At 49.4% G+C, this 61,766-nt stretch overlaps 3 protein-coding genes across 5 annotated transcripts in view; 1 reads left to right on the top strand and 2 right to left on the bottom strand.

Moving 5' to 3' along the window:
* The first annotated feature begins 12,816 nt into the window (after window positions 1–12,816).
* Window positions 12,817–15,384, top strand: Hand1 (heart and neural crest derivatives expressed 1). The gene is made up of 2 exons (NM_021592.2): window positions 12,817–13,569; window positions 15,065–15,384. The coding sequence occupies exons 1-2, from the start codon at window positions 13,027–13,029 to the stop codon at window positions 15,170–15,172; spliced, it is 651 nt and encodes a 216-aa protein (NP_067603.1). The 5' UTR covers window positions 12,817–13,026; the 3' UTR covers window positions 15,173–15,384.
* An 18,977-nt stretch (window positions 15,385–34,361) lies between these two features.
* On the bottom strand, window positions 34,362–42,300 carry Sap30l (SAP30-like). The gene is made up of 4 exons (NM_001398798.1): window positions 41,649–42,300; window positions 38,071–38,193; window positions 36,162–36,260; window positions 34,362–34,632 (listed from the first exon to the last, which is right to left on the bottom strand). Exons 1-4 carry the CDS (start codon window positions 41,844–41,846, stop codon window positions 34,504–34,506), a joined length of 549 nt encoding a protein of 182 aa, NP_001385727.1. The 5' UTR covers window positions 41,847–42,300; the 3' UTR covers window positions 34,362–34,503.
* A 12,113-nt stretch (window positions 42,301–54,413) lies between these two features.
* The window catches only part of Galnt10 (polypeptide N-acetylgalactosaminyltransferase 10), a 146,397-nt gene continuing 139,044 nt past the window's right edge, over window positions 54,414–61,766 (bottom strand). For 2 of the 3 annotated variants that reach the window (XM_039085105.2, NM_130742.2), the window contains 4 exons: window positions 60,425–60,646; window positions 59,445–59,561; window positions 57,829–57,978; window positions 54,414–57,329 (listed from right to left, as the gene is read on the bottom strand). In XM_039085105.2, the coding sequence (XP_038941033.1) occupies window positions 57,171–57,329; window positions 57,829–57,978; window positions 59,445–59,561; window positions 60,425–60,646 (648 nt within the window). In that variant the 3' untranslated portion in view covers window positions 54,414–57,170. The remainder of the gene's footprint in view (window positions 57,330–57,828; window positions 57,979–59,444; window positions 59,562–60,424; window positions 60,647–61,766) is intronic. The other variant, XM_039085106.2, reaches the window with a different exon arrangement.

Genomic DNA, 61,766 nt, shown 5'->3' with positions numbered 1-61,766 from the left:
TCACTCCATAGATCAAACTCAGAGATCCGCCTGCCTCTGCCTCCCAAGCACTGACATTAAAGGCGTGCACTTCACTGCTGCTGCCACCTCTGCAGCTAGGCCTATGAGTACACACACACAGACACACACACACAGGCACACACACACAGACACACACACACAGACACACATACACAGACACACACACACAGACACACACACACAGACACACATACACAGACACACACACACACAGACACACACACACAGTCACACACACACAGACACACACACAGACACAGACACACACAGACACACACAGACACAGACACACAAAGACATACACACACAGACACACACACAGACATACACACAGACACACACAGACACAGACACACAGACACACACACAGACACAGACACACAAAGACATACACACACAGACACACACACACAGACACACACACACAGACACACACACAGTCACAAAGCAGGGAGGCGAGCCAGGCATGCTAACACAGACCTTTAATCCCAGCACAGATCTCTGTGAGTTCAAGGCCAGTCTGGTCTACAAAAGCAAATTCAAATTCCAGGACAGCCAGGGCCTTTAACCAGAGAAACCCTATCTCAACTCCCCCATCCCCACCACCAGAAACGTAGGTAGATGAATCTGATCAAAATATGTTGCATGAAATTCTTGAAGAATTAGTAAAACATGTTATTAAAAAATAAAAATAATTTTAAAGGAAAAAAAAAAACCCAGCTAGACATAAAGTCTAATGAGCAGAAAGCGTTTTTAGAGTACAGTGTTTGGGAATGAAGGGATAAAGCTGAGTAAATACATTGTCCGGGTGGCAGGTTTAAGTCCTTTAATTATTGTCAGTATCTGTTGTAACTTACTCAGTATAAGTACATTACAGTAAATAATAAGGTTAGAGTGTAGCCTGAGATTGTGAGGTCCTGCATGAGGTCCTCAGCACTACTTCCGGAAACAGACATGCAGCCGTGTAAAAGAGTTGTTGTTAATACTGTATCGCTTTCTTGGGGATTGTTTTTGTAGGTTGTTTAGCTGTTGGTTGTTTGCTGCTCTCACTAGCAGTGGCTGGAATGGAACTTACTTTGTAGACCAAGCTGGCCTCAGACTGGAGACCACCCTTCTGCCTCTGCCTCCTTAAGTACTGGGGAGATGGGGCTTGAATCTGAGTTCTCTGGTGCCCTTCCTTCCTCGAGCCCCTCAGACTGTAAGTGGAGAATGCAGGAGAGGGTGGTGGCACAGGATCCTGCCACCCTTGTACACAGGGACCGAAGACTTAGCCTCAAGAGTTTGGAGAAAGAATTATTTACTACACATCTCCCCCGTTTCTGGTGTTTTCTGTACATTTGTTTTCCCTGAAGCCTGAAGAAAACCTCTATCCTCACTGTTCTGTCTCACCAGGCAGGAAAGGCACATCTCAATTCTAACCTTTGTTGATGGTGCGGGCTGCCGAGGGCAAAGAGGACACTAAAAAATATCAGATGGAGCAGGCAGGAGTCTGTCAGATCAAGAGACAGGACTTGGAGAAAAAGCATGCGCACTGGCCTGCCAGAAGTCCTACTGACAGATACACTTGTGTGCAATCACGCTTCGTCTTTTAAATTCCTGGAGCATCGGCCTTAGAGCCCCATGGAGTCCCACCCACAACTGCGTGTAAGCAATTATTTCTTTCAGCAAATATGTTTTGGAGCCTTCCATGTTCTGTGTCTGAGGTGGGACAGTGGAGACAATACTGTATCTAAGAATATGTTGGCTTTTGGGGAAAACAAAACAAAAACAACAACAACAAAAAAAAACCCTAGTCCTGTTTGTTAGCCAAGGTAGATTGTTACCATAAAGAAAAGTGAGGCTCCCTCCTGTGCCTATTCTTCCAACTGATACATTTTGCATAGTAACTTTTCGTATAGTTGCTGTTGTATAGTGGTTTCTCTGACGGCGTTTTCTCTGACGGCGTTTTGATAACGCGAGGAATACTTTTTGTAGGTAAATAGCTCATTCTTGGTTAACTGTATTTTTTTAAAGGCAGAACTGATCTTTTTGCCTCCACCCATACCCCCAGTGCTGGGGCTGGAATGGGAGGCCTCCCTCACAGCACCCTCGTGCTGTATCCACTGAGCTATAATTACAATTTACGTGGCTTCTCCTCGAAATTCCTATGTATCTTGAAGCTCCCCTCCCCTGCTTCATTGTCTAGTGTTCGGCTTACTGAGAACAGGCTCTCCCTTAAGGGCTGTGTGCAACAAGCTCTTTACAGGGGCTGTGAAGGTGTTCTTACACAGAGCGAATAGACTTTCCTAAGAAAAGAAAAGAAGAGAAAAAGTCCCGGACATATAAAAGAATGAACTGGGGGGTGGAGAGATGGCTCAGTGGTTAAGAGCACTGACTGCTCTTCCAGAGGTCCTGAGTTCAATTCCCAGCAACCACATGGTGGCTCACAACCATCTGTAATGGGATCTGATGCCCTCTTCTGGTGTATCTGAAGACAGCTACAGTGTACTTATATATAATAAATGAATAAATCTTTTTTTTTCTTTTTTTCCCGGAGCTGGGGAGCGAACCCAGGGCCTTGCGCTTGCTAGGCAAGCGCTCTACCACTGAGCTAAATCCCCAACCCCATGAATAAATCTTAAAAAAAAAAATGAGGGCTGGAGAGATGGCTCAGTGGTTAAGAGCACTGACTGCTAGGGGTTGGGGATTTAGCTCAGTGGTAGAGCGCTTGCCTAAGAAGCACAAGGCCCTGGGTTCGGTCCCCAGCTCCGAAAAAAAGAACAAAAAAAAAAAAAAAAAAAAAGAGCACTGACTGCTCTTCCAGAGGTCCTGAGTTCAAATCCCAGCAACCACATGGTGGCTCACAACCATCTGTAATGGGATCTGATGCCCTCTTCTGGTGTCTGAAGACAGCTACAATGTACTCATATATAAAAAGTAAATAAATCTTTAAAAAAAAAAAAAAAAGAACTAAGCTGACACTGGGATAAAGCTGACTCCTCCCCCTCTCCTTGAGTACCACTGCTAACTGTATCCAGTAATATGTTTTTAGCAGGTGCAATGAATCAAGGTGCCCAAAAGAGTCTAGAGAAAGAGGTGATGCTAGCCCATTGTGACGACTGGTTCCGAAGGCCAGATTCTGTGGTTCCTTCTTGCCCAGGGTTTGCATAACAGCCTTTGCCTACAAATCACAGCACTGTTCCGATTCTTAGAAAGGCGCCTTCTGTCCCTCTGCTCACCCAACCCCACAGTCCTCTGTGCTTGTTAGTATCATCTGTCACAGCTGAAGTTAAACAACAAAAAGCATGTCAGGTGAGAAGCTGAGAAAGACACGTGGCTGTTTATGAGAGATATACCATTACCATCTAATGCAGAGTGGAAGGAAGCATCTGCCTTCTCTTAGCCCCCACCTCCACACTCCCCTGGGCTTCCCGAAGGTCCCCTTCTCCTCAAGCCTGCCGATTAGCCTGTATTTCCAACCGTGTTTATTCTCTCTGGCTCCGTAGCAAACGCCCTAGGGGGGGAAAACCTGGCTCTGTGGATGCCTGGTCTCCTGGCACATTCAATTTCTTTCAATTAGGAGTCTCTGCTGGAGACACAATGGGTTTTGGTGAGCTCGGATTCTGACTGGTTTTTTCTTTTTCTTTTTCTTTTTTTTTTTCAAATGTACATGAAAGATCTGATTTCCTCTGTGATTCTTTATGGCAGGAGAGAACAGGCAATTAGATTAATTTCTGCTCTGTTTTCTGGAACGTTCCTTTCTCTTCTCTTCTCACGCCACCTTTGTTTCTTCCCATGTCACTCCTACCCTTTCTGTTAATAGACTGTTCGAACCCTTTGGTTTCCTTTGGATGGAAATGGATTTAGTAAGCGTTGTCACAGCTGGGTTTGGGTTTGGGGCCTTCTCCACAGCCAGGAAAACCTGCTCTTTTAGTCATATTCTGGGGTGGCTCATAGGAAACTGAGGAACACAACCTCCAGTCCCCTGGTGTTTGTTAAGTGGCTTGATGGGGTTGTCCAAGAGTCTAGGGAGTAAGACCACACGGAGAGGAGATATGCCCAAATTCAGGCTTCCTGGAAGGAATCCCATCCTAACCTCCCCTTTCCTGAGCACCCGGTTTCTTCTCAAGGGTTTTTGAGGGCTGGGGCAGTAGCTTGGTGGCTGAGCGCTTGCCTGGTGTACATGAATCCAGCCCATGGTTCAATCCACAGTACCAGTATTGGGGAAAAAAATGATTCTGATTTCTTCAGTAATTCTCCACCAGCCCCTTGTAATTCAGCTCGAAATTCTCTCCAGGACAACAGGACAGGATGGAGAAGCAATGTGAAGCTGGGGGCAGGGAGGGGGATGCTTCTCCGTTCCACATGCAATGCCTCCCACCCATCTTTAGCTTTTTAATGAAGACCTCCCCACTGCAAGCAAAGGAGAAAAAAAAGAACCACGTGAGATTTAAACTTTAATGGGGGGGGGGGTGGAAAACGCTGCCGTTAGTCTCTCTCCCAAGTCTCTGCCAGTGAGCCCAGAGCTAAGCGATTTGCCATTGTCGACCCTAAATCCCGTTTTTGTTTTTCTCTTTTAAAGTGTGTTTACAGCTGACCATTATGGGAGAAATGACGGATGTAGCCTGGACCTCTTTAAAAGAATCAGACTAACTGTCAGGCTGAAACCTCTTTCTAAGGGCTGTTGGGCGGAGGAAGGGTTTGGAATGCCCCAATACCAAGCCACCTATACCAAGCTGCAGGGGTTCAGCTAATGAGACCATTTCCATAGTTTGACATCTGTATTCCTGGTGTCTCTAAGCTTTCTGTTCCAGCTGTTAGTAGTACTAGAGAATTTAGGGACTTAGGGCAATGTCACCATAGGTCTAGAAGGCAGAGGAGGGGTACTATCTGTTTCTCCACTATAGCTTCAAATTAAAAAGAAGGGGGAGTGGGAGAGAGGCCGCTGTCCCCACCCTTTGTGATACCTGCTGTGTTACACCAGCTCTCTGACTTCCATCCACAGAAAAAATTCTCTCTATTGAAATGTATGCATTTCTTTCAACTAAAAGCTACTATGAATTGATTATTTTTGTCTTGATGACAAACCCAGCCAAGGAGCTTTTGGGGGCTGGCAAACTTAGGGTTTCAGAAAATTGCCTGCCATACAACCTGTGGTTTCCAGTCTTACATATTCTTTTGCCTTCTCTCAGAGAAAAAGATAATGGAATTTAGAGCCTCGAGGAATTTTCCCCTTGAGGTAGCTTCGGTTAGCTGGGTAAACCTACAGAGGTTCCTGGCTCCTATGGGGGTTCTGCGAGTGAAAAGCACTGAGCACCAAGAAATACAAGTATAAAAAAATGAGGCATAGTGGCCTCCCACTTGGGAGATGGAGGACGGAAGATCGGAAAACCAGGAGTTCAAGATCAACCTCAGCTAATTAGTGACTTTGACGCCAATGGACTTCACAATGAGACCATGTCAAAAGAAAGAGGCAGGTCCTGGGGGTGAGATGGTTCATTGAGAGAGGCTTGCCTAGTATGCGGGCAAGGCTTTGGGGCTTGATCTCCAGCACAGCAAAAATAAGTAAGTAAGTAAATAAATAAATAAATAAATAAATAGGAGAAAGTAAAGGTTTAATATAAAAATCCACCCCATCTTGACCATCAGTGGCCTCTGTGATCAGCGTGGTCTCTACCTGAACCCTCCCACCCTCAACCCCAGCCCTCATCAAGACTGGGGGAGCTGGGTAAAGTGCATTGGTTTGGTCTTGACTGGGACTTCATGCAGTACTGGGGATTAAACATCGTTGCCTAGGGCCCCATGTATGTCTGGTATACTCCCTGAACTACAGAGTTACCTCCATCCCTACCCCAGGAGTTAAAATTTGACTGATGAAGGAAAGAACTTCCCAGAGTTTGGAAGCAAAATCTCAGGCCTCAAAACTGACCTTCCCAGCCCCATAACCCTCTAAGTATAAAATGGCTGGGTCGGTGGCAGCCCTGAGAGCAACTACTAGAACTCCAAATACAGCACAACAAAACTAATACACCCCAAATACACAGCATGGTTAGCTGATCAGTTCAGATGAAACTGCCACCGGGTCTGGTGAGAGAAATCCACCTGCCTTCCGGTCCACTGAGTGCTGCAGCAGGGACTGAGAGGACAGGGACTCCCTCAGAACCCACCCCAGTGCTGGGGGTACTGTAGGGGGGGGCAGGGCAGAAGGTATCGGTTTTTCTTGATTTATGACCACTGCACCCCAAGCCATCCCATAAATTTGGGGGCCGTTTTCACCAAAACTGTGAGTTACGATTTTTCAAATAAATACACTTTCCAATCAGACTGGGTTCTGTTTAGGTTGAAGGCTTCCTGGCTTCCCGAAGCAGACGTCTCTCAGTGCGGAAAATACACACAGGAGGGAACGGAGCCGGGACGAAGCTCAGACAACATAAAAACTTGTGTAAACACGTTGTCATTTACAGACTTCGGAAGAGAAAGAGAATGGGGTGGGGGGGCGCAGAAAAGGGAGGGGGTGGAGAAAACACATCATGTTTAATTCTCTCAAAATCCTCCGGTCTCAGCCTGGAGGGAGGACACGGAAAATTTAATATTCGTTTTCTGTAAGCTTGATTTATGTTACTCATTAGAAAAAGGCAGGAGTGGCGGGTTTACCTTAAATAGATTTTGAATTTTTTTTGAGGTTGTTAAAAATGTAAGAATGGATAAGGTTTATTCTCTCTCTCTCTCTCTCTCTCTCTCTCTCTCTCTCTCTCTCTCTCTCTCGTGTGTGTGTGTGTGTGTGTGTGTGTGTGTGTGTGTGTGTGTGTGTGTGTGTGTTTTCACCCAGCCCTGGAGGACCTATGTGTGGCCACACCCTTCTACAAGTAGTCAGAAGAGTCAGAAGAGAAGACAAGAATACTCTCGTGAAACTATGAATTTAATGTTAGATAAAAGTCACTTCTGGCTTAGACTTTTCCCCGACCAGACCACTGCTCATCTCAAGAAAAGGGGTCACAAGGAGAGAGGTATCCTCTCCAGGCTCACAAGGTCTAAGCTCTATTTATTAGTCTGTGTGCCCATAGGGAAATTCCTTCCCCTCTCTGGTCTCATTTTCCTTGGAAAGCTAGAAGTGGGGGATCCCTCCTGTATCTCTGCAAGTCCCTCACACCAAAGTGAGAAGGCTTCACTTTCTAACAGCGTCCTGGAGACACCAGCCCCTCCCTGGCTATCTCTTTCTGCTCAGGGGAGCAAGTCAGGCCAGATTGGAAAACCCAAGACCCTCTTTTGATGCGACCAAGAAATGTTTAAGGGATTTGCGCGCTCAGGCTGCCGCAGCAAATGGCCCGAGGGCTGATTTATAGCGCGTTCCTGCGCGACGCGATTCCCTAAGACAGCGAGAATATTTTACACCGCGCTAATATAAACAGGCGGCCGGCCCGGTCCTTTTTATGGAGTTCCTGTAATTACCCGAACCCTGACAGGTCCTTGATTTACTGCCCTATTTAGATAAGGGGTCCGGTGCGGGGATTGCCCGTGGCGTCAAGGTCACTGGACTCGGCGGATCGCGGGGTTTGCGCGGGGTTTGCTGTGGGCGCCTGGGTGCGCGCTCTTTGGAGCTTGCAGGCCGCAGTGGGGTGAGCAGAAAGGGGACCAGCCTCTCTCCAGGGCATCGCAGAACCATCCGGGAAGTTAAGGCCTAGGAGGTAGCCGACCCCATCCCCCACACTGGTTGGCAGATAAAACCAGGCGAAGGTATGGGACTGGGATTCGGGTTCCCCTGGACTCCATCTTTATCCTGTGGGATGGCAGCTGGGTTCTATAAGACCAGTAGGACAAGGAGAGGACCGAACCCCACCAGCAGAGGCCAGTGTCAGTAGAATCCGGTGGCCTGGCAGATTTTGCTGTGTAGTGGGGGCGGGGTTGGGGGGAGGGGTGCAGCTTTTCCTCCAGTTCCCCAGCATCAGACCAACACTCACGAATGTTGTGAGTTGAGTTTATTCTTATTTTATGTGGTGCCGTGGCACTTCAACCACCACTCCATCCCTGGCAAACCTTACTCAAGCTTCCACTGGATCTCAGTGGCAGGCGGAGGAAACTGCCAGTTGCCCAGATTCAGAGAAAGAGAGAGAGCAGAGCTGACAGTTCCAACTCAGGTGGGCTCCGCCGTTTGACTATTGCCTGCTTCTGGGACACCATTGATTTAACCTCAGAGGATTGTATTCTCCTGTCTGTGAACTTTGAAAGACTACTTGCCAGAGTATCACTGGGGGCAGACCTGGGAAGCCGACAGCTTTGTGGGGCTGACAGGAGACTCCCCAGTGTGTATGGCTCCCAAAGCTTGATCTGCAGAAGAAGGCTGGAGAGTAGACCACATCTCCTCTTTTGACCCTGGCAGGTCTATGCAACCAATCCTGAAGAGACAGAAATTATAAACTCAGTTGGCTAACCTCATCCCCTTCTCTGCAAATGGGGAAACTGAGGCTTGGAGATGAAACAGTAACCTTATAGAGGAGGCCAGCATTTGACAGGGTTAAAAGTCACAGTACCTGGGAGACAGAGGCAGCAGGATCAGGAGTTTAAATTCCACCTGAGCTAAAGCCTGGGTTATCAGGAGACTCAAAGACCAAACAACCAAACAACTCCATAAACAAACAACTGGAAGCCTCATCTTCTGCTCAAACTCGTGCAAGCCCCCACATTATCGCATAGTCTGAGTCAGGAAAAAGAGCAACCCACTAGTAGACCTCGTCCCTTCCCCACCCTGTCTTGGGCTCATCTGAGCCCCAAGTGTCATTCAATGCACTTTGGAAGAATGGGCCTGGAGTCTAGAAACCTTGTCCTCTCCTTGATATTCATAATTTTGAGTGTCCCACTCCAAGTCCCACCAGGTCTTACACAAACCCCCTTGAGTCAGATCCTGAGGCACTGTTGGGGGTAGGGGGAGGCACCCTGCTTTTTAAACACTCATTGGGAAGCAGGTGACTTGGGAGCCTTCAGGGGCCTCTGGGATTGTGGGGGGTGGGGGGGTGCCTCTTCCCTTGCACTTAATCCATTCTCTAGTGCAATATCTAGGCCAGACATGCAGGCCTAAGTGACCTGTGTAATGTCAAGAGAGTGGTCCCCCATTGCTGGGTAGAAAGCTGCGCCTTTTTATAAGGATGCTGGTGTGGCCCCTATGTGAGTGTCCTTTGTCCTTGTGGGTGGCCTGATAATATGAGCACTGTTGTACAATTTTATTTTGTCAATGTGACTATCTCCTAAGGCTGTAAATACATGGAAAACCAAATATGCATCATGTTTGAAACCATGCAGCAGGCAAATTGGGTATGTAGACTTTGTGGAGCTATGGAGCCTGCAGATGTATGAGAATGCCTACTCATGAGCTATTGAGGGTCTGTATGCATGTTTGTTGTCTAGTGGTTTTTTTTTTTTTTTTTTTTTACTTCTCTCTCTCTCTGTGTGTGTGTGTGTGTGTGTATGTGTGTGTGTGTGTGTGTATGTTTGGGAAGGCTGATACTATTGTTGGTTTTGAGACTGGCTTTCAGTGCTGCCCAGTCTGCTGTTTAATTTTTTTAAATAAATGTTATTATTAAAAAATGTACAAATAGGGCTGGAGAGATGGCTCAGAGGCTAAGAGCACCGACTGCTCTTCCAGGGGTCCTGAGTTCAATCCCCAGCAACCACATGGTGGCTCACAACCATCTGTAATGGGATTTGATTCACTCTTCTGACGTGTGTCTGAAGACAGTGACAGTGTACTCATATGAATAAAAATAAACATTTTTTAAAAAATGTACAAATAAATAGAAAAAAATTTTCACATCCGAAATAACCAGACCCAGAATCTGCTTAACTCGACGAACGTTTATACAGTTAGAACAAGCATTTGGAATAGAAACCATAACATTTCACATTAAATTTTACACTTCCGATATCAAATCTACTTTATGCACTTATCCACCACCAAAACCAATAAATAAATAAATAAATAAATAAATAAATAAATAAAAATCCAGAATTAAAACCAATCAGCTTTAGATCTTTTCTCCTGACTTTCATCCACTAAAGATTAACGGAACTCCTGGACCAAGTCTACCTTCCTGCTTCAGCCTTCTAAGTTAGCTCACGCTACTTGTACCACTGGTAAGTTGGGGGTTTTGGGAGTTTGGGTTATGGATATAACTCTGAAGAATTTGTAAAAAGATAGAAAGGGAAACTGGGTGTGGTGGTGACCTCCTGCCTGAAAACCCAGAACTCAGTGAAGCAGTCTAGGTTAGGTGAGACTCTGTTATTAATTAATTAGTTAAAATAAAATAAATGCTTGTGGTCTGGCAAGATGGCCCAGCGGGTAAAAGTGCTTGTCCCCAAGGCTAGCCACTTCAGTTTAATCCCAAGGATTTAGGTACTGCAAGGAGAGAACTCCCCAAGTACATTACAGCACCCACGTGCTCCTTACAAATAATTCAATGTAATTAAAAATGCTGTGAGAACGTGTGTGCACCCCTACATCCTGTGTTTAGAGGTATGTGCCTTTGGTAAAACTGGCCTTGTTATCCCCTGAGTACCCAAATTGGAAGCTCCTATGTGTAACCCACTCCGGGGCATGACAGACATCCTGTAGGAAAAAAATCCTAGGAATGTGTGGATCTTGCATTAGTGCGTGCATGCCATGTCACTATTACTGCTAAGGTGGACACCATCTGTAAGAACACCACATGGATGTTTGTGTGTGCCAGCAGAGGGACAAGCCTGTGTGTGTGGACCTGCCACTGAGGCCAGGATGAAGATTGCTGGATCAGAACTAGGCTGAGCTGAGAATCCAGCCCCTTCTCGAGGCGTTATTCTTTTCCATCCAGGTTCCCTCATCCTGAGAGTGACTCCCAGCCCGCAGGGCACAAGGACCCGCGGAGCAGCTGCGGAACCGGCGCCTTCCCGGGGAGCCTTCTTCAGGTCCCTAGCTGAGCCCAACCCCAGCGCTGCGGGCGGGCGCCAGGCGCCGGCCAAAGCGGTGGGTTTCCAGTTCGCCTGGGGCAGGAAAGTGAGGTTCCCAGTACCTCTTTCCACTGCTGTTCACAACCTCCTGCACAGCCACTCCCCACAGGTGGGACCTTGGCCCTCAGACCTCAGCGACTTAGCTTCTATCCACGCCACAAAGTGAGCGTATTCCCACAGAAGTCCACGTTTGCACAGACACGCAGAAATCTCAATTCGCGTACATTCCTAGGACTTTATACACGAGGGCTGTCATCTGTTGAGCCCACGACCAGCTCTACATTCGTTTTCACTTACCCACTTGCTATTGGACCTCACATCCCGTCTGCGTACGGTGGCCTTTCTCCCACTGTCCCTGCCTGTTAATCGTCTTATTCACAAGATGGGCCTCAGTAAGCAACTTCCGAGTGGCTGGATCAAAAGCGAATTAAAAAGAATTTGACATCATCGCATTTCCCCCTTAACTGACATTTGACAGAAAGGCATATTTCCCAAAGCCCACATAGAAAAGGAGGAGAGACCAGAAAGGCTGGTGAGGTTGGAGGGGGTCCTAGGGACCTTAATGGAAAGACGGAGAAGACCCAGAGTCTCAGGCTTAAAGCCTATATCCTGGTCGCCCAAGTTCCTAACTTTTGGAAAGCCATCTTTTTTATAGAATTCCGCCTTGGAGAAGTGCTCTAGGCTGAAGGGGAACAGCACAAGGCTCTACAGATAGACCCTGCCTCAGCGGGGTGCGTGTGAAGCGCCGAGGTGGTTTCTCCGTGGATATCAGGGGTGGGGGTGGGCCGGTTTCTTCCAGTGTGAGCTTCAAGGGAAGTATCTTTACGGGATCAAAGATTTTCATGCAGGTGGTGAGCCAGATGGAGTAGTAGCCCAGCAGTCGCCGGCTCCTAGCCCTACGTGCGAATCTTCCGAAGACACTGGGGAGTCCTGCCACAGACGTGCCTCGGGGCCAAGGCGCCGCCAGGCTGCCTCGCCACCAGCTCGGCCTGCCGGCGTTTACACCGAATCAGGCGCCTGAGAGGCTAGAGGAGCAGAGATCAGCCACGGTCTCCACCCCCAACCCCCAAGCCCGGAACAAACCGGTCAGTGCCCAAGAGCTGGAAGCGCTCTCCCATTCCCGCCCACTTCCACCTCGGCCTCTGAAGGCTCTTCTGGGAGTCGGCAGCTGGGCGAGAACTGGATCTCTGGGAACCACCTTGCTGGGCAGTAGCTCCAGGTCCAGCCTGAAGCCGAGAACCTAAAGGCGGGGCTGGAGGTGTTAGGGCCTAGTCTACTTCCCTGCTGCGCCCGATGGCCTTCAGGCTCCCACGATGAGCAGGGTTCTTAAAATTCGGATTCGGGAAGGCTAGATATCCTATTCTGAATTTCTGAATTTCAGACCTGAAAACAATAGTTTTGCTTTGGTCCTCAGTTTCCCTATCTGTGAAATCTATCTGTGAAATCAAGTGTGTGTGTGTGTGTGTGTGTGTGTGTGTGTGTGTGTGTGTGTGTGTGTGTGTGTGTGTTGATGAAGCTGTCTGTTTCCAAGGGATGATTCTAGAATCCTTTCCTTGGATCCAAGAAGAAAGGGTGTAGGTTCAGTGCAGGGCGTGAGCAGGCCTGGCCTCAAGTTCGTAGCCCCCGCCCTCCCAGGAGGGGAACTGGGAGAGGGGAGGGACATAGGCGGGGCCGGTTTTCAGTCCCTGTGGTCAGCTTAGAATTGTGTGGCGCTTGCTGAGTATAAAACTTGGGACTGCCACCCCCTTCCCTCCTCCTGCCATTGGCTCCAGCTAGAGGTTGACATCAAAGCAAGGCCTTATATAAGCAGGATCCTGGTGGCAAGTCCGCAGAAGGGTTAAACCCGCTCTTTGGAAATCCGAACCCTTCTCTCTCGCTGCCTACAGAAACCTTCAAGAAGTCCGCAGGTCCTTCGTGTCATCTCCAGCCTTGCTCAGGACTCCTCCAAAACCCAGCCAATTCGCTGCATTGGAGCCCACGGTGACCCCCTTCTGTGGGGCGCATGGGGCGGTGCTAATTGGGCTGGCAGCACAGGCCAGGAGGCTCTCCAACATGAACCTCGTGGGCAGCTACGCACACCATCACCACCATCACCACTCACACCCGCCGCACCCCATGCTGCACGAACCCTTCCTCTTTGGTCCGGCCTCGCGTTGCCACCAGGAGCGGCCTTACTTCCAGAGCTGGCTGCTGAGCCCGGCTGATGCTGCCCCAGATTTCCCTGCCGGCGGGCCACCACCTACCACCGCAGTAGCAGCGGCTGCCTATGGTCCCGATGCCAGGCCGAGTCAGAGCCCAGGTCGGCTGGAGGCTCTTGGAGGCCGCCTGCCCAGGCGAAAAGGTTCAGGACCCAAAAAGGAGCGGAGGCGCACAGAGAGCATTAACAGTGCGTTCGCGGAGCTGCGTGAGTGCATCCCCAATGTGCCTGCGGACACCAAGCTCTCCAAGATCAAGACTCTGCGCCTGGCCACCAGCTACATCGCCTACTTGATGGACGTGCTGGCCAAGGATGCACAAGCAGGTGACCCCGAGGCCTTCAAGGCTGAACTAAAAAAGACGGATGGCGGTCGCGAAAGCAAGCGGAAAAGGGAGTCGGTGAGTCCAGGGGCTTATAAGTTCCAGTCAAGGGTTGCGGGCTGGGGTAAGTAAGAGTAGGCCTGCAAACAAGGCAGAACGGTGTTGTTCTGGGTGTGATTCTGAAAGGCTAGGGAGGGTTCTGAGATTGACGCGGTCTGCCATTGTGTGCACAGTCATTACTGAGTGAACACAGAATCTTGCTTTTTAAAAGTGATCCTAGGGCCTTACAAAATGAACTGAAAACCTTGGGTTTCCGTATTACAGTTTGTTTTAAATTTGAAGGTGTTCTGAGTCTTCTTTCCTGGGCCCTCCTGGAAGCCAGGTTGAGAATGAAAGTAGGAAATGACGTAAATGCTAACTAACGTATGAAGTTCTCCCAAAACATTTTTTTAAAAGTAAAAACAAAACAAAACAAAAAATGAATACGAGCTTCATACTCTAATTTGCTTAATTATGAATATCTGAATTACCCGGTTTCCATGGGGTTTATTGGAAAGGATTATCTACCTCAATTTAAGCACTAATTGGAGAAACAGAAGCCCACTGGAGGGAAAAGTGGGGTGGAAAATCAGCTCAACTATGGTTCTAGTCTGCTCCTAGTCTGGGTCTAGTCTGGGACCTGGGTGGTGGGATAGACAGTCTCAAGGCTTTGTATATGCGACAAACAGGAAGGGCTTTGGCCTTTGAGCTTGCCTAGTCAGCCTTTCTGGGTCTTCTCCACTTTGATCTTCCTCTTTAGGGTGGTGGGATTTCTGGCCCCCAGAGTTCTGTCTGTTTGGTAGACTTAGGCCTAGGCACAACTGTATGGACTGGGGGACCTTGGTGTCTATTATCTGAGCCTCCGGGCCTGTGGCAAAGTAGGGCTAACTTACCTGGAGCCACCGGAAAGACAGACTTCCAGCCTCAGTCGCCTGAGGCCTGGGCTGGGGAGCGGGCGGGAGGGAGGAGCACCTTGCTGGAAGCAGTTATAGGGCCAATCCTGATCCTTGTAGGGCACTACTTGTGAAGTAACACCTCACTGGGTTCCTGCTACGAGAGCTGGGCAGGACTGTGGAGGCCAGGCCAATTCTTTCCTCCCTAGGTAGTGAGGGAGATTCCCAGCACTGGTACTAGCCAGTACCTAACGTCCATCAAGCCAAGATCCTACACCAGGCTGAGAATCTGGAACGAGTTATAGAGTGGATTACTATTCCCACCCTTCCCACACCAGGCCTCTGTGGTGTGGGCTTCCTCTGCCCAAGATAGCAAAGCTAGGTTCAGTTTCCCCAGATTTGGCGAATTCTCGGTAGCAAACCTCCTCAAGCTGGTCAGACCATCCCAGATCCCAGGACCTAAGAGCATAAAGACAGATTTATAATCCTGATTGTAGGCTTCAACAAACAGACATCTGTCACTTAGTTAAGGACGAAGCCTAGTTACTGCTCCTCAACTCCCCTCCAAGCCGAGGAGACCGAACTGAATAACTTAAACCTGACTTTCTCGCCTTTGTTTGTTTGTTTGTGTCTGTTGGCAGCCTCAGCAGCACGAAGGCCTTCCTCCTGCCCTGGGGCCAAGCGAGAAGAGGATTAAAGGACGCACTGGCTGGCCTCAGCAAGTCTGGGCGCTGGAGCTAAATCAGTGAGAAGAGGCCGGCACCGAGGACCCGGCCAAGGCTGGCCCACCTGGCTATCCGGAGAGGAGAGGGCAGGACGCAGCGGCCACGGCAAGTCTCCGGGTACCCGCGCGCGTCTTGCCCAGTCTCTGCGAGCGCCGGCGGGTCGGCGGTTGCAACTACCCACTAGAATCGCACGTGCAATGTCATTTGAATTTGTTAATACATAAGAGAAAGAGAAATTTATATATATGTTCACTTCCCGCCGACGGCGGCTCTTGGAGGCTCGACTCAAGAAGGGACTGCAGAAGCCCAAGCCCCCAAAGACACACCCTTCCAACCCATCTGAGTGGAACTCAATCCCAAAGGCCATAGCCGCTGCGCTCTCTGGCTCGCTCTCTTGTCCCCCTCTTGGCTCTGCGTCAGTACGTGGACGCCTTCTTCTCGAGTTAAAATGCAATACGAATAATTGCTAGTTTCCAACCAGGAAGACTGACACTGCCTGGGTTGGTATCTCCTGAACAGTGGTGGTTTTCCTTCTTGTCGCTACACTTCCTACCTAGAGGGAAGGCGTTGTTTCCTTCCGCAGCACCTCTGCTTTCCGAGGGAAATGTTTCCCTTCTTTTCCCTTCCTTTTCCTTCCCTTCCCTCCCCTCTCCTCTTCCTTTCCCCTTTCCTCTCCTCTTACCCCTCTTTTCCTCCCTTTCTCCTTCGTTTCTTTCCTTTCCTTTCTAAATAAAAGCGTTCCCATTCGTTGCCGAATTTGTAACGTATTTAAACTACCTATCGTGCCTGTTGCTCTCAGGTATACATCTCCCTGCCCCCCACCCTCTTTCTACCTCAAATCAGTGTGACCACTCGCAGCCCCACCCTTTGCCAAAGCAGTATCTATGCTCTTGACTTAATAAAAAAGTTTTCAGAGAATCTCGAAGCCTTGTGTGGTACTGCTGTCGCCCCTGTAGCCTCTCCCTTTACCCTTCTTTGATAAGTACCAAATCAAACTGAGAGAAAGAGGGAGGCAGAGAATTTAAAATGAGGAAGGTAGAGTCAAGTTTTCAGAAGAGAGCATCAGGTGGGAGTCACTCGTGGAAATGGGAGGAAAGAAGCCGGAGAAAGCAATCAGATATAGAGACTTACTTGATTGGGAGTTCCTAAGGCCAGCTCGCACACTGGTGTGTGGATTGAGCTTTTGTGGAGGTACAAGGGGTGCTACCACACAAAGGAGCCCCGCCTCTGTGTTGGAGAATGCTGAGCTCATAGGTGTCGGCTTCCTATGAGAGCCACTCCTGTAGAGAGAGCCTGGGACTCTACTGGTCCTCTTAGCCCAACTCCAAGCACCGCAGGCAATAAAGACTTGCTTCTATGTGATTGCTATTTTATACATAAATAACCTCATGTTGATGGTTACGTTGAGGTTTTTTTCTTGCAACAGAACACTTAAAATATTTATGAGAACAAGTGTGGTGTATGATACCCGCGCGTGCGGCCAGAGCCGGCCTCCATGTCCTCACAAGCGCATCCACTGCTGGAGCATTTGCTTGGGGGTGCGGTGAGAGCTAAATACGGGGGTGCGCTAAGACAGGCATCTCCGCGGTACTGAATAACGGTCGCGTGCGAGCAATCGGTTTCCTGCGTCTGAACAACACCGAGTGCCTGCTGTCTGGCCACAGCTCCCAGGTCCACGGCGGGCCCCGAACTCGGCGTTGAGTGCGCGTGCTCAGATCTTGGCTTGTTTCGGCTGAGGGCCAGGAGGGAAGGTCTCTCCGGGGCCTTGAGCTGTGGCTGGAGATGAAGATGGAGATCCAGGGCGGACGCCTCCACCCGACATCAGGGTGAATATGGGGCCCCATTAGTCTCGGCTGTAAACACCGTGGCAGGAATTGCGAGGCCACGCGGGCCGTTCCGGACGCGAAGGAGTTAATAAAAGGTGTTTTATGGGCGCTAGGAAACGGCGGGGGAGGTGTGAGTTTCTCCCTGCTCGCGCCCCCCACCCTTTCTTTTTCTTTCCCTCTGCCACCCGCCGCCAGATCAAACAAGCCCGCGCTTTAACTAGACCAACACCTCGTCGTAATGAGCCGACCGGTGCTCCCCTCCCCCGGCCTCCGAGGCCCCTCCGGGACCCGCAGAAAGGAAACCCGAGGCTCGTTATGGTTTTCTTTCTCCTTTGGAAATTCTGGCCCGCGTGAGGACATGGAGCCAGGGAACAAACCTTCCTTAGACTCGAACCCAGGATTCTAGTTCAGGTCCTGATCACCAACTCTCTTAGGGGTCCCCGTTCCCGTTTCTATTTTTAGCATGGCAAAACATCCTAAGCTCGGGAAGAATGTGCACCCGCGTCCTCTTTCCTCACAGCCCCGGGGTGGAGAGGGTACCTAGCCTGGGTTACCTCCTCAGCACAACCTACACAACCAGGCTTTTCCGGGGACAACCAGGTTCAGCTGCCCCCAACCTTTAGGCTGAGGGGGTTAGACCCCTAAATGGAACTTCAGTTGCCTATGGTCCCATTCCCAGGTCCAGCAAGTGAGGACCAATGTTCATGAGGCACTAAATCCTGAGACTGACCGGGGTTTTCAAAGGCTTAATCACAACCCGCCCGCCCCTGGCCCTACCAAGGCCCAGCCCTAGAGTGAGAAAGGGACTGCGCAGCTTTAAGGTAAACCAGCCTCAGTCCGGGTTCCAGAATCATCCAGCTCTGTCCAGGGCCATGACTACAGAATCTCCTGGCTTCCCGTCCTTTTCAGCCTCCCACCTTAGCAAATATCTTCAGAGCCTGAGCTCTCCTCAGACCGGTGGTAGCAGCAGCCACGCTGAAGACAACTGAAGACCACCGGAGGCAGGCTAGCGACTGACTTAAATCATTCCATTAGGGTAGACTGGTTATGACTTAGCCTTTAGAACAACAGGATCGACAAGAGAATTCTCCTTGATGTGTGAAGGAACACCTCTGTGGACAACTATGTAGTGCCTGAATGATCCTTTCAGGTAAAAAAAAAAAAAGCATTCATATTTATTCTTCTACCTTTGCTGTTTTGTTTTTTATTTTTCCGTGTTTTTGTTTTGGTCTCACTCTATAGCCCAGGCTGGCCTCGAACTTGTCAATCCTCTTGCTTCAGCCTCCTGAATACTAGGGTTATAGACCTTGCTTTTTTTTTTTTAACCTTTATTTCTGACCTGAGAAAATAAAGACAAATTTTAACTTCCTTTGCTTTGTTCTATTTTTTAAAACTTTTTTTACACTGACCAAATATTGCCTTTTACATTAAAACTGCAACCTCATTCCCTTCAGTTACCAGTATACTTTCAATACAATTTCAATATTATACCCAAGCCACATTTTCAGTGTCTACCGTGCACTGAACCCTGTAGGTATAAATAATGAATAAGCAAGGGTCCAAACACGGATCGGAACCCAACACAACCCAAATATCGGTCTTGAAAGAGTTATTATTATAACTTCCACACTGAATACATCTTTTCTTACGTTTAAAAACAGCAACTAAAATTCACAAAGCGGGCTCCTCAAACCCTTAGCATACACAGAAGCCTGGCTCTCCCTAGAGATCAAGATTTAGGTAGTTCTGGGCTCAGACAGGTAACAGACAAAGACAGACAACAAAAGGTCATTAGGGCTGGGATCAGGGGCTGGGGATTTAGCTCAGTGGTAGAGCACTTACCTAGGAAGCACAAGGCCCTGGGTTCGGTCCCCAGCTGGGGGGGGGGGAGGGCTGGGATCAGGGTGAGGACATGGCTGTCTTCAGACACCAGGCTTTCCCTTATGCTTTGTAACACCTTCTGGCTGTGTGCCTGTGCCTGCACACTTCTGTGTATGTGTGTGTGTGTTTACCTAGGTAGCCAAAGTCAGTTTATTTCATCTGACTTCCCTTGCAATAGGGTAAAATAGGAGAAAGAAGGGGTTATACCTGTGAAGGGGTCTGGGACTCTGACCTCCTCCCAGACCCCTCTCTGCTGGAGGGAGAGGGCAGCTCCACTCCCAGGACCTCTCTTCTGTAGGTAACCTTCTGAGCCCAGGAGCCTCCTTCCCAGTATTCCATAAAGCAGCCGCTCAGTTCTTACACATGGGATCCCCACTCGCCTTTTCTGAGTTCTCCCACTTCTTAAGGAAAATGATTAATTCACTATTAGTGTGTGCGGGTGAGCGTGTGCAGGTGTGTGTGTGCACGCATGAGTGTGTGAACATGAGCATGGAGGTCAGAGGACAACCACATGGAGGCGTTTTTTTCTCTTCCCACCTTCCCCTGGGCTCCAGGGAACAGACTTAGGTGATCAAATGTGGAAGCCTGCTATACTACCTCACAGCCTGATCTGCTTCTACCTCTTTGAGCACAGTTGAGTCCCCAAAGCCTAGAAGGGAACCAGATAAGCATGAGGCTTCCTTGGGACAGACAGGGAAAGAGGAGCATGCAAGTCACTATTAGCTCAGGGCCACAAGGCCAGGGGGAAGCAGTAGGAACAGAAGGCAGCTGGGCCTACTTAGGATGCAGGGTCCTTTAGGAAAAGGCCAGAACACCTTCTCTCCACGCAACCCACAGTTAAACTATGGCCCAACAGAATCCTCATAAAAGAAACGAAACTTTGAAAAAAAAAAATCAGCTAGCCTCATTCTTAAATGAAAAGTGACTAGGGAGAAAAAATATGCATGTTCTAAAGGGTCTGAAGCCAACTCCTGATTTCAACCCAATTTGTTTGGGTAAAAAAGAAAACTTCTTTTTTTCAGCTGAGAGTTTTTACAGCTGAGCTCTCCCAACCCCATAAAAAACACGGTTTATGTGGGAAATAGTGAAAGACTCTTAACTCTAATACACATCGTCTAATGTAAGCAGACACAGGCACTATATAAAGCTCCTGCAGATGTTACTAAAACCAACAGAAATGCACATTTATCCCCCACAGAATGGACAGTGTGAGGCATCAGACCTCAGCCCACAAGCCCACATCCACTGTGCAGCCTGGCTGGGCCTCAGCTAGGGCTCCAGGCAGCCCACAGAAGGGGAAACTGAGACTCCACAGACAGAGAGGAGGAGCTTGCTCAAGTTCACGTGCAGGGTGTGTCTCACTTACTATCAGCTTCTATTCCTAATGCCGGCCAAGTCGCCTGCCATTTCTCTCTGTCTGTCTCTCTGTGTCTCTACATGCTTGTGTGCACGGTGCTGGGGCCAGAACCCAGGGCCCCCCACATGCCAGGCTGTGCTCTACTCCTGAGCCAGCTCCCCAGCAGCCCAGCTGAACCTCATTTTCCTTATCTACAAAAGGAGAAGAGTCATCTAAAGTGTCCCCGGGCCCTGTCCTGTAACTAGATCAGGACGGCATCGCATTAGCTGTTCTGTATAGCGAACTGGTTCCATTATTTGATTGAACCTGCCCACAGCCTACTTAATTGAGTTTGTTCACTTTGGAAAAACACAGACTTATTTCTAGCGGGCTTGTGTTTCATGGACTTGCCCAAGGGCACATGGCCAGAGAATGAATCCCAGGGTCAAGGACATTATACTCCATATAGTGAAGGTAAATGAAGGCTCACAGAAGGTAAACTGAGGCTTACATAAGGCTCTAGCATTCGAACAGAGGAAAGCGTCTGTCTAAGGCAGCACTGTTTAGTAGAAACTCTGTGCAAACCACAGAGGTGTTCCATATAGGGAATTAAAAATTGTAGCTATATTAAAAATAGTAAGAAAGGGGCTGGTGAGCTGGCTCAGTGGTTAAGAGCACTGACTGCTCTTCCAAAGGTCCTGAGTTCTATTCCCAGCAACCACATGGTGGCTCACAACCATCTGTAATGAGATCTGATGCCCTCTTCTGGTGTGTCTGAAGACAGCGACAGTGTACTCATATACATAAAATAAATAATTCTTAAAAAATAGAAAGAGAGGGGTTGGGGATTTAGCTCAGTGGTAGAGCGCTTGCCTAGCAAGCGCAAGGCCCTGGGTTCGGTCCCCAGCTCCAAAAAAAGAAAAAAAAAAATAGGAAGAGATAGGTCGGCCAGAAGGTTCAATGGCTAAAGGTGCTTGCTGCCGAGTTTGAGGACCTGAGTTCCAGGGATTAACTCCTTTACATGTGTGCCTGGCATTGTGCCTTCCCTACTGCGACACATGTGCACACAACACACACAACGAATAAACACATGTAATTAAAATTTTTCTTAAAATCATTTTTAAGCCTTCAAAAAATTATGTTATGTGTATGAGTGTATGCATGTATGTCTGTGTACCACATGCATGCCTCGTGCCTGAGGAAGCCAGAAAATGGTGTCAGACCCCATGGAACCAGAGTTACAGATGGTTGTGGGCCAAACACAGATACTTGAGAGCAACCAGTGCTCGTGACCACTGGGCTGTCTTTCCAGTGCTTACATTTTCATTTTAAAAAAGACTTAAGGGGTTGGGGATTTAGCTCAGTGGTAGAGCGCTTGCCTAGGAAGCGCAAGGCCCTGGGTTCAGTCCCCAGCTCTAAAAAAAAGAATCAAAAAAGACTTAAGGCTGGTTCTTTAATCCAAAAATAGGTAAAGGGGGGGGGCAGAGAGAGACACAGAGAAAGACAGAGAGGCAGAGAGACAGACACAGACACAGAGACAGAGAGAGACAGAGAGGCTTGTGCTAGAGAGACAGCTCAGTGATTAAGAGCCTTCTGGCCTTCAGGGGCACCAGGCACACATGCAGTACACATACATACATGCATCCAAACCACTTACACACATACAAATTAAAATAGTCAATCAGCAACACAGACTCTCAGTGATCATGTCAATCAGCCACCACTTTTTTTTTTGTTTGTTTTTAAACTGTTTACTGTAACTGATTGATTGTGATTGGATCTCTTGAGTAGTCCAGGCTAGCCTTGAACTCTCTGTGTATGAGAGGGTGACTTTGACTTCTGATCTTACTTCCCTCCCTTAGGTGCTAGGAACAGGTACGTGTCATCACAGTTAGTGCTAAGAACGGAACCCCGGGCTTCATGTATGCTAGGCCAGCACTCCACCAATCACGCTCACTCTTTAGCTCCTGAGTGCTTCTGATAGTGTTGCTTAAACCACCTGGATTTACCTGTGGCTTTGGATTCAGGAGTTCAGTCTTTTTTATTTGTTTGTTTGCTTTGTTTTGTTTACTAATTTATTTTTTGAGACTGTGTCTCACTGTGTAACTCAGATGATCTGGAACTATGTAGACCAGGCTGACCTTGAACTCACACAGATCCCCCTGCCTCTGCCTCATTGATGCTGGTATTAAAGGTATGTGTCAGCAAACAGGGCCAAGAATTTGACTGTTTACTCAATGGTGTAACTCTTAGGCTCAAGAGCTAAGGTTCAGACTCAGACAGGGTGTAGAGAGATTTAGGAGGGCAGGAATTGGGTAGTATGGTGTGGCATGTCCTGGGAAAGTCTTTCTGGTTCCAGATCAAGTCTAGTAAATCAGGAGCCCTCGGGCCAATCTTCTTCTAGCAGCTTGTCCTTGAATGTCTCAGATGTTCAGGGCCAGGGAGTGGTGGCACATGCCTTTAATCTTAGCACTACAGGTGGATCTTTTGTGAGTTCGAGGCCAGCCTGATCTACAGGGTGAGTTCCAGGACAGCCCAGGCTACACAGAGAAACCCTGTCTCAAAGAGGCAGTCTGGCCACCAGGGGGCGCTCTCTCCTTGGTCGGTCCGGGAGAAAAGAAAAAAATTTAAGCTGGTTGTGATGGCACACGCCTTTAATCCCAGCACTTGGAGGCAGAGGCAGGTGGATCTCTGTAAGTTCAAGGCCTGCCTGGCCTACAAATCGAGGTCCAAAAAAAAAAAAAAAAAAAAAAAGGTGGTGGCTGGCCGTATCTGTCTTCGTTTCAGGTTTCAGGCTAAAATGGATACAAGTCAGTGTTTTTGAAGCAGAATATCACACACTGAGGTCAAGAGAGAGGCCTGCTGGACTCTAGAGCATATATTCACAATGGCTTTCAGCTGGTTGGATGAGCTGTGCGCTGGTGTCTCAACTTTTCTTTTCTTTCTTTTTTTTTTTTTTTTTTTTTTTTTTTTTTGGTTCTTTTTTTTTAGGAGCTGGGGACCGAACCCAGGGCCTTGCGCTTCCTAGGCAAGCGCTCTACCACTGAGCTAAATCCCCAACCCCTCAACTTTTCTAAGTAAGAGCTGTCTTTCCATAGAATGGGAGACTAGCTCCGGGAGATGCTGCAAAGATCTGGGACGGGTGAATAATGCCTAGAAAACTGCCTGGCATTGAGAAGAGGTGGACAACGGCCATTAACATGGCTGCTGTGGTGGCTGGGATGAACAGTTTGGCTTGCTCAGAATTCCTGGGGCAAGGCAGAGTGGGGGTAGTGGTAGGCTACTCAGGCCTGAGAAGCGGTGGTGGTGTTTGAGAGTGTGTGTGCATGTGTGCATGTGTGCAAGTGGCGGGTAGAAGACTAGGCTGTGTGCCTTTGATCACCGGCCAGCTGCAAATCAAGGGCATGGGGCCAGAACTCTAACTCCCTTTCTGTCGTTGCTTGTCTGGGGCCTTGCCTGCATCAGTAACAGCAGGATTTGTGGCCCAGGCTGCCGCCGACCAAGGAGAGAACGCCCCCTGGTGGCCAGACTGCCTCTTCTGCGCCGTGAGTGCAGAAAAGTCCTCCCAAAATCTAAAAGGCTTTCTTGACAGAGCAGCACAGATAGATGGGAACCCTTGCTCTAAAAGCCTAGGAGATTCTGGGCACTGAGAGGAGACACAGCAGGCTTATTGAACCGGAAGTTCTGGGCCTGATGCCAATTTCCGAGATAACTCAGGGTCTGCAGTCTAAGATCACTTGGGCTTTCTAACCTGAAGACACTCAGAGACAAAATATGTCTGGGGCCCCTTACTTTGCAAAGTCCAAAATATAGGGCATACTTTCTACAAACAGAGGCCACTGAAGGCATGGCAGTCATGCAGTAATCGACCTACCTCCTGCTACCATTCTGCTGTACTGGGCTAATGGATGGCAGGGAGTATTTTCCGTAAGACTAAAGCTCTTACACTTCTTTCCTCTCTCTGACACGATCAACTTTCCTCTTCTCTGTGTGCTGAGGGTGGCATGGTGCATGTGAGAGGCCCACTACAAGATCCCAGGGAAGGACTTGAACTCTTGGTGAGTCTGTGTGACTGTCAGCATATACCTCAAGGTTCCATGGTTCTCTCTACCTTTTGGAAGGTTATCAAACAGACAGCTCTCCTCACTATCACTCCATGTCCAGCTTTGGAAATATTCCTAGGCAGAAATACAGATATGATATCAGCAACCAGGGAGAAAAACACCCTCAGCTGGGGATGGCTGCCAAGACACTGCTCAGGTTGAATTCAACCAAGTCCAACCTCATGTTATTTAGACAAATCCCTGGAGGGCCAGGGTCCTATCATCATGGTTTCCCTCAGTCCTCACTCGGGGGTGTCCAAGGTTTCACCTCTGGCAATTGCCCACTGAGGTGGTCAAGAGGGAGAATTGTTCTCCATCGAGATGTAAGCAATGTCTAACCTTCTTCCTAGAACCCGAAGACTAACCAAAGCATGACTTCACCAATCCACTCTGGGGGAACCAAGGAGTTTGCTGTGTTTCTGCACAGACCACAGTTAAGAGGTTGCACAGGTGCATGGGTGACCCCAAACAGGTGCACTGGAAAGACTTCACCCAGCAGGAATGATGGCTTCCCCACAGTTGCAATTGGTGGAACCCCTCTTTAGTTCAGTTCTCCCAGACTACAAACCCTGTTTTTTCCTGAGTCCCTTTAGGCCAAGTGCAATTAGGGTAGAATTGCACACAAATGGCTGGGAGGAGTGCTGGAACCTCAGGTGAAGGTCTAATGACCCTGCCCACACCTTCCTTCTCTGAAGGAGTGTCAACAGTCACCAGGCTCTGCCGATCCACAATGGCCTCTGACAATGAGGCATGGTCTGATGGAGATGGTGGCAGTTTTGCTCAGAGGCCTGCTCAGTATCGACTGTCAGGCATGTAAGGTGCTTAGCATCCAAGCTGGAACACAGTGAATGATGACCAATACATGACCAGCTGACAAGTTCCACTCTCCTCTTCCTCACTACCACTGTTCCACAGCACGGGATAAAAACCTACAGAGAGAGCGGGTTAATGGCCCTTTAGAAGACACAAGTGTTGCCCAGATTTAAGTCTGCATTGTTGCCCAGCAGTGGTGGCACAGACCTTTAATCCCAGCACTCGGGAGGCAGAGGCAGGGGGATCACTGAATTTGAGGCCAGCCTGTTTCTAGGACAGCTTGGTCTACAGAGAGAGAGAGAGAGAGAGAGAGAGGGAGAGAGAGAGAGAGAGAGAGAGAGAGAGAGAGAGAGAGAGTGAGTGTTAGTTCTAGGGCAGTCAGGGATACACAGGGAAATCCTGTCTCAAAAAACCCAACAGACAAAAATAACAAGCAGTGTTCTGGAGAGACCGTTTAGCAGGAAAGAGGCTTTGACTGCTCTTCCAGAGGGCCAGGCTTTGGTTCCAAGCACCCATGGTGGGTGGCTCACAGAGTCACCTATAACTCCAGTTCCAGGGCATCTGGCACCCTCTTCTGGCTTCCCTGGGTGTGCACACAGGTAGCATAATGTACATATAACCTACATATAAAGGTGTCTAATGTACATATATGTACATATAAAATTTAAAAATTGGCTTTGGACATTGGCAATATGGCCTAGTTGGTAGAGCGCTTGCCTAGAATTCATGGTGCTATGACTCGACTCCCAGAGCCCCATCAAACTGGAAGTGGTGGTACATGCCTAGATTCCCAGTACTTGGGAGGTACAGGCAGGAAGATTAGAAGTTCAAGGTCGGGGTTGGGGATTTAGCTCAGTGGTAGAGCACTTACCTAGGAAGCGCAAGGCCCTGGGTTCGGTCCCCAGCTCCGGAAAAAAAGAACCAAAAAAAAAAAAAAAAAAAAAAAGCTAAAAGTTCAAGGTCATCATCTGCTATGTCCACCTCTCTGGGGGTCCAACGACCCTTTCACAGGGGCTGCCTAAGACCATCCTGCACATCAGATACTTACACTATGATCATAACGGTAGCAAAATTGCAGTTATGAAGCAGCAATGAGAATGATTTTATGATTGGGGGTCACCACCGCATGAGGAACTGTATTGAAGGGTTGCATCGTTAGGAAGGTTGAGAACCGTAGGTCAAATGTTAATTAGGGCGCCCATACCTGGTGACCATTATACAGTTTAGAGAATACCCAGAAAGCACTAGGAAGCAGCCTACTCCCAAATCCACCAACCAGGCTTTTCTCACTTGGCATAGCGCTGGTAGCCATCCCTGGCTGCCTTTCCACGTGGTGCAGGGAAAGAAGCAACAGGCTATAGCCATTTAATAAACCTGTACTGACCTCCAGCTGTCAGGCTCCTTAGCAGAAGTGTGTTCCTGCACTGTCCCTCTCACTAACCTCTGAGGGTTTCATTAACCCCATTAACCGGGCAGGCATTTGTAGTCCTTTTCCCATTAACACTCTTGGGCTCTGGTAAGCTAAAACCTGGCCGGAAGGTTGGGTGTTCCTTGTTAACCTCCATTAGACCCTATTAAATTCCCTAACTAGAGTTGTAGTGGCTTCCTGGAATCCCTCATTAAAACTGAGCAAATCCCATGGAGGACGACCAGGGTGACCTAGGGCGGTGTGGCTTCGAAGCACAGCACTCCGGGTTCTTCGCTGTGGGGTTTGACGAGTGGAGCCAAATGAACCCTGGGTCCACTCCTGAAGTAGTTCTAACACCTCTTGTCCTTTGGGGGTGAGAGTGGGCAAGAGCCACAACCTCTGAGTGTCTTTACATCATTAATGGGAGCTGGTAACGGATCCTGCGTAGAGGACAACAGTGAGATGAGCTGAGTGGACGCCCACGAGATGCTGTGTGCTGTGCACAGTGGGCTTGACAGCTCAGAGGAAGAGCCCTATAAACTACGAAGAACTGTGTGGAAACAGCACTCAGCCCCCTGCATGCAGTGTCTTCCCACAAGCCCATCGGGCTCCCAGGCAGCCCACTCGGAACAGGTTATTTTGATGTCACTTTCCTAACTGCTGCCATGCAAGTGGCTCTTCTTTTCATCCTCTTCCTTTTTCCTTCTGTCATTCTCTTCCTTCTTTAATAGTGTACCATGTAGCCCAGGCTAGCCTCAAATTCGTTTTGTAGCTGAGGATGACCTTGAACTTCTAACCCTCCCGCCCCTGCTTTCCGATGGCTGGGAGGACAGGAGTGTGATCACATCCGTTTATGTTGTGCGAGGACCTCATATAGCTAAGCGAGCACTTCGTAGCCGGAGCCACATCTCCAGCCTCAGGCAGTCTTCCTTTTCTCTTTCATTCCTTGTTTCTTTCTTCCGGTGAAAGTCTCACTATACAGGCCCGGCTGGGTTAGAACTAAGTAGTCCAGGCTGGCCTGGAGCTCACAGAGGTCTGCCTACCCATGCTTCCCCAGTGCTAGGTTTAAAAACATGCACACTCCTTCCCTCCCTCTCTCCCTTCCCCTCCCCTTCCTTCCTTCCCCTCCACTCCCCTTCCTTCCTTTCATTCCTTCCTTCCCCTTCTTCCTTCCCTTTACCTTCCTTTCTTCCTTCCCCTCCTCTTCCCTCCTTTCCTTCCTTTTTCCCTTTCTTCCTTCCCTTACCTTCCTTCTTTCCCCTCTCCTTCCTTCTCTTCCTTTCCCCCCCACCCTTCCTTCCTTCCTTCCTTCCTTCCTTCCTTCCTTCCTTCCTTCCCTCCCTCCTTCCCTCCCCCATTTCTTTTTTTTTAAACATTTATTATATATACATCACACAGCTTTCTGCCTGCGTGTATGCGCCTGCAGGCCAGAAGAGGGCAGCAGATCTCATTACAGATGGTTGTGAGCCACCATGTGGTTGCTGGGAATTGAACTCAGGACCTCTGGAAGAGCAGTCAGTGCTCTTAACCGCTGAGCCATCTCTCTAGCATCCCTCCCCCATTTCTTATTTTTCTCTTTTACTCTCCTGCTTTTCTCCAATTTACTATGCAGCTAATACTGCCATTGAATGGACGACAGACCTGCTCCTCTACCTTCCAAGTGCTGGGATCATAAGAATGCCCTCCCACCTCTGGCTGGCCTTCTCATTCTGAGGCTGCTTGGACAGTGACATGGGAGGAGTGGACTTTGAAAACTTCTGTCAGTTGAGCTGGGTATGCTGGAGTGATGACCTCACACCCGTGGCCAGGGAGGTCACGGACCCTAAGGGAGAACCTGACACAATCGCTCTTCTAAGGGCATGGTATTAGTTGACTCCTAAGGATGTGTCCTCACACCCACAGATCCGAGCATCTTGCAGCCCTCATCAGAGAGGCTTCTCCTTTTAAGTAGATGGCAAGTAATACAAAATCCCAACAGAGAGGGGAACGGTGGGCTGAGGACCTACGGGCCTTTGATAATTGCTGGGAGAGGGAGAGTTGGTTTTAGTGAAGTGACAGCTTGGTAGGTGGACTGCAAGTCAGGGCAGACCCCACCCCCAAGGGGCAACATAAGTTGGATTTGCTAGAGAAAGAAAGAAAAACAACAAAATCTCAAAGTTGGAAGGGATGGGAAAGTGGGAAGAATGGATATAAGGGTTGGGGGGAGGGGCGAATATGTTCTAGATACATTGTATAGGGTTCCTGAAGAATTAATAAAAGCATTGTTAAAATTTATCTTAAAAGCAATCTTGTTAGTTACTCAGGACAGTCGTAATCTCAGCACTCAGAGGATATGACAAGGTAATGAATGGGGTTAAGAGTCCAGCCTGCGCTACATGAGACCTTGTCTCAAAAAACAGACAAAAAGAAAAGGAAAGCCACGGCCAGGTGTTACACCTCCATAATCCCAACACTCAGGAGGTAGAGGCAGGAGGATCATGTGTTGGAGGCTGGCCTGGACATAGCCAGACTGCAGTAAGAACAAACAGAACCCAACTGTCATTTACCTTCCTGGGCCTTCTGAAGACAGCGGTGTGGGCAAGGTACAGCATGCTGAGCCTGCCCGCAGTGCTGTAAGGCTGGGCAGGGGGTCTTAGTCCATGGGGCCTAAGGAACCTGCAGGCTTAAAGCTCAGTCATGGAGCCCCGGCTTCTCAGACTGTGGGATGTCTGTGTACGTGACCAGTTTGGGGACTGGCAATAGCAAATGTCAGTGCAGGAGGAGACACAACAGTTCACGAGCTGGTGAAGCAAAATTCTGATACTTTGGCATTGAGATAGTTACAGAAGGGTCTAGATTTCCACTTCTCTTATCATAAGATCTGTTCAATCTGTCCCCACAAGGCGGAGACAGAGGGAAGGGCCTGGACAGTCCTTTGCAGCCTGCCTCTCGGGGGGCATTCTAGTGGTAGTCTTCTAACCACTTCATCTGAGATTCTAGTCTTCTATGAGCTAAGGGACTGGGTACCTATTACCTCTCTCCAGTTGAGGGACACACAGGAGGACTAGGACTTGGGTCCATTCCACTGTGGTCCGAATGCCTCTGTCTGTACTGAGACTAAAGGTTTTGGGTATCTAAGGCTGTCACTAAAGCCAGTCATACAGTGCTGGGGCCCAGAAGCAGCTAGGTTCTGAGCACGAATTCAAAGGGAACCATGGAGTAGTCTCTTGCTCATTCAGATCATTTATTGAGAATAAGAGTCAGGCCATCTCATCTCTGTGACACTGCAACAGGAGTCACACACATGCTAAGGAAGAGTCCAGAGAATTGAGACCTTCAACAGTACAGAGCCACAGGCACAAAAATCAAAATACAAATGACCCATTCCCCCCCAAGTTTGGCAGGAAAACAAATACAGTCAGAGGCCTGGGATGGAAGGGCACTTACTTTTCAATAAGGCATTTACAAAGCAGATAAACCCCATTCCCCAAATACACGCTAATGGGCATTCCAGGCAGTAGAAAGCAGGCAAGAATGGAACGCAGGAGAAAGCAGAGGGAGGCTTTGTGTTCAGAGGCACCAGTGGAGGGAAACAACCCACTGGAGATGCTCTACTGTAAGCCCCAGGCCCACTCTGCCCACCTCGAACATCACAGTGACTTTTCTTTTACCCACCACAAACTGGAAGCAGTCTATAAGCCAATGAAACAACGGAAAGACACCCCAAAGGCACCATGCTCCCCGAGGCATGAGCCTGAGCTCCTCCCACCTCCAGTTTGACTGCTCTGCTTAGTTCAGTAGGGACCCAGAGCCAGTGCCATCAGAGACAGGGTGGAAGGCAGGAGTTGGGCAGAGCCTACTTTAATAAGGACAGAGAAGGAAGGCTAACGCTACACGCCACCGATGTTGGTTCAACCTCTGACTTCTCTGGGCCTACTCGTTATCAACAAAATTCACGCTCGAGAACGACACAACTGAGGTTTAAAGAGTGTAAGGTAAGTCTCATAATGTTCCAAATAACTACGGTTCTATGTTGGGTCACACTCATTGCTATCCTGGGGGCCTGGGAACTGTGGTGGGCATTGCCTGCTGGGGTTCTAAATACAGCTGGTCTGCCCCTCAGCTAGTCGTCTTGCTAAGCTTAGCAGTCCCTATCCTCACCTCAATTCTCCTGTAATTCTGCAGGTCAGTTTGTCCCGGGAGCCCAACTGCCCTTGAGGGGCTCCCAGGGATAAGCTCTGAGGCATGCCAGAGTAACTTACCTTAGATCGCCTGTCACAAGCACATGACTAGAGCGTGCAAACTAAGGCCACAAAGGCCCCTCCGTAAGATGTGACCTTGGCAAATCTCTCGAGACTTTATTTCCCCCATTCACTTAGAAAGACCACAGGAGAGCAACCTTGAGTGACCTTGACACCGAGACACAGGGTACCTTCAGCTTTTGGGGTAATGTCCACATGGGATCCAGAGGGAACAAGTTCTTGGCAGCCTTGGGACCTTAGACTGCAGGCAAAGCCATGTGCTGTTTAGAACCCTCCAGCTGGAGTTTCCCCTCAAAGGTGCCACAGGTTTTGTGTGGCCAGCAAGGGACTGAAGCCTCCATTGACTTGGATTCTTGTTAGCAGGCCTGCTGGCAACTTTGGCATGAGTGAGGGCTGAGGGGTTTCTCCAACATCTCCAACAAGGAACCAAGACCAATAGACCAATACTTAGGGGTAAGGGGGCTAAAAACACCACACTGTATCCAGCTGTTCCCTCCTGCAATAAAGATAAAATGTGTGGGACAATGCTAAGACTGGGTTCTTTGCCCGATGAGAGACTCTGTCCACATGGCCCCAAAATTAGAGAGCTTAGAAAAGCCAGAAGCTAACACCAGAACAGTCTTCCCTAGGAGGTAGTGAGCTCTTTGTCCTTAGAGGTGGCCAAGTGCAGACTGCTTCTTGGCTGGGATGATATAGGCAGAATGTCAGCACCAATGGAGAAGCTGGACGGGAGGACTCAAGACTCCAACCTTTTGGATCTCATCATACCACAGAAAGCCTTCAGATGGTATTGACGAGGCAGCTTTCTTTGGGACTATGCCAGGGACCACCTGCTGCAGCGGACAAGCTACCCTACCACCACATACCAGGCAGCCACTAGGTAAAATACTAGCAGGAAGTATGTACACGCACACACATGCACAACCTCTACCTGCAACATTAAGGTTTGCTCTCTGAAAGGCTATTGTGAGTACAGCTACCCATGGCAGAAACATGCAGTACAGAGAAGCCACGTTCCTGGAGTCACGACCCCCACCTGGAATTTTGGTTTGCCATCTCTTTTTCAATTCCACGAAATGAGAAATCTGCCCACTGTGTTGTAAAAATTTTCAAACCCCAAATGAAAGGCAGGCTATGGAGGTCTTCTTGTGATCCCCTCAGAGTGAGTGGAAGAACTACAGCCTGGATCAAAGACAAGAAGCCATACTACTTCTGGGGTTGAAATTTCAGTTCTGCCCAGGAACACCAACCAAGTAGAGAGACCGTACTGAGCCATCACAGGTGTGTGTGTGTGTGTGTGTGTGTGTGTGTGTGTGTGTGTGTGTGTGTGTGAGGGAGGAAGGCATGGACAGGTGATATGACAGGCAGTCAAGACAAGCACTGCTCTCACTAAACCCTGATGCTCTCCAAGTCAGGCCTGGGCCCTTCTGGAAGGCAGCAGGCTCTTACCCATTGCTCTGATGACACAGCACACTTCTGAACATGTTCATAGCTTTGCCTTTTCCCTCAGCCGCTCTGTTTTGAAAGGCTGAAAAAGATAGCCCTGGCCTCTACTTCTCCTCATCCGAGGACGAGGACTCTGAGGTGGCATCTGGCTGGAGGGCAGGTATTCCCCAACTTGGATCTGGACATAGAACATGGGAGAGATGGAGCCTAACGCCACATCTTGCACAGAAATCAGCCTCTCCACAGGAAACTAGACTTTATATAAAGAAACAGTCACATAACTTACATTCCTACGGTTTTGGTTTAAGTATTAGAAAGCTAATTTCCTTGTTTGATAAGACACTGACATTTCCACAGGGCCAGTTAAGTCAAGGCTCCATTTGCCCTCAGACAGCAGCTTCTCCTGGGCTCGCCTGTTGTCTCCATCAGTGGTAGGAAGGAGACTGGGGACTGCATTTTGAGTCCTGCTGGGAGCCTGGCCACAATGGAACACACCATGTGCTAGTAACCCTAGGGGCCCCTGTTCCCACTCCACAGAAGCGTGATACTCTGCTCCATAGAAGGAAACCTTCACACGTTCCTCTACTTGCTCAGTGCAGGGTTAGTTCTGATCTCTGAGGTGGCATCAGGCAAGCCATCTGGGAGACATTAAAACTGTCGGGCCAGGCCTCTGTTCTCCTGTTAGGGTGTAAGAAAAACTCAGAACTGAAGTGGAATAGGGAAATGAGACATTTGGCCCAATACATACAGGATGGTTAGAAATTAGGAATTTTTTTCTTATCCTCCTACACGCACCCTTTGTCCCACAAACTGACTGGAAATTCTACACAAGTCTTTGGATATGAGAGCTTTGCTTTCCCAGGGTGCTTCTGCTTCTAACAGAACTAGATAGAAGGGTCTGATTTGAACATTGACAAAATTTAATACTTAAAAAAATTACCTTAGCAAGCATTCTCCCCAAAAGGAGGCAGATTCTGAGTTTTTCACTTGAACATCAGGTGGCAGTGACTTTTCAGAATCTCAGAATCTCCTGTCTCACAGGGCCAAGTTGCCAAGTCCAGCCACACTGTCTTTCCAGAGCTGGGCTTCAGAGCAGGAGTCACAGGGACTTAGGCAGATGTCCTGCAGGTTTATACTGAAGAAGAGCCCAGACACTGTCTCTGCCCATCAGAGCACTTATTGCCAGAAGCATAGGGCACGGTATACTCCTCACTCTGGGTAAAATGCAAAAGACCGTATCCTTACAGAAGGATATGGCTTTGTTTACATTTAAAAAAAATCACTAAGAGTGTGTGTGTGTGTGTGTGTGTGTGTGTGTGTGTGTGAGAGAGAGAGAGAGAGAGAGGGAGAGAGAGAGAGAGAGAGAACAGTCCGCTACATGGCCAGGAACTGAACTTAGGTCATTAGGCTTGGCAGCAAGTGCCTTTGCCTGATGAGCCATCCTCAGGTTTATTGTTTTGCTTCTGAGACAGGTCTTTAGCCCAGGTTACCCTTGAGCTCACTATCTTTTTGTCTTGCTCTCCTGAGCGGTGGGACTGAAGCATGCACATCATGGCCAGCCTGTGATGTCTTTGTGTCAATTCTGGAATCACAACAGACAGTTCTGAAGTGCAGCTGTCCAGAGATCCTGGCTTACCTGGACTCCTTGTGGAGGGGCAGGGGGTCCTCCACGTCTAGTGGTTAAGCAGAGAGCAACGCACAGGACAGGTCTCAGTGGTGGGAGGAGCAAAGTAGAAGCTGCATAGCTGTGACAGCTCTTGGCCAACACACACAGAGTGCCCACTGTGTACAGGCCACAGGGCAAGTTGGGGACTAGTGTCACACTGAATGGTAGTAAATGGTAAACTTGCAATAAAGTGGCAAGCCTCTGTCCCCAGTGGCAAGGGTCAGTCCAAACATGGGCCTAGTCGGTAATTCCACTGTCACTGAGCCATGCTGCCAGGGCTGGGCCTTGCTTGTGGCAGCCTGGTACTGCATGGTGACTGCCAAAATGCATGTTACCCAGCATTTCTAGAACTGATTTAAAGCTTTGCTGAACACTCTAGACATAAGTTTTAAATTCCTTTTATAACACTGTTTTTTTTCCAGTCTGAGCGGATATCTCACAATCTTCCTATAGACATGCTGACTGTAAGAATATAACCCTCCTGACAGAGACATTTACAGTGTCCATCATTCAAACTTTATTTACAGTAGATACGAACAGTCCTTATTGGCTGAGACGTTGCAGGGGCCACCTGTCATCAAGCAGTGCATGGCTGTCCTCTCATCAGGGCTTCCACCTCACTGGGCGGCTGCACCTCACTCAAGCTGCTTGCTGCCCTCTGGCTTCTGGTCCAGTCTGCTCCTGTTACTCTTCACCATGTAGATGAAATAGGCAAGCGTCTCTTTCTCATTCACTGGTATGTTCCTGAAGTGTCGGCTCACAGTCTACACAGGAGGAAAGACCAAAGTCCCTTAAGCTATGTGCAAACCGGGCCTACATCCTAGCCTCTGCAGAGAGGGCACAGGAGTTGTTTTCAGAAGCGACTGCCTGGCACTCAGACTTGCCGAGGAGCTGCGGGATGTGGTGGGCCCTTGCTCCAGAGCTTAGCTGCTTTTCCCCAGGCTACCAAAAGTGTACCACTGCAGCCCAGGAGGGCACCAAGGTGTGGTTGCACTTCAGCAGCATCGAGCCATCCCTGGCATGGCTTCAGCCACCCTGTGGTGTAAGGAGGCTGAGACTTCCTTGGTTGGCCAATTGCCACCAAGCCTTTCAGGCTCTGGAAGTAGACCAAAAAAAAAAAAAAAAAAAAAAAAAAAGGCTTTAAAAATCGTGTCAAGCTGGGTGTGGTGTTGAATGCATGTGATCCCAGCACTCAGGAGGCCAGAGAGGTCAGGAGTCCAAGACCAGCCTCAGCTGTCTTGATGACAACACACACACACACACACGCACACGCACACGCACACACACGCACACACTTGCAACAAAACAAAATAAAAACCACCCCAAAATGTCGGATGAACAGTTGAAACAGATGTGTCTGGCCCCAAGAATTGCTGCACATGGGCCAGCTGCTCCTGGGAATGTGTGCCAGTATAACGGGGCTCACTGCTCATGCCCTGATTCTGCTTTTCTTGTCTTAGCCCTGGAGAAACACTCCGCCTCCTCTTTCCACGCTTTGTACTGGCAACGGTTAGGCAGCAAAGCTGTGCTGCCGTTGGACCTCTGCGCAGGTGAGGGAAAGGCTGAGGAGTGAAGACATCAGACAGAGCCCAAAGCAAGTGGGCGGGCGGCAGCTTTTCAGCAGACCACCGCACGGATGGAGGTGGTCAGGGCAGAAAAAGACTTGGAAATAATAAACCTTGGGTTGTGTTTTTCTTTCTCTGCCTCTCCAATTCTTTACAACAAAAGGCTGGAGAATCAAGAGGGATGAGGAAGCCAAGTGCACATCATGTGTCTACGAGGGAAGCTGAGGCCAAAAGCACTGCTAGACCACACACGAGAGGGAAAGGAGAGTCGCTAATGCTGACTCGCTGTCACAGACGAAAAAATAAGGTAAAGACTCCACGAAGAATGTTCTTGGATGCCACAAATTATGTAAGAAAAGACTTCTGTTAACATCAGAGGTCAAGAAAGTGTGGGGATGGGGGGGGACGACCTGGAGGTTAAAGGGAAAGATCACTAGTAGATGATTTGTCATATAAAGAACCCTGGATTTGCTCTTCATTGCCCAAAAGAAAATCAAGCCCTAAACCTAAAGACCCAGTGGATAATCACACTCACACACCTATAAGGACTGATTATCAGCAGTCCTCAGGCTGCCGTGTGACTTTTAAAGCAAGTCCATCCCTCTCTGTGCATGACTTCCTTTGGGAAATAGGACTTTCTATTCCACGTGGAGAGCTCTAGATGACCTGTGGGAGGGGTAGCTGGAACACAGGAGTGTAGGCCGGGCCTCTCTGATTCACCCACCTACCTCTGCTAGCTGGGCCTTGTTGAAGCCGGGTCTGGTCTGCAGCTTGTAGTGCCGTTTGTAGCGTCGGAGAGTGTTCACCTGTAGCTGGAACAGATCAACCTGGAAACCAGCGGGGAGAGTTATGTCTGGGCCCACCCTGCCTGGCCTGCCCTAGGGGGGCTAGGAGGAAGGAAGTGGGAGACACTGTCCACCAAGGACTAGGGAGGCCAAAGGCAGGTGTGGAGAGGGAGGCTGAGGCAGGAGAGAAGCAGTAGTGGAGAGGCAGTGAGGAGGAGAGAGAAGGGGGATGATTCTGAGCGTGGATACCTGGAGCAAAGGTAGGGCTGGGGCAGCATGTCCAGGGTTGGGGTGCAGGTTCTTCAGGGAGGAGCTGGATGGGCTGGAGGGGAATGGGGAGCTGCAGCACGGACCCTCTGGTGAGCAGACAGAGCTGAGCCCTGCCGCAGCTAGGGCTAAAGGACACCAGGGCATCTAGGAAGGCCAGCTCGGGGACACTGGAGGAGATAAGCTAGAGTGTGGCTGGGCAGAGCTCACAGGAACAGAGGTGCTCAGCCTCAGATGTCGCCTTCCTGAAAGGCTGCACGGTGACCCACCGGCAGGTCAGGGCTGGCCTGGCATCTCTGCAGATAGCTGGATAAGGGACAAGAAGGGCTCCTATCTCTGGGTTCAGCTAACCTAGGAAGGGAGTAATCTACCTAATCATGAAATACGGGAGTTCAGAAACATGGGTTGCCTTTACCTGCCTCCAAGAGAAGCTCCTGACTCAGGCAAGTGAAACTCATTTGAAGAAAAAGCAAAAAAGAATGGCCAATATGAGGGTCTAGAATCCTCCATTCATCTCAAAACATTCTAAGAAAACTTTTCTAAAATGCTCGGTCAAAGGGATTCAGAAACCGAATGTATCTTTACGAAAGAACAGCAACACTACAGGCAAAAGATATTGGAAAGTTAAGGCTGGGGAAGGGACAGGGAGGGGTTTGAGGACATGGCTGAGTTCCACAGGCCTCTCCACAGCTGCAGACCAAGACCTCCCTAGTTCTCCTCCCAGCCAGGGAGTGTGCTCAGGCAGGGTAATGATGCACCAGATGCTCAGTGCACCCTGGGCTTCGTTCCTCTTTCATGGGGCCCGAGCGGGCACACTTTGGAAAGAAACCCAGCTAACCTTCCTGGAGGCTCCCTTAGTGCACACGGGGACCTTCTGGGTGAGAAGCTGGGGTTCATGGTCTTGTGCAGTGCTCTTTAACTCAGGGGCACATCCCAAAGGACATGTGGCAATGTATGTAGGACATGTTTGCACTGACACAACTCAATGATGTCACTGGCTTCTCTGAGTGGGGCTGGGGGGTGCTGCTGCTGAGCCTATCATACTCAAGATGTGCCCCTCCCCTCAAATGCCAACTTTCTGCACAGGATAAATGGCTGCAGTGTGTTTTTGGGGACAAGCTGGTAACACTGACAAGAGACAGGTCAGAGAAGGCGGCAAGAGATGTCTAGATCACAAACTGAGCATTAATTTAAGGGCAAGAACAGGGTGTTAAAAGAGGCAACATCATGTTAAGGCACTGGTTGGGCTCAAAGGCAAAGCCCTGCAGTCTACTACAAAGAAGACCAGCAAAGCCTCTAGGACTACCTGGGACTTGGAGTCTAGGCGAGCCTGTAGAGGGATGGGCAAGCAGGCAGAGCAGCTGATCACCAACCTTTCCCAGTCAATGTTACTGAAAGTCTAGAGAACTCTTTTCAAACACGCCAGCAGCAAGGCGACAAAAGATGACTGATTAGTTCAGAAAACACAATAGCCAGGGAGAAGGCTGAAGTCTGAACCCACTATTCTTATTCTCTGGCTAGGAGGGAGGCTTGGCAACGAGCTATTCTCCCTGCTCTCTCTACCAGCACTCTGGCCGGCTTTTACCTCAGGAATGTCGGCATCATGCTCAGGGGAATCTCCGCCATCATCACTTGTCTTCCTCTTCCTTTTATTTCGGACGCTCTGGATGAAATTTTTGTGGAAGTCGCAGATGTACAGGTGCCTTACCTGGTTGGAAGAAACCTAAAGTCAGTGTTATCAACCCCATGGAACCTATGAAACCATGAGCCTTCTCTTTTGGCCAGGTACTAGAGAGAGATGGATGAGTGAAAGGCAGGCCACAGCTTACAACCATACTACTACAGGCTGCAGAAGAAGTAGAGGGCTGGCAGTACAGCTCAGTGGAAAGTACGTGCCCAACTTGAATAGCCCCCCACCCCCACATACACCAATACCACAGTGCATTAGCATCCAAACTTCTACAGTATGGAGAAGGTGGCTGCAGCTGGGCGAGGGCTGGCTTTACAGGCACAGGAGGAATTATGAACTTGCAGTGGGCAGAGATGGGGCCGCAGGATGGTGGCTGGTACTCCCACCGCCTACTAGTACTGTAGGCTAACACTGGAACACTTGACCCCAGCTCCTTCACATCTGGCCCACAAAGGAGCACCACATAAAAGAGAGTGGGTATCACCCTGGTTTTCTAATAAACACCAGAGTATATTAGTAAAGGTGCCAACAACAGCTCAGATGTGAAGAACATGTTTTTATCTAAGGAAGTAGGTAGCACAGCTGCCTGGAGGGACCATTTGAAGTCCCTGCAGGACCCAGTGCCTATGTAAATGGCCCTGGGTAGGGACAGATGGAGCACAAATGTTCTGGGGAGACATCTGAACTGGAGTTTAGTCCTTAAATCCTCAAAGATAAAAGTAAGTTGACAGGAAGTCACCATCAATGAATTCAGGCTGTTTTGTGGAGGGGAAAAACGAAAACTGTTTAACCGGGTGGTTATCAGTTTGTGTGGCTGGATTGGTGAGTCATCCGGAGTTTAAACTGGGATGCTGTCTTGTGCACAACAGGCGCTCAGTAAGTGCTGAGGCACCAAGGTAGGCGCTCTCATATCTGAAAACGGCTTTTGCTGGAAAGCCACCTCTTACAAGGTCACAGATTGGGATGGCTTTGGCCAGATTCCACTCTAGCAGTGAACTTTCGGACATGGCATATGCCACTATCCTAAAGAGTAACACAGGAGAAACGAGACTACAGAACACGCGTCCCCTGTCCCATTCCTGCAGCTGGCACCTGGATTGACAGTGTAAGGAGCAAGTGCCTCTTGAGGGAGCAAGCTGCTTCCTACAAGCATAGTGGTAAACTGGGGAGAGAAGCAGAATGGGGTGTTTATAAGCTTAGATAGGAGGATGTCAGACCCAGAGCAGGGAGGTGGGTGACCCCAGGCTCCTGAAGCCTTCTTCCTTTATGATTCCTAACTCCACTCTCCAGAAGCGAAGGAGAAATATGCCAGTTGCAGGTTGGTTATGTATAGGACTACAGAGGCAGCCAGTGTCCACCTGAAGAGTTGCAGTGTCTTATTTTAAAAGGGCTTTTGCTAGATCCTTTTACAAGACAGCTATTCTCTGCCCTTAACCATGCTCAAGTCTAAACTGCTTTTCAGCAATCTCAGGGCTCTGCTGCCTTTGTGGTTGGGGTGGGGCCAGGAGGGCGGGAGCAAAGGCTCGCTGTGGTTGTCTTTTTTTTTTTTTTTCCTTTCCTGTTTCACTTGCTACAATAGCTAGAAATTCTTGTAACACAGCACTTCCTTGGGATTGAATTCCTGCCCAAGTCTGTGGAATGAAATAGAAACTCTTTCAGCAATAATAACTCTATACCACCAACTTGAAATGGACTGAGGCTGCATGTCTAACCACAAGCCTTCCCAAGTACTGACTGCCTTTGGGGATGCTACTGCAGGGTGTGTGTGGGGGGCTTTTTTCCAGATGATGATGATGAGGAGGAGGAGGAGGAGGAGGAGGAGGGGAGAGAGAGAGAGAGAGAGAGAGAGAGAGAGAGAGAGAGAGAGTGAGTGTGTGTGAGATGCTCAACTGCTCAACACTGTTCCCATAGGTTCCCCATGGGTTGAGGGGATAAATGGAGTCTTTACTGCAAGAACAAAGCCATCCAGATGTAAGGACTCCTTAAGGATAACCGCCAGCAGCCCACATAGGAGGCAGGTACCGTTTCCATGTGGATAAATCATCGACGGTCTCAAGTTCCCTTTCACTCCCATATGTGATTAGCAAGGGACACCTGAGTGTTTAGCCAGGTTTTGCTTGAGTAATTTCATTCATTCATTCATTCATTCATTCATTCATTTGTTCACTCATTTATTTATTGACAGACATCTGTAAAAAAGAAAGTCTTGGGGCTGGGGATTTAGCTCAGTGGTAGAGCGCTTACCTAGGAAGCGCAAGGCTCTGGGTTCGGTTCCCAGCTCCGAAAAAAAAAAAAAAAAAACCAAAAAAAAAAAAAAAAAAGAAAAAAAGAAAGTCTCAATCATTTAAAAAAAAAAAACAAACAAAAAACCACGATTCCAAAAGAGCTGGACTATACTGGTTAACTAAATAAAACTGAGTGTGCAAGAGAAGAGTCTAGAAGAAAGGATGGTGATTTTATTTATTATAGAGGAATGGAACTTGGGTGTAGGGTTTGGAAGCATGCCAGGTGATAAATGGGTTTAGGAAATTAGCCAACTTTTAAGTGCAGTGTGCTCTTGGAGCCATTGCTTCCTACCCCCAGCCTCAGTTTCTGCCACATCCGAAGTGTAAAGATGGGCTCCCCTGTCCGCTAACAAGCAACGTCTGATTTCCCCTAACCGTTGAACAGTAATTATTCAAGCTCCCTGAATATTCAAAGTTCCTTAACTCAGTCTCAATTCCTAACCTGGAAGTTGCCACTCAGGGCTTGCAGCAACAGATGTCAAACTGAAAAGTTCTTAACCGGTTAGCAGTAGGCACATCTTCAGAACCGTTAACAGAGTAGGTGAAATCGGGAAGTTTCTTATAATTAGCCACAAGGCATAGGGCAATCCCATTCCATTTTAAATGTGTACCTCTCCACCTCTATCGGTAATACCAAAGATGCTAACCCCCTCAAGAAAACTGATTCCCCGCCCCCTCCAATCATATCCACAGCAAGTCGTTTAAGACCTGGCCTTGGCCTTATTTCTGCCACATCTCAGAAAAACTCATTCGCTGCCAGCGAAGCGGGCTCTATGCTGCGCTGCAGAGACGGAGGCCGCGGGAGACAGGAAAGTCGCAGCCACCTTGCTAGTGTCTGAAAGAGCGACAAGGTCCCTGGAGAGAGGACGAAGTTGGAGAAATCCTTCAGGTCCCCTCATCGCCCCTTCTGCCCAATTCTTGCAAAAGTAACCCACCTCTCTCTGCTCGATACTATTCGGCGCAACAGTGACAGCTGGAAGCTGCTGTCGCTTTCCCAGGCAGGGAGAGTGTGCCAAGCCCTCCTCGGTTTCTCAGCCCACCCTCGGTGATGCGGGCAGCGTCGCGGAGCACCGAGCGGCCTCCACGAACCTGAGTCCCCTGTTTTGCACAGACTGCGCGGCGAGGCCCAACGCGCGGAGCGTCCCCAGGGTCCCTTCCCGCGGCCCTGCACTGCGCCCCGAGACTCACGCTCTTGTCTATGTCCAGCTTGAGTTTCTTCTGCGAGATGCTTTTCTGCACCCTCTTGCTGAAGGAGGCGTTGCCCGCGGGCCGGACGCAGCGCTCGCCGTCCGCGATGAGGCAGCAGCTCTGGCCGTAGCCCGGGGCGGCGGCGGGGGCGGCAGGGGGCCCTTCGCGGCTGTCCTCCTCCGTGCTGAAGCCGTTCATCTCCCCGCCCCGACCCGGCCCCTCCGGGGGAGGGCCCCTGTAGGCCACTCCGCGGCTGCTAGCCCCGCGGGGCAGCTCTCCGCCAGCCCCGCGCCCGGGTCCCACGGTGCGCCCCGGGTCAGGCGCGCTCTGAGCTCCGCGAGGCCCGGTTGCTCTGTGCTCCTGCAGCCCGGGCCCCGGAGGGGATGCGCACACCGAGGTTCCGGCCCGGACTCGCGAGGCTCCCCCGGGATCCGGGCCCGGCCGCCCTGGGGCTCCCGAGGCCCCCGCCGGCTCCCGCCTGCTCCGCGCCGCGCGGCAAAGTCTCCACCCCGCAGCTCCCCGCGCGGGGGCCCGGCCTCGAACCCGCCGTGTCCGGGCCCCGCGGTGCGCTCGGCCCGCCCCAGCGCCTGGCCGCTCGGCGGCGCCCCGAGTCCCCGCGGCAGCCCCTGGGCCGCCCCGGCCGCCGCCCGCCCGACGCGCCGCACCACAACAGTGCGCTCCCCCGCCCGCCGCGGCACAGCGGAAGTCCCGCCTCCGTGCGCTCAATGGCCGTATTCTTTATATGGGCGGGGCCTCCCTCGCCGCTGGCAGTTCCCATTGGGCACCATCGCTGCCGGTCTGCGGTGCCAGGCTACTTCCTGGACTCTGCTGGGATGGGTTCAAAGTAGAGAAAGTGTAAGAGGGAAGAGTTACCCCGGCTAGAGAGGACAGCGGGCCGGTGGTTTAGTCCTGGCTGTGGAGTGGGATGCTGAGATGGGTCTGGAGGGATGCAGGATGTTCTAGTCCCAGTTAGGATCGTGAATAGGGTCCTCGCTCCGAGGAAGGATGCTGAGCGGGGTTTGGAAGAATGCAGGATGTCCTGATCCGGGGCAGGAATGGTGAGCGAGGTCCTCTGGCTCTGGGGTGAAAATGCTAAGTTAGGTCAGGAGGGACGCGGGCTCCTACTTCAAGGTGGGGTGCTGAGCGGGATATGGGGGCACGCAGGGTCTCCACTCCGTTATGAGGTGCTGAGCAGGTTCCCAGTTCCAGCGCGGGATCCTGAGCTGGGACCCGGCTCCGTCGTGGGGTTGTGAGCAAGCCGATTACGGGATGATATGCTAAGCCGGGTGTAGGCCGAAAGGACGTTGAGAGGCGTCTACGGGAAGTAGGGACAGACTTGCAGCAAAGATCATGTTCGAAGTGGATTGAAGCATCGACGTGAGGAGGAAAACTGAGGGACAAACGTGGGAGAAGGGTATGGGAAGTGGACCTTAGGGAAAATTGCTGCCAGGAGAACAGACTGGGCAAAACGGAAAATCCTGGGCTGGAAGACCTGCGCAGCAGCGGGAGGCAGGGTGCATAGTGTGGAACATAAGCTAGTGTGGAGGTACATATGCGCATAAAGAGGCGTTGAGAAGCAGGGGAGGTCGAACAGGAGAAGTAGCAATCTTTGGGTAGAGCGGGCACGAAGGAAGGAGTGACTTAAGAAGGAGAACCCTGGGTCAGGACAACTGGGTTGATCTTCAGGATGGGCTTTGTGGGCAGAGGCAAAGGTGAAAGGCCCTTAGGGCACCGACGGACTCACCTTCAGACATGTTGGGGATTAATTTGTAGTTTTATTGCTTCAAGACACTCAGACCAACCAGGGAGGAGGCCACCTCACCCTGCCAAGACCAGGGTGCCACCTCGTGCCCTTCCAGAAAGGACACAGTGACTTTTCCGAGGGTCAGGTCATATAATCATTAGTGTCCTGTGGGAATGGGGGGTGGGGGTGGGTGAATATAGGGTGGGTGTCAGGTAAGCTCTTAAATTCTCTTCAAAGGTCTAGAATGGGTTTGTACAGTTTAATTTTTATTAATGTCATACAGGAGACAGTATATTAGAATACACCTACAGATTAAAATTTAAGCCCACTATGGGGGCTGAGGTTGTAATTTGGTGACAGGGTGGTTAATTAGCACACTCGAGGCTCTGGATTTGTTCCACAGTGCTACTTAAACAGGATGTGGTGGCACTGGTCTGTAATCCCATCTTTTAGCAGGAGGATCTGAAGTTCAAGGTCATTCTTTTTTTTTTTTTTTTTTAAAGAATTATTTACTGTATGTATATGAGTGCACTGTAGCTGTCTTCAGACGCACCAGAAGAGGGCATCAGATCCCACTACAGATGGTTGTGAGCCACCATGTGGTTTCTGGAAATTGTACTCAGGACCCCTGGAAGAGCAGACAGTGCTCTTAACTGCTGAGCCATCTCTCCAGCCCCTCAAGGTCATTTTGGGTACATAGCACCCAGGCCAGACCTTGTCTCAAAATAACAAAACAAAACAAAATATGTCCATTGTGAAATTGCTTATAAAAATACTGTTAACGTTACAAGTGAGAAGTGGTGAAGTAAAATTTAACATCTTCAGGAAAAGATATGCGCTTGAGTTTTAAGGTAGAGTCAACATCAGTGTGTGTGTGTGTGTGTGTGTGTGTGTGTGTGTGTGTGTGTGTTAAAAGTCACCAGCAACTCTTTAGAAAAGACTGACGAGGAGCTTGAGAAATGCCCTTTTTGATGCTGAGTAAAAGGTGTGGAATGAGCTCTCTATGGCGGCCCACACCTGCTATGTCAACACTTGAGAAGTATGCAGGAGGATCCGGAGTTCTTATTGAACTTGAGGCTAGCCTGGGCTATACGAGACCTTGTCCCAAACAAAACAAGGATATAAAATTGCATATGAACTTGTGGGATGCGATATGTATGTATTCGTGTTAAATAATCCTTGCAGGGCGGGATGCTCTTCCAGGGGACCCCAGTTCATTTCTGTTAAACACCTCCATCGGCTCACAACTGCCAGTAATTCCAGTTCTAGGAATTCGGCCACCCTGCGAATGTGCGAGTGCCCCATCCCCAAGCAAAACAAGATCCCAACAGCAGCAATAACAAAACTTTTGGGGGGTCACTGAGGTGCCTCAGTGGGTAAAAGCACTTGCCAGTGAGCCAGCTGACCTCAGTTCTATCCCCAGGGCTTACATGGCAAATGCAGATCATCTCCGACCACAGCCTCACTGATATGAATGCACTGCCTCCTCACAGGAAAAAAAATAAATGTCATAATTTTTTTTGAAAAGTCAAAAACATACATAAGGAGTCCTCCGTATTACAAACTGACATGTGGTTGACATTTTAATACTTTGTTCTACCTTTGCATTTTTCCTAATAAGTTTTTTTTTTTTTTGCTTTTACAGTAACAAAAATAATAAAACATTAACGGAAAAACACAATTTACTAGGAGGCTTGCTTCAGAGTTCATATTCCAGAGCAGGTTCCTGAGAGATGGCTCAGTGGTTAGAAGCACCGTCTGCTCTTCCAGGGGTCCTGAGTTCAATCCCCAGCAACCACATGGTGGCTCACGACCATCTAATAATGTGTGATTTGATGCCCTCTTCTGGCATGTAGTGTACATGCAGATAAAATACTCATACATTAAATAAATAAATAAGTCTTCAAAACAAAACCTAGCTGGCGCAGGCGGCGCAGGCAACTACAGAGGCAAGCGTGATGCTGGCTTGATAAGGGTACCACTCAGGTAAAGTTCAGAGTAGAGAATGAAACTGGAGGTACACACAAGACAGTGTGCACTGCTTCAGAGGTCCCATGGTGTGGATGTAAGCTCTGCTTTTCTTTTCATGTTTTTTGTTTTCTTTTGTTTTGTTTTGTTTTTTGGAGGACAGGGTTTTTCTGTGTAGCCCTGACTGTTCTGGAACTCAATCTATACACCAGGCTGGCCTCGAATTCACAGAGATCAGCCTGCTTCTGCCTCCCAAGTGCTGGGATTAAAGTCGTTTTTTGCTTTGTTTGTTTGTTTTTGTTTTTTATGCTGAGATGCTTTTCAGAAATCTTGCATCCTGCCAGGTCATTTCAGCACCCAACTGCTTCACCATCAGTGTTCCTTGGCTGGAGGAGTAAGGAGCTCCTCCCTTGGGGGCACCAGACCAGTCCTTGGGACAGCAGCCATTCCTGCTACCTGTCATCCCAGAGTTCTTTAGACGTCCCCGCCCCTTACTTGGCAATCCTTTATTAGTGCAGTCCCCGGTTAAAATAAGCTCATCTTTAGACCAGAATAAGCATCAAGCCCATTGGTAGAGCATGTGTGCGTATAGGCGCCATATTTGTGGAGTGCGTGTGTGAACGTGTGCGTGTAGGCACCATGTGTGAGCACCTGCTCTCATGCTCTGACCATCTTTTTCAGAGATCCTGGAGTCTTCCAGAGAGAGATGTTCCATCACAACCTTTCCCTATCTGTCTAGCTCTGGCTGTGGTGGTTTTAATGACTTCACAATATTACAGCTTATGCGCTGAGCATTATTAGATGGTTGGCTTTGCTGTTGGAACAGTGTCCAGATCTGAGTACCACTCTTCATGTGCTATGATATGTTAATTAATCCTTCCCTTCCCTTCCCTTCCCTTCCCTTCCCTTCCCTTCCCTTCCCTTCCCTTCCCTTCCCTTCCCTTTCATTAGGAGACAGTGCCTCATATATTCCAGGCTGGTCTGGAACCCACTATGTAGTCAAGAGTTACCTTAAACCTCTGATTCTCTTGCCTTCATCCTCCAAGTACTGGGATGACAGACACGTGACACCGAACACAATGGTGCTGAGGATGGAACTGGGGACCTCATGTTTGGCTGCTGAGCTACAGGCCCAGCCAGCCACAGTCACTTAAGTCTGTTAGAGATAGTGACAGTGACCTGTAAATGACTACAGCAAAGCCTTGTACAGCATTAAAGGTTAATCGATGCTGATCTGTCCGCCCACCTCAATTCACTTCCATTTGCTTCCAACAGCAGGATATTTTTTGAACACGGTTTGTCTTTATGTTTTGCCTGTATGCATGTATGTGCACCATATGTGTGCCTGATGCCTGTGGGAGCCAGAAGAGGGTCTCAGATCTGCTGGGCCTGGAGTTATAGATGATTGTATGCTCCCATGTGGGTGCTGGGAACCCAGGTCTTCTGCAAGAGCAGCCAGTGTTCTTAACCACCAAACCATCTCACCAGCCCCAGCATTTGTCTTTGTAGCTCAGGATGCCCTGGAACCAGAGAACAAGGATCTCCTGGCACTAGTTGACAAATGTTTGTGAGCTACTTGGTGTGGTGTGTACTAGGTCCTCCTGCAGGGGCAGTAAGTACTTTGAACCCCTGAGCCACCTCTCCAAACCCAATGTAAATTTTTCAACACAAAACTTTTCCTAACCAGGTGTGATGGTGCATGCTTTTAATCCTGCACTCAGAAAGCAGAGGGAAGTGGATCTTTGTGAGTTCTTGGCCAACCAAGGAACTCTGTGAGTTCCAGGATAATAAGGACTATATAGAGAGACCCTGTCTCAAGAAACAAAAACACAAAAACACCTAAACCACAGTAACAAAATAACACCCTTTCCTATTGTTTATGCTTACTTAACAATAACAAAATAACTCTTTCCTATTGTTTATGGTTACTTCAATAGTGGGATGATAGTGGGATGTCAGAAGAATTGTAGTGAAACTCTGAAGTTTCTGCTCTCAGTCTCAGCTACCCTGCTCTCTTCCCCCATCAACCTTCTATCCAATCAACTGACGGCACAGCAATGCTCCCACATCATCCCAGCCAGAAAGACTCAGGGTTGGTGCCTATGCTGAGTAGCTTCTGGACAGGAGGAATGTCCCTCTGCGTTCTTCCTTCCTGTTTGGAGGGCAGGCGGCAGGCCTTCAGGGATTCTGTCTTTGGATACAGATGGAAAATTAGTGATAGATCTTGAGTGTCTGGTATTATGAGTGCGCTAGCTGTGGGCAGCTGATGGGTTAGGCCTTCGGCTCAGACATCAGTGGGAGTGTGTCCAACAGAGGATGCTGTAATGGTTAATCTTCACTGTCACCTCAGCTGGATGTCAGATCCCTGTGAGGATATGAGAGGATGTTCCCAGAAAGTCCTAACTAAATGGACATCTTCCCATGGGCTGGGCTCCTAGGCTGAATAAGAAGAAAATCAGCTGAGCACTCTCCCTCCTGCTACCCACACCTTTGCTTCCTGACTGTGGACACAACGTGATCAGTTACCCCATGACCCCCTGCTAAGGTACCTTCCCTGCCACTATGAACAATTCATCCTTAAGCCGTGAGCCAAAATAAACCCTTCCTTTTGTCCGACATCTTGTCTGAATAATTAGTAACAAATATAGAGGGGTTGGGGGAGGGGAGGTGGATGGGGGATGGCCTAGCGTGCTGCTCAGAGTCTGGTAGTAGAGCTGGTGAGTGGGGTGTGTAAGGAGCTGGGAGAGGATGCTGGAAGCTGTGGGAACCAGAGGCAAGTGCTCTACCCATCCAGCCACAGCCCCTGCTCAGAAGTCTCGGTCATCTGTTTGTAACAGTTACTGAATCCCCAAGAGAGATTTTTACTGTTTCAGATTGTCAGTCAGCTCTGCTAGGCATTTAAATCTGAAAAAACTCAGGCACATTCAGTTCTTAATTGTCCTTTGAATTATCTAAGGAACTTTGATTAATTAAGGCAGTAAGTCTATCAAATGTTTAAGAAGGATTAAGTCTATTAAATTTAACAATTCAACACCAATAAAGAACAAAGGAAAATGATTCTTCTTATCACTGCATGAAAAGCTACTAAATTTCAAAGTACTCAAATCTGTACATTGAACTTAAAACCTTAAAGGAAAGTTAGTATTTAAAATGGGCAGCCTTAGGCCAGGCTGGTAGCACCCACGTGGAGTCCCAGCAGAGGAAAAAGAATCATGAGGCTAGCCTGTACTAACTCACAGAGAGACCTCGCACAGTGTGGAAAGGGCTGGGATATAGCTCAGTGGCACACTTGCCTAGCATGTGAGAGGTCCTGAGTTTACTTTTCAGTATTACAAAAGACACACACACACACACACACACACACACACACGCACACACCCCACGTATTTGTGCATACATGGCCACATTATTTATATTGTATATTTCTTTTTAAAAGTTGAGAATTACTGCTGGCACGATAGCCCAGTGGGTAAAGATGCCTGCCCCTGAGCCTGACTATCTGAGTCAGTCCTCAGACCCATATGGTAGAACGTGCGAACGGACCTTGCAAATTGCCCTACTCTACCTCATGCCATGTACCACTCCAAACTCACTCTCTCTCTCTCTCTCTCTCTCTCTCTCTCTCTCTCTCTCTCTCTCTGTCTTCTCTCTTCTCTCTTTCTCTCTTAGGGTTTTACTGCTGGGAACAGATACTATGACCAAGGCAACTCTTATAAAGACAACATTTAATTGGGGCTGGCTTACAGCTTCAGAGGTTCAGTCCATTATCATCAAGGTGGGAGCATGGCAGCATCCGGGCAGGCATGGTGCAGGAGGAGCTGAGAGTTCTACATCTTCATCTGAAGGCTGCTAGGAGAATACTGACTGCCAGGCAGCTAGGATGAGGGTCTTAGAGCCCCCACCCACAATAACACACCTACTCCAACAAGGCCACATCTACTCCAACAGGGCCACACCTTCTAATAGGCCAAGCATATTCAAACCATGACACAAACACACACACACACACACAGAGCCTGGTTTGGTGGCATACACCTTTAATCTTAGTACTCTGGAGACAGAAGCAGGCAGACCTCTGTGACCTCAGTAGACACAATGGACATGAAGAGCAGAAGTGGGGGGGACTAACTAGAAGATGAAAGGGAACTGTGTGAGGTGGGAGGACTGTTAGAGGTGGGAAGGACTGGGGAAGGGGAACTGGAAAGGACAAAGTATCCTGATACACCTGTGAAGACTCACTGGTGAACCACATTCTTTTGTAGATTAACCTAAACAACAACAACAATAACAACAACAAACAATTAAAAATTAAAAATGCGACACTTGGAGAGAGAAATGATAGAAATACAGCATCTATAAATGAAACTTAAAAAAATAAAGCAATTAGAATGGGTTTTTAGATTATCATGTTTCAATTAAGTGTAATGATGGGCTCCCTGTGGTGCTTCCAGACCTGTAGGGAATGTGGCCTTCCTTCTGGCTGCCTTCAGCTGCTCTTGGCTTCTCCCATGTCTGCATACTCAGCCAACTTCTAAGGAGTGACACAGCAAGACCAGAAGATGTCACGTCATTCTTCCTGTCACTGGAAAATTCTAATACCCATGGACACAATGACTAACCTTAGGTCTGTGAGTCAGTCCTTTGTGAGTTTGGTCAGGGAAAGAGAATCAGCCAGTCTTGAGGAGAGGTGCCCTGAGGGGGCTGAGGGATGTGTAGGTCTTGATCTATGCACTTCAGGGAACACCCTTTTCATTTTATTGAGATGGAGTCTCCAGAGAGCTGGAATTACAGAGGTGTGTGACCACAGCCAGATTCTGACAGAAAGCATTTTCGTGAGTCACAGCTCATGGTCAGCAGCATATGACAGGTTTGCCATCACAAAGCCCAGCTTCTTCCATTGTCCCTTGTCTTGCTATGATCACGTGGTTCGATCATTAATGTATGCAGTCTTTATTTAAAGCAGATAACAGAGTGATAAAAACATTTGTGCTGCCTTCTGGATTCATCTATACTCTTATCTTTCTTTTTCCTTTCTGTACTAGGAATTGAACCCTAGTACAGTCTGATGATTTCGTGCCAAGCCTCAGCCCCAACCCAAGCCCTTATATACAGTTATCTTGACTAGTTACTTAAACAAAATTCTTCATGCTGGGCATGGTATGCGTACCTTTAATCCCAGCACACTGGAGTCAGAGGCAGGTGGGTCTCTCTGAGTTCCAGGCCAACCTGGTCTACATAGCTAGCTAGAGGCCAGCCAAGGCTACCTAGTGAGACCCTGCCTCAAGACAGTCACCACAAAGGGGAAACTTTTTACTTAGCATTTTGTGTGTGTGATGTGTGTGCTGCAGAACCCTGTGGAGGTCAGAGGACAACCTTTAGAGTTCGTTCTTTCCTTCCTCCTTTATGTGGGCTCTGAGGCTGGAACGCAGGTTGTCAGGTTTGTACCACAAGCACCTTGGCCTGCTGAGCCATCTCACCAGCCCTTGACCAGTCTTTTACTTCTTCAGGTGGATTTGAATCGGAGTTCAGGAGGGCTGATGCCCAAAGGCAGAAACCACAGAGGACAGGGACCGTGATCCCTGTCCCTTCCCATTGGGCAGTGGCTACCCCCATACTCCAGTTTTCAGCACCTGCTAATTAATGTCACTCCAACCACTGTTTTGGGTTTTTTTTATTATTTTTATGTATATGAGTATTTTTCGTGTGTGTGTGTGTGTGTGTTTGTGTGTGTGTGCGTGTGTGTGCATTGCATGCACACCTAGTACTTTCAGAGGCCAGAAGAGGGCCCCAAATCTCCTGGACTGGAGTTGTAGCTGGTTGTGAGCCACCACGTGGGTGCTCTTAACTGCTGAGGTGTCTCTCCAGCCCCATCAACCACTGTTTTTACGCAGGCCCTTCACTGAACTCTCCTCAGTTCCCCAGTGTGTAGCTGTCTTAGTCACTGTGCTATGGCTGTGAAGAGACACTATGACAAGGCAACTCTTACAAAAGAAATCATTTAAATGGGGCTTCTTACAGTTTCAGAGGCTTAGTCTATTATGAGAGGGAGCATGGCAGCAGGCAGGTGTGGTGCTGGAGAAGTTACTGAGTTACAGTCTTGATCTACAACAAGGGAGAGAGAGAGGGAGGGAGGGAGGGAGGGGGAGAGAGAGAGAGAGAGAGAGAGAGAGAGAGAGAGAGAGAGAGAGAGAGAGAGAGAAAAGAGGGAGGCAGACAGAGGCTGGACCTGGCATGGGCTTCTGAAATACCATCCCTACCCACCCACACAGACACTCCTGCAACAAGGCCGCCTCCTGTCTCTAACAGGGCCACTCCCTGATGACTAAGCATTCAAATATATGAGCTTATGGAGGCCACTCTTTTTAAAAATTAATTAATATCTCAAACGCTGCCCTTCTGCCAGCCCCCACCCTCTACAAAGTCCCTCCCCTTCTCCTCTGAGAGGATGGGGTCCCTTCTGGGTATCCCCTCACCCTGGCACAAGTCTCTGTAGGATTAGATGCATCCTCTCCCCCTGAGGCCAGGCAAGGCAGCCCTGTTGGGGAGCGGATACTATAGTCAGGCTACAGCTTTAAGGAGAGTCTCCGCTCCAGTTGTTGGGGACCCCACATGGAGACTGAGCTGCTGTCTGCTACGTATGTTCCAGGGGGTAGGGAGCTCTGTCCAGCCTGTGTATGCTCTTTGGTTGGTGGCTCAGACTCTGAGAGTTCCAAGTGTCCAGGTTGGTTGACTCTGTTTGTCTTCCTGTGGAGTTCCTATCCCCTTCAGGGCCTTCAATCCTTCCCCCTACTCTACCATAAGAGTCTACAGGGCCATTCTTACTCAAACCATCACAGTGGGTGACTTCATTTTGAGAATTTGGAGGCTTCAGCATCCTTCTAGACCCTCAGGGTCATAAAAATCTCGGGGTGTTTCCTTTGTGGGACTCATCTAGACGCTAATGGTGCCCTTCAGTGTCTGTTCTTGCTAGACTAGAGAATCGGAGCACGCTCTGGCAGTGTCTGCACACAGTAGATGAATAACACTTGTTTGGTTTGAGTAGAGGTCTCATAATGAAGTCCAGGCTGGACTTGAACTCATAATCTTCCTGCCTCAGCATTCCTGAGTGTTAGAGTTATGGGCATGCTGTACCAGTCTGGGCTACTTGAGACTGAATGAAAGGGTAGTGTTGGTCTCATGGACTTCTGAGAGGCTGGGGGCACTAGATTAGGGCTTTAAAAAAATACCTTGGGAGCTAGAGGTTGGTTAAGATTGTTTTTCTTTTTAAATTTTGTTTTCTGTGCATGCATTGCCCGTATGTGTCTGAGCAAGGGTGTCGGATCCCTTAGAACTGGAGTTACAGACAGTTGTGAACCGCCATGCGGTTGTTGGGAATTGAATCCAGGTCCTCTGGAAGGGCAGCCAGTGCTCTTAACCCCTGAGCCAACTCTCCAGCCACAAGACTGTCATTCTTGCAGATGGCCCAGATCTGGTTCTCAGCACCCATGTGGAAGGGCACACACTACCTGTAATTCTAGATACCTGTACACATATATTTATTTTTAACAAGCAAGCTATTGAATAAACCTAGCATCTCCGTACACGTTGGCAAAGTCAAGCAGTTGAATCATGTGAGGGTAAATAAAGATCACATGGGAGTGAAGAGCCTATAAGTCACTCAATCTGGTTCTTGCTTCCACCTGCAGTCTTCCAATTTCTAGCTGAGCATCTGCGCACAGTAGGCACTTGATACTTTCCTTCGTCATTCACCATTGGGTCACGATTTCTCTGGGTGCCTTAAAAACCTTTCTTTAAGATATATTTACTTATTAATGTGTATGAGTGTTTTGCCTACGCGTATGTCTGTGCACCGTGTACCTACCTGGTACCTGTGGAGTGCAGAAGAGGGCGCTGGATCCCCTGGAACTCTAAATACAAACAGCTGGGAGCCACCATGTGCGTGCTGGGAACCTGGGTCTTCTGCAAGAGACACTGGTGCTCTAAACCACTGAGCCATCTCGCCAGCCCGTTAAAAAACTTTTTAAAAAACCAGATTTTATTTTATTGTATGAATGCTTTTGCCTGTATGTGTGTGTGCATGGGTGCCACGCATGCTTGGTTCCCAAGGAGGTGACACATCAGTGTCTGATCCCTTGTAACTGGAGTTAAGGGATCAGCACTATGTGGGTGCTGGGAACCCCACCAGATGGGAACCCCCAACAAATGCTCTTAACCGCTGGGGCATCTCTCACTCCAAGTGTGTACCTTTAAGAATACTGTCATTCGGGGTTGGGGATTTAGCTCAGCGGTAGAGCGCTTGCCTAGCAAGCACAAGGCCCTGGGTTCGGTCCCCAGCTCCGAAAAAAAAAAGAAAAAAAAAAAAAAAAAGAATACTGTCATTCTATTTCTTCCAACCTGCATTTTGGGCCTGAGTCCTTATTCCTGGTCCGTGACCATCTCCAAGCTATGGCGCTATAGCACCCTCTGGTGGTTGCTTAGCGACAGCACCAGGAACATTAACTTCTGCTCAGGCACACGTTTCAAGCACTACTCATTTCCCTGTGAACTGAGGCCTAATGAGGGTAGTAGCTGCGCCAGATCTCATTGAGGATGTTTTAGTCATGGTTCCACGGATGCTAAACAGCCCAGAAACACTTTGGTACACAAGTTATTTGTGGCTAATGGGTGAGGAGCTCAGTTTGTTTGCCCTCTGGAATTCTCTACCTTCTAATCTAGAAGGCTGTGTGTGGAGTTTGCCCTTGTGCTCCTCCAGACCCGAGCCCCTTTATCTTGTGGCTTTGCAGGGGCTGCCCTCTGCCCTCTTCTTGGCTTGGCCTTTCAGCTCTGGGGGGGGGGGTCTCCCGATGGTTTCACCACAGTTTCTAAGACTTAGCTATCCTTCTCGGTCCTTTTTACTTAACAATCATCCTTGTTCTGGTCTGCCTTCCCCTCTAGAAACGGCAGCAGCTCGACTTGGTTCAGTACCCTGCTGGACATCTGGACACTGGGCAGGCACCCGGTGTTCTGAGGACATCGACAGAAAGGCAGGTGACGAGGGACGTGCCAGACACCACTTTAGAGAAACTCTGGAGATTTATTGAACAATCACAGTCACAACTGAACATGGTAAGTCATCTTTTACAGAGCTCACTCTTCCAGGAGAGGTGGGTGGTCTTGGGCTTCCCCCACAGAACCCTGTCTCAGTGCCCAGCTTCCCTGCCTGCAGCCCCCCCACCCCAGGGGACCCCAGCCTTCCCGTCAGAGCAGAGTGGAACCTGTTAAGATCTCGAAACAGCTATTACTCTCACCCAATGGGGGCAGCAGGGCCCTGATTCAGCATCAAAACCTTAAACCAAAATATGACTAGGATTTGTCGTAGAAAGCACCAGCAGCAAGTGTTGACCGGATGCAGGGTGGAACTGCACTCCTTGTCCCTTTCCCACTGCCTGTCTTCAGTTAAACACGCCACCACTTCTTGGCTACACGCAGGGAGAAGCGTAACAGGAAGGACTGAAGGGGAGTCGTGGTGCTGACTCTGGGAATCCACTAGGCTTGCCCATCAGAGCAGCTCCCGCCACAACTGAAGGTCCACCATTGCCGGCTGCTTTTAAAGCCAGACACTCCAGGTGGCAGGACAGGGTAAGACAGCTTGCCACACAAAGGCCTCGTAGCAAGGACACTGCATTCCAAAAATGTTTCTGGAACATTTGGGAGGTGACTTTCTAACCGCATTTTGTTTTGCAGTCTTAGCCTTGAAGTAAAGCTTTGGAGGAAGAGAGGCCAGCTGCCTGGCTTGTTGCTTGGCTGTGGCGTGTCCACAGGCCTTCCTGCCTGTGCAGAGTAGAAACCTGACTCTTCTGGACAAGGGTTTCCACACCTGAAGCCAAAACAAGGTGGGGATTGAAGTACCTGTAGCCAGCCACTAGGCCCGCCTGGTCCTTCCTGTGACACACCTCCTCAAGTCTTATGCTTTAAGGTCAGAGTCCAGCAGTCACAGATGCTGAGGTGAGCTCAGAGGAAGTGACCACTGGAGGAGGGGGCAAACCAGATGAGAATGGAAATGAATGGGGCAAGCAAGGCCAGGGATGGCTTGTGGCAGCATCTGCTTTAACCACCGGCTTAACATCACCTGGAAATACAGCTCGCCCCTGATAGCGAGGGACGGGCAGAGCACTTCTGGGGGGATCAGCACCTCCTACCCACAGGGTTGTCAGGTCTCTAGAACTTGTAGGCTACTAGAGCTGTCCAGTCTCAGGGAGGGCTGCACAGATAGGCAGTTTCCCTACTGTGGGGGGCCTCTGGGTCTCAGTTCTGCTCCAAGCCTAGCACTTTCTGCTTGAAGTCAGATATAAAGACACCCAGTCTGCTCATAGGACCTGCGTAAGCCCCCCCCCCCCCACCCGTCTGTCTAGCAAGGCACTAAGAAGTGGTTCAAGTTTAGGGAGTCAGCTGCTCGACTGCATTTTCTCTTTGTAAAAGGCACGGTTTTTATTGAAATGAGGCCGCATTGCTCTCCGAGGACTCGACTCCCCTTGGCTGCAACACGTGTCCCCACTGGATTCTAGACGCTCACCCCCCACCCCCTCTGACTCCTTCCCAGCTGGTCATTTGTCAGGTAGAATGCTCATATGGAAAAGGACACTAGAAATCCACAAGGGAGCTGTGACAGCGCAGGGGTTGCATGGAGGTGACTCTACACCAGCCATCTGGCCGACCTGAGGACTGGATGACCCTGATCCCAGCATCTCTAAGGCAGGGCTCTGTCCCCAGGACCACATCTCAGTTACTTCACTGGCAAATGACAAGGTCAAGTAACCACATCCTTGGAGGGTAAGTTCTCATTTGAGACATGGGGTTAAAGGGGACGTCCTCACTCCTCACAGGGCACTGGGTTGTACCAAAGCTTCCGGTGTCCCACTGCCTCCGCTCGGGTGAGGGGTTGCCTGACACCTGGATGCTTGCGCTCTGTGCCCACGCATGCCATGGCTCATCTTTGTTTGCAGCACTTTTCAGAAACTCCAGGGTTCTGTGAGGTTGGAACCACAACGGTCATTATCTGGGGGAAGCCGCCACCCCCAGGGGAACTCTGGAGGTGAGCATCTCGCAGCACCCGTTCCTCTCCAAGGCAGGGGAGCTGCCAAGGAAAGCACAGAGAAAGGGCTTTGGAAGCATTGGCTGGGAGCTGTTTGGTCTGGAGGTCTACTGAGCCAGCTGAACCAGCCCCGAAAACCTGGTACCCGGATAGCCCTGTAACTAGAACGGGCATCTGAAATACCCAGAGAGCCAGGGAAGACACCCCTTACATTTGGCTGCAGAGAAAGAAGCTCCTTGTCTGGTTGCTGGCCAGCGCTAGCTACAGAGCACTCTGAGGTCCCAGTGGGCTCTCAGTGCCCTGGACCAACATAGAAGCTGGGCAGTACTGGCAGTCTCCCCTCAGCACGGGCAGACATCCTTGCCAGTAGCTAGCACACAGGCTTAAAATCTGTCCCAAGGCCAATACCACCTTTCCTTCTAGGGCACTGTCTTGTCTGGCAGTAGCCCAAGGGCTAGGCAACCTCGTAGGACTGATTTTCTGGTTCAACCCTAACCTTTAGGAGACAATGCTGACAGGCTGGTGAACTCTGCTACTATGTAAGCAGGCTCTACCTTCTTGGAGAGCTGTTCGTGTGGTCTCTTCTCCCCATGGCCCCACCACGCAAGTACTTCAAGAACCCTCTGTCCCAAGCCACTTGGCCCAGCACCTTGGTGCCCACGGATGCCTCTTCTCCCACAGGAGGAAGGTCTATGAGTGCCACAGCAACCTGAGGGGCTTGTCAAGGAGGTCTAAGGACTCAGTTTCGGTTGAAATTTTCTAAGACCGTGGAGTTGGTATGTTCAAAGAGCCACTGCTGGGTGAGGGAGGAGGGATTGCAGGTGTTCATGAAGATCCTGTGGTCACTTTCGCTGCAGTCCATGCAGCTGCCGCTAACAGGGTGGTACAGGGTCTTGTCCTACAGAACAGGAAGGGTGTCAGCAGAGGGGAACACAGCAGCCATGACAGCAACAAGAAAGCAAGGCCCAGCGTCTCCTGTTGCCTCATGATGAATGCTACTGCTAGGTGGGACCTTCAGTACTGCCTGCTTCCAACCAGAGTACCCTGCTGTATGGAATGGCTGGGCGCATGCTCCCCCCTTTTGTTTCAGGGTCTCACTGTGTAACTAGGGCTGACCTAGAGCTTTATGTAGACCAGGCTGGCCTCCAACTCACTGAGATCTGCCTGCCTCTTCCTCCCTAGCGCTGGCATTTAAGATGTGCACTGCCACGCCCCCACTTGGCTTCCTTTCTACAATGCATGAATCTGGGTTTCTGCCCTTTCTCTCAGGGCCAGATTAGTGGCAGAGCAGGACGAGTGGACAGGATCTGCAGGGCGAAGCAGGAGGCCCTGCAACCCTTAAAACCAACAACCTGGCAAGGACGTGCTTGGGTCCCCCACCCCGCACCACGCCCCACCTTGCGGTATTTCCACAGCTGGTTGCCCTTCATGCTGTGGCAGTCATAGAGGGTGACTGGGCTGGTGTGGGAAACAGCGTCGAAGCAGAACTTCTTGGTATGTTGAGGGTCTCCAGGCCGGATGTCCTCCCGCCAGGTGAAGGTGAAGACCTGTATACACAGGGACACTGCTAGAGGGTGGTAAACACTGACAGTGTCCCCTCCCTGCATGCTAATCACATTGTTATTATGTTGAGATGGCGTCTACTGTTAGACTGGTTTCCACCAGCAGGGCTTGCAGGGTACGGTGCTCAAGATTCCCCATGTACTTAGAAGCCCGGGCAGTGAATACTATTCATGCTTTACTGTGTGTGTGTGTGCGCGCGCGCGCGTGCGTGCATGTGTGCGTGTCTGTAATTCATACGAACAAGGAAACAAACTGCAATGGAGAACTGGCGGGGACTCAGGCCAAGGGGCTCTGCTGCCTTGGGGAGGAATGCAAGTTAGCGTAGCCCTTGTGAAAATCGGTGTGGAAGGGCCTAAAAAAAAAAAAAAAACGAAGAGCCACCTCCTCAAAGGAATTTACACCAACCCACCAAAAGAGAGAGCCTCTGCTACGTATTCATTGAGACAAGGTCGCACATAGCACAGACTGGCCCTGATCTCCCACCATAGGCCTGTACCGCCATGACTAGTCCTGTGGTGTTGAGGATTAAATCCAGGGCTCTGCCTGTTAGGCAATCACTGTAGAGGGCTGCATCCCCAGCCTTTGTTCTCCTGGTGTTTTTGTTTGTTTAAACTTATTGTTATAGGCTGGATAATTCTAGAATTCAGGAGGCAAAGGCAAGAGGATCTTTGTGAGTTCAAGGCCAATCTGGTCTACACAGCAAGTTACATGACAGCCAGGGCTACATAGTAAGACCCTGATTAAAAAAATTTCTAAAAATATTCCGTGTATATGTGTGTATGTGTGTGTGTGTATGTGTGTATGTGTGTGTGTATGTATGTGCGTATGTGTCTGTGTGTGTGCATGTGTGTGTGCATGTGTGTGTGTATGTGTCTGTGTGTGTGCATGTATGTGTGTGTATGTGTGCGCGTGTTGCATGTACTACAGCATGAATGTGTTGGTCAGGGGCAACGTTAGGGATTTGGTTCTCACCCGCTACCCTGAGTTCTGGGGATTGAATTCATCTTTTTTTTAGCTTTGTAAGGCAGCAAGTACCTTTACTGGCTGGGTCATCTCGTTAGCCAGCACTATGACTGTATAAGCAGAGTAGACCTGGCCAGAGGCAGGTGTCCCACTCTTGTATCTAAAGAACCATGTATATAATAAACTTTCCTTCTTTATAAAGTACTCAGTACACGGCACTGAGTTATAGTAACAGAAACCAGAGCAGACACATGCATGCATGGGCGTGCGTGTGTACACACACACACACACACACACACACACACACACACACACACACAAACTTAGGGAAATGAGCCAAAGTTGTCTATTGGTCACAGGCATGAGAGTGGGACCTGTCATATGCATGAATCCCCTTCCCCCTTCCCTGGTGCTCTGGAAGCTCCAAGATTCATCTTCTGATGGACAACTGACCTGGGACCTGAGAGTCCCTTTAAGTGGCCCTTACCTGCATGCTGTTCCAGGCAGCCTCCCCACGGCCCCGAATGCAGGTCTCAAGCCTCAGCGGGGAGCCTAATGTGCCATGCTTCGTGTCTGTGCACAGTCCTGTGCCCACATTGCGAATCTGAGGGAGAAAAAGGATCAGCCACTGAGACACTTCAAGGAGTCCACTGGGCCCTGCTGGATGCCGGGGAGACTAAGACAGAAATCCAAGACTGGCTGAACTTCGAACTGCCCATGAGGAGCTTGCCCCAAGCTGCTGGGAGGTCCTCTGGGAGAAAGAAGTAGTCCAGAGGCCAAGGTCCTTCTCTGGCCTCACTCTGTAAGCATTCCATCCAACAGATCCAGGATCCGTTTTGACCCCAATTCAAAGGACCTGAAGGGGACAGGTTCCAGGGATGGTATTTGGGAAGAGATTCAGGAGGGATGCAAAATCTTTGCCGTCCATGTAGAATTATCCTTTCGGGTAAGAGAATGGCACAAGGAGGTGGGGGGTTCTCCCCAACCCACTCCAAAGAATGAGAGTGGCCCTGGCCCATACATCAGCCATGAAAGCTGGGGGTCCGGTTGGGGCTCTGGGCTGAGCATTTGTTGAGGACGTACACATCACCAAGAGACAATATTTATTTACTCAGCTGTTCTGAACCTGACCTGTATACTCTTAGTCTCCCTTCCAACGTGCACCACAGGCTGTGTGCGTGACTCACCCAAGAGCATGGCTTAGAACATGAAAGGTCCGGAGTTCCTGTCTCCGGCATCGCAAGCCAAAGGACATTAGAAACCAAACCAAATCCAGCAGTGTCTCATAGTCAAAAGGAAAAATGGAGGCCGACCCAGCTTAGCTACTCAGAACATTCAATTGCATGATGGCACAAAAAACAACGCCACCAGGACAGGGTCCAAGAGAGAGAGGGAAGAGCAGACTGTGGCATTTAGGCTTTCCTGGGCACGTTCCCACTGTGTGTCCAGCCCTTCCTTCACACTCACCTCCCCCCAGGCCGCAGCCGGGGGTTCCACAGGTGGGTAGAACTTGGGCAGGTCCCAGGCAATTTTGGTCATAAACCACTTGAAGCTCTTACAGTTGAGGGAGCCTCGGAGTTTTTTCTGGGCCACAACGTCTCCAGCTGAGAGGTGGCGGTATTCCGGTCTGCGCTGGTAGATGTATTCTGCATACTCATCCATCCACACCTCAGCCACTCTCTTCAGGTTCTGGAATTGAGAGAGGGTTGCAAGGGTCAAGCTTGCCGAGGAGCCCAGGCTACCCCAGAGCTATCTCGTCAGCCCCTGTGCCTTATTTTATTTTTTGAGACAGGGTCTTTCACTGAGCCTGGAGCTAGGATAGTAACCAGCAAACCCCAGTTATCCTGTCTTTCCCTGGATTGGCTGTGGTCACAAGGAGTCTGTGGTCTGGCTTTTTACGTGGGTCCTGGGATCCAGACTCAGATCCTCATACCTGCACACTGAACACCCTTAAGCCATCTCTCCTGCTCTTCAAAGCCAATTTGAGTATCTTTTTTTAAACGATTATTACTTGTTTTATGTATATGAGGACACTGTAGCTGTCTTCAGACACACCAGAAGAGGGCACCGGATCCCATTACAGATGGTTGTGAGCCACACCATGTGGTTGCTGGGATTTGAACTCAGGACCTCTGGAAGAGCAGTCGGTGCCTTAACCACTGAGCCATCTCTCCAGCCCGGTTTCTGTCATTTTTTAACAACAGTTCCAACAAGGATAATTTGCACTCAGAAGGTCTAATCCTACCAAGAGATGGGATCTCTAATGATCCTTAGAGGTTTGAAAGTTTTACTATGAAGCCTCAGGACAGGCGACTATAAAACAACCAGTGTCAACTGGATGTAACCTCAGGGGGAGGTAGCCCTGAGCAGACCGATGTGGAGACAGGAGAGTTAAAATCTTGTACAGACTCCACTCAGAACTGAGAGCACATGTCTATAGGGTCCAGCTCAAGCTGGTGCTTGAAAACCTCTTCCTTCAAACCCAGGCTTCTTTCAATGGCTAGGACCTGATTTCCCCTCCCTCAGGATACCCATGTAATTGGGTGGGCTTGACTTCTACCGTGAGGTTAATCTGAGTTTTCCTCTGAAGTGTAATCAGTCATTCACACCTGTCTGTAAAGGTCTGCTCTAGGAGCAGACTGCATGGCGGGGCTGGACAAATGTTTTAGTGTTCTCTGGTGGGGATCTGAGTTCTGGGGACCAGATGGTCTCAAGGCAGGGGGGCTGTAAAACAGACAGGGCCTATGTAAATGAGGGAGCAGGGCCAGGCACCAATAAAACTTTATGATGTCAAATGCCATTTGATTTT

Source organism: Rattus norvegicus, chromosome 10 (genome assembly GCF_036323735.1).
Source record: "Rattus norvegicus strain BN/NHsdMcwi chromosome 10, GRCr8, whole genome shotgun sequence".
NCBI classification, from domain to species: Eukaryota; Metazoa; Chordata; class Mammalia; order Rodentia; family Muridae; genus Rattus; species Rattus norvegicus.
The sequence above is the reverse complement of the archived record's forward strand: the minus strand, read 5'-3'. Positions and strand labels throughout refer to the sequence as shown.

Bases quoted from the DNA above. Each gene is read 5' to 3' on its own strand.
- Hand1 (NM_021592.2), top strand. From the start codon at position 13,027: ATGAACCTCGTGGGCAGCTACGCACACCATCACCACCATCACCACTCA. The intron at 13,570-15,064 runs GTGAGTCCAGGG...GTCTGTTGGCAG, and splicing joins GCAAGCGGAAAAGGGAGTCG to CCTCAGCAGCACGAAGGCCT.
- Sap30l (NM_001398798.1), bottom strand. From the start codon at position 41,846: ATGAACGGCTTCAGCACGGAGGAGGACAGCCGCGAAGGGCCCCCTGCC. The intron at 38,194-41,648 runs GTGAGTCTCGGG...TCTTCCAACCAG, and splicing joins AGCTGGACATAGACAAGAGC to GTAAGGCACCTGTACATCTG. The intron at 34,633-36,161 runs GTAGGTGGGTGA...CCTCCTGTGTAG, and splicing joins ACAAGGCCCAGCTAGCAGAG to ACTGTGAGCCGACACTTCAG.